The sequence below is a fragment of the Natator depressus genome, chromosome 1 (assembly GCF_965152275.1).
Source record: "Natator depressus isolate rNatDep1 chromosome 1, rNatDep2.hap1, whole genome shotgun sequence".
NCBI lineage: Eukaryota > Metazoa > Chordata > Testudines > Cheloniidae > Natator > Natator depressus.
The window spans coordinates 63,418,052-63,490,140 of record NC_134234.1 but is presented as its reverse complement, the minus strand read 5'-3'; the positions used below and the strand labels follow the sequence as shown (position 1 = coordinate 63,490,140).

The 72,089-nt window shown below is 43.4% G+C and overlaps 1 protein-coding gene across 1 annotated transcript; it reads right to left on the bottom strand.

Moving 5' to 3' along the window:
- Nucleotides 1–24,755: 24,755 nt before the first annotated feature.
- Nucleotides 24,756–57,452, bottom strand: OLFM4 (olfactomedin 4). Its single transcript, XM_074943997.1, has 6 exons — nt 57,212–57,452; nt 55,321–55,398; nt 51,713–51,865; nt 41,141–41,353; nt 40,141–40,294; nt 24,756–26,683 (listed from the first exon to the last, which is right to left on the bottom strand). The coding sequence occupies exons 1-6, from the start codon at nt 57,437–57,439 to the stop codon at nt 25,881–25,883; spliced, it is 1,629 nt and encodes a 542-aa protein (XP_074800098.1). The 5' UTR covers nt 57,440–57,452; the 3' UTR covers nt 24,756–25,880.
- Nucleotides 57,453–72,089: the final 14,637 nt, after the last annotated feature.

The following is a 72,089-nucleotide window of genomic DNA, read 5'->3' as shown; positions in this document are numbered from 1 at the left end:
CCTGTCCTGAAGTGCAAGAATACCAGGATGAGAGCAGCCCTCACAGTTCAGAAGCGAGTGGCAATAGCCCTCTGGAAGCTTGCAACGTCAGACAGTTACCGGTCAGTCGGGAATCAATTTGGAGTGGGCAAATCTACTGTGGGGGCTGCTGTGATCCAAATAGCCAATGCAATCACTGAGCTGCTGCTATCAAGGGTAGTGAGTCTGGGACATGTGGAGGTCATAGCGGATGGCTTTGCTGCAATGGGATTCCCTAATTGTGGTGGGGCAATAGACGGAACGCATATCCCTATCTTGGGACCGGACCACCAAGGCAGCCAGTACATAAACCGCAAGGGGTACTTTTCAATGGTGCTGCAAGCACTGGTGAATCACAAAGGATGTTTCACTGACATCAACATGGGATGGCCGGGAAAGGTTCATGACGTTCGCATCTTCAGGAGCTCTGGTCTGTTTGAACAGCTGCAGGAAGGGACTTACTTTCCAGACCATAAAAAAAACCGTTGGGGATGTTGAAATGCCTATAGTTATCCTTGGGGACCCAGCCTACCCCTTAATGCCCTGGCTCATGAAGCCATACACAGGCACCCTGGACAGTAGTCAGGAGCTGTTCAACTATAGGCTGAGCAAGTGAAGAATGGTGGTAGAATGTGCATTTGGACGTTTAAAAGCACGCTGGCGCAGTTTACTGACTCAGTTAGACTTCACAAAACCAATATTCCTATTGTTATTGCTGCTTGCTGTGTGCTCCACAATATCTGTGAGAGTAAGGGGGAGACGTTTATGGTGGGGTCGGAGGTTGAGGCAAATTGCCTGGACACTGATTTCACACAGCCAGATACCAGGGCGATTAGAACAGCACAGCAGGGCGCGCTACACATCAGAGAAGCTTTGAAAACCAGTTTCATGACTGGCCAGGCTACGGTGTGACAGTTTTGTTTGTTTCTCCTTGATGAAAACCCACCCCCTTGGTTCATTCAACTTCCCTGTAAGCCAACCGCCCTCCCGCATTCGATCACCGCTTGCAGAGGCAATAAAGCCAGTGTTGTTTCAAAATCATGCATTCTTTATTAATTCATCACACAAATAGGGGAATAACTGCCAAGGTAGCCCAGGAGAGGTGGGGGAGGAGGGAAGCACCAGGTGGGGTGTTGGATGAAGGGAGGAGGGAAGGACAAGTCCACACGGCACTTCAAAACTTATTGAATGCCAGCCTTCTGTTGCTTGGGCAGTCCTCTGGGGTGGAGTGGTTGGGTGCCCGGAGGGGGGCCCCCCGCATTCTTGGGCCTCTGGGTGACGAGGCTATGGAACTTGGGGAGGAGGGCAGGCAGTTACACAGGGGCTGCAGCGGCGGTCTCTGCTCCTGCTGCCTTTCCTGCAGCTCCACCAGACGCCAGAGCATATCAGTTTGATCCCCCAGTAGCCTCAGCATTGCATCCTGCCTCCTCTCATCACGCTGCCGCCACCTCTTGTTGTACCAATAAATTAAAAACCAGCAGGATCTTATTAAAGGGAAAAAGGCAAAATACCACATTTATTGTGAATACAGAAAGAATCATAGTAAGCAGTTAGTTATAGCTGTAACATTCCATTCAATCTCATCTTTATTCACTCATTCATTCATACTCACACACACAGGTTCTGCAAGGTTGTTATCATAGTAAGCAGTTAGTTATAGCTATAACATTCCATTCAATCTCATATTTATTCACACATTCACACACACACACACACACACACACACACAGAGGTTCTGCAAGGTTGTCATCATAGTTACCAGCCTTAGAGTTGCTCATGCCAAGCCACTGGCCAGGTGGCCTGGACATGAGGAGGGAGCAGGGCCTTGTCAGATGCTCATCTGATGCTCCTGGAAGTTGGTTTGCAGAATCAGACCCCAAAGTTCTCACTTTTTAAGAGTCTATTTTTATAGGAATTTCTTCCTATGCCAGTCTATGGGAATTGCTTCATCATGCTGTTGCTGAATCAATCAGCAGATAGCACATTCCTGACGGATCCAAGAAGTTATCTTGTTCTTTGGTTCTCCCATTCTTGAGGCTGTTGGGTGGATTCCAGTCTGCCCTCCGGGGGTCCTCTGGTTATTTCCACTTGACGCCTTCTTCAGCCGATGGACACTGGATTCTTAGGCTGGCACCTCCCTGATCATTCAGTTGTTATCCACACCAAGCATCCATCCACATACATCCTCTATCTCTATTTTAATCACAATTGTTAATACAACAAAAGGGCGGGGAGTCTCTGGGTGCTGTTTCTGTTGTTAGAGTATTGCTTTGAGTCTCTGTGAATTGCTTTGAGAACAGACTCTGTCTTAGAATGTACTAACGCAATTAGCAGCTTGCAAGTTTCACACATAGAGGGAGAGAAACAGTACCAAAACCCAAGAGACCTCTTAATTAGTAATACCCTGGAATTTAAACTATGGGGAATCAAACTCATTTGTGATTTTAATACAGAACTTCTTTAATATGATCCAACATAATCCCCCTTTTGACACTAAGATTTATAATCGTCAGTGTCACTTTCTATGTAGCCTATTCAAGAGAAGGTACTGTGAGGCAATTTGAGTTTGTGATTCCAATTCATGCCACATACACGATCCTAGTGATGTATCTTTACTACAAGGTTCTGGGGCAACAGGCAAGGTGAGGCACACCCACTTTTGAGGAGTCCATTCGGTACAACCTCTAGTGTCCAATAGCTTCCCTCCCTCCCCAGCCCACTGGCTCAAGGTCCAGGGTAGCCAGAAGGATCCCATGTGTAATATGGGGAGTGGGCTAACCTTCAATACCTTTGCCTCCAGGGACTGTTGGTGTGCAATTTTGACAACAATTTCTCCCATTAACAAGTCTGGTTTTACAATACTGGAAACATATTGAATCCATTCATATTGATAAGTGTCAAACAATGATCTCTTTCTTTTTTAACAAATGCATCAAACCTTAATATTTCCCAATATGACCCAGAACATTTTGTGTTCCAAAGTAGCTAGTGCAAGTTTCTGCATTTCAGTGCATCCCATAGCTATGGCTGTGTAGTTTCCTATTTCTAATTTTAATTTTTTTTTTCTTATGCATAAGCCATGTGGTAGTATTAAGCCATTGCCAAAGATTCCATCGGGCTTTTAGGTTACCCAGACCAATTTGGACCAAGTCTACGTTGGCATGTACTTGTTTTTGTATCAGGCTGTCCTGTAGCTGGGACAGAAAGCTTAATTTATTTTTAAGTTCCTGCAGGTCTTCAGTATTTTTTTTTTTTTTTAAACACACAACAGTGCTAGCAACAAGACAAAACACAAGACAAAACATAGAACACAAAACACAATTTCTATTGTGACAGTAGATTCATGGTTTTGGGTTGCTTTTCAGCTGGCATTAGCTTTTCCTGATTTTCTGAAAGACAAAAAGAACATGTTTCTACCCCTTTTGGGGTGGCAGATTATTGCTTAAAATATTTCTTTTACAAATACCCTTGCTGATTGCAGGCAAAACAGAGGAATTGCCCCCACATTTTCCTGTTTTTGTTCTATAGGCAGGCCAGGTTTCAATGGCTTTTATCTTTTAAGGGTTATGGGGAAATTATCCCACTGTTTAGTCATTAAATCCCTGAGTTTTCCTTCTTATACTGCAGACCAAGTTAATAATGTTTTTCCTGCTGTGTTAAGCTTTAAGTTTTATTTACAGGTAATAACTGAGAAGCATCATTACCATACGACGTTAAAGGGTTTTTCCAAAAATCATACACACTATACATTGTTACAGGGATACTTATTATCATTAAATTTATTAAAATTATCTTGTTATCCCATGCCTTTTATTTAGACAATTTGTTTGCTGACCAGGTATGTCCTTTATCTGCAGCTCCTTTGTGCTGCTAATTCTTTCCTTCCTTTATCATTTAGGTAATTTGCATTTTCACAGAAGCTTCCTGCTTTTGGATTTAAAGCCATCAGCAGCTCACTAAAAGGGACACCATCAACTTTCACCAGAGTTTTGATTACTTTTAACTTCTGCTTCCAAAACACACAGCAATCTGAAAAAGAAAACCCAACCTATTGTGGCTCCCTTTGGAGCCCTAATAGCATTTTAATTAAGTAGCATGGTATGTTTGCATTTCTTTTGCCCCTTCTACAATATACCCTGCACATGTTCTGGGGCAAATGCACATTCCTTCCATAGTTTAACTTCTATAACATTATCCAGATCCATTTTTACATAAGGTGTCACTATTTCTTTTTTTGCTTACAGAGGTTTCATGTACCTTTATCAAAGTGACAGTCTGATTACTCAGAGCCATTTTAAGACTCAGTGTTTCTAACATTGCTTCTTCTTGTTTTGTGCACCTCACCCCTGCGGTTGCTTCAGATAGGCACTGTCTTTTTTTTTTAATTTTTTTTTTTTACTACAACTCTCATCTGCTATTTTGTTACAAAAACAAACAAACAAAAAGAATCCAGATATTTTTTTTTTATATTCTCCTGATTTTGACTGCCCTGCTGCAGCCACAACTTAAAAACATTTTAAATTTTGTAAAGCATTGAGTTACCTTTTAAGGGTTAAATGCCAAATCCAAAAGCCAAACAACACTAATTACCTGTGTCTAGCAAAAAGGTCTGTCAGTTTTGCAACTTTGAATTAAAGAGTCAAATGGATTTTTAGTGGCATTATTTAAAACAAAAACAAAACCAACTGGTCCTTAGAACTTTACATATTTACACACACAGAGATAGATACATACACATTTTCTTTAACATCCCTTCCACACTGCTCTGGTTTTTTTTACATCTTACATTCCCTTTATACATTTGAGGCAGCTAAGTTCCAATAGAACCCTCTTATGTTCTTTTAGCAAATTTGACTAAATTGTCCAGTCAAATGATTTTAATCAGATAGTTTATTTTTGCCTGGCTAATTTACAGACATTCCTTTGGAAAAGGGCCCATTTTTCTTTCAGAATGGCTGCAAAGAAACCAAGAATGCTCTTTCTCTAACACTTTTCCTTTTTAACATTTTCACAAAGTTTAGCTGCTTAATTCCCTCCAGCCTCTGCAGAGTTAACTTTTTTTTTTTTTTTTAACTCTTTATCTTTGTAATTATGCCTGGGGGTGCCATACATAGGACCTTCTCCCCCTTTATCTGCCTCCCTCCAGCCTCTGCAGAGTTAACTTTTTTCACTCTTTTTGTATTCCTGGAGTGCCTCTTTCACTATTTTCAGCTGGCTTTGGGTATTTGTAGCCAGCACCTTCGAATTGTCTGCTCCCTTTTCCGTTTGTGCCTTTTCCTCTTTACGTGAAGACAAGCGGAGGGAACAATCCTTACATGCCTCACACAACAACCAAATTGCTGCTGCATCTCTTTTGGCAGCACTAGAAGGCTTGTATATGAGGATATACTGAGCCAATCTATCCTCTAGGTCCGAAATAGTGCAGACATCAGCTAGGGCTTGTTTAGTCCAAGGACTGTGCCCAAATTATTGAAGGTTTTGTTTAAAAGGTGTAATTTCTTTAACAAAAGGTGAGGTTGGAGTTCCTTCTGACTCCATTCCTCCCTCTGGTACTGGCTTACCCTGTTTTCTTTTAAACATCTTAACATGGATATATCAATCTCTTTGTCACTGCTGGTATTACTTAGCAAGTGACACAGCCTAGATTCTGAAATCATAGCTTAATCTATGCGTTTTTCCCCTGCTACCTTCCCGGAGGCCAGCAGGTCCCCTGCTACCTTCCCGGAGGCCAGCAGGTCTGGTTAACCTATTTCTCCCCGCTACCTTCTCGGAGGCCAGCAGGTCCGGTTAACCTGATCTTCCCTGCTACCTTCTCGGAGGCCAGCAGGTCCCCTGCTACCTTCTCGGAGGCCAGCAGGTCTGGTTTAATCTGTTTTCCCTGCTACCTTCTCGGAGGCCAGCAGGTCTAGTTTAATCTGTTCTTCCCTGCTACCTTCTCGGAGGCCAGCAGGTCTGGTTAACCTAATAGAAATGCCTAGCTCACTAGAGCTGGTGGTGTGCACACCAATATTTACAATAACTGAGGTTTTTTACCAATATTCCCCCTTTCGCAATTCTCCACCAAAATGTTGTACCAATAAATTAAAAACCAGCAGGATCTTATTAAAGGGAAAAAGGCAAAATACCACATTTATTGTGAATACAGAAAGAATCATAGTAAGCAGTTAGTTATAGCTGTAACATTCCATTCAATCTCATCTTTATTCACTCATTCATTCATACTCACACACACAGGTTCTGCAAGGTTGTTATCATAGTAAGCAGTTAGTTATAGCTATAACATTCCATTCAATCTCATATTTATTCACACATTCACACACACACACACACACACACACACAGAGGTTCTGCAAGGTTGTCATCATAGTTACCAGCCTTAGAGTTGCTCATGCCAAGCCACTGGCCAGGTGGCCTGGACATGAGGAGGGAGCAGGGCCTTGTCAGATGCTCATCTGATGCTCCTGGAAGTTGGTTTGCAGAATCAGACCCCAAAGTTCTCACTTTTTAAGAGTCTATTTTTATAGGAATTTCTTCCTATGCCAGTCTATGGGAATTGCTTCATCATGCTGTTGCTGAATCAATCAGCAGATAGCACATTCCTGACGGATCCAAGAAGTTATCTTGTTCTTTGGTTCTCCCATTCTTGAGGCTGTTGGGTGGATTCCAGTCTGCCCTCCGGGGGTCCTCTGGTTATTTCCACTTGACGCCTTCTTCAGCCGATGGACACTGGATTCTTAGGCTGGCACCTCCCTGATCATTCAGTTGTTATCCACACCAAGCATCCATCCACATACATCCTCTATCTCTATTTTAATCACAATTGTTAATACAACAAAAGGGCGGGGAGTCTCTGGGTGCTGTTTCTGTTGTTAGAGTATTGCTTTGAGTCTCTGTGAATTGCTTTGAGAACAGACTCTGTCTTAGAATGTACTAACGCAATTAGCAGCTTGCAAGTTTCACACATAGAGGGAGAGAAACAGTACCAAAACCCAAGAGACCTCTTAATTAGTAATACCCTGGAATTTAAACTATGGGGAATCAAACTCATTTGTGATTTTAATACAGAACTTCTTTAATATGATCCAACACTCTTCTCTTGCTCCTGCAACCTCTCATCTTGCTCGTCCCTCCCATCCTCGCATTCATTCTGTTTTCCTAGACTCTGACATTGTTTGCCTCCATGCATTCTGCTGAGCTCTATCAGTGCAGGAGGACTGCATGAGCTCAGAGAACATTTAGTCGTGAGTGCAGTTTTTTTTCGCCTTCTTATCTGCGCTAGCTTCTGGGATGGAGATGATAGGGGGAGCATTGAAACATTTGCAGCTGCAGGAGGAAAAAAAGGGAGAGTAGTATTTAAAAAGACACATTTTAGAGAACAATGGGTAGACTCTTCCACGGTGAACTAAGCTGTTAACATTACATAGCACATGTGCTTTAAGTACAAGGTCGCATTTTGCCTCTTATATTGAGGGCCTGCCGGTTGGTGTGAGAGATCACATATGCAGGGCCGGGCAACAGAATTCGGCTTGCAGGCCGAAGCCACAGTCTTTCAGCTTCTTCAACCTTCATAACATGTGGGAATGGTTTCAAACAGCAACACCTTCCTTTCCCATACCAAGCACCCGTTGGGTTGGCTATTTAAAAGGAGGGGCTGTACTGGCCGCGAATGCATCCCAAGTCTTCAGGGCAAATTAATCATTAAACATGCTTGCTTTTAAACCATGTATTATATTAACAAAGGTACACTCACCAGAGGTGCCTTCTCTGGCTTCATGATCCGGGAGCCCGCCTTGGGAGGGTTGAGAGTGTATTGGCTCCAAGGTGATAAACAGTTCCTGGCTGTCGGGGAGAATGGTTTCTCCGTTTGCCTGTTGTGTGCTATCCTCATCCTCCTCATCTTCCTTGTCCCCAAAATCCTCATGTCTGTTGTGTGAGACTCCCCCTTGTAGGTATCCACGGACGGGGTGGGGTAGTAGTAGGGGCGCTCCCTAGAATGGCAAGCAGCTCATCATAGAAGCAGCATGTCTGGGACTCTGATCCGGAGCGGCCATTTGCCTCTTTGGTAGGCTTGCCTGAGCTCCTTCATTTTCACACAGCACTGCTGTGGGTCCCTGTTGTAGCCTCTGTCCATCATGCCCTTGGAGATTTTGGCAAATATATTGGCATTTCATCTTTTGGAATGGAGTTCTGATTGCACGGATTCGTCTCCCCATACAGCGATGAGATCCAGTACCTCCCGTTCGGTCCATGATGGAGCTCTTTTGTGATTCTGGGACCGCATGGTCACCTGTGCTGATGAGCTCGCCACGCTGGCCAAACAGGAAATGATATTCAAAAGCTCCTGGGGCTTTTCCTGTGTACCTGGCTAGTGCATCTGAGTTGAAAGTGCTGTCCAGAGAGGTCACAATGGAGCACTCTGGGATAGCTCCTGGAGGCCAATACCATCGAATTGCATCCACATTACCCCAAATTCGAGCCGGCGGTGTCGATTTCAGTGCTAATCCCCTCATCGGAGAGGTGTACAGAAATCAATTTTAAGAGCCCTTTAAGTCGATAAAAATGGCTTCATCGTGTGGACGAGTGCAGGGTTAAATCGATCTAACGCTGCTAAATTCGACCTAAACTTGTAGTGTAGACCAGGGCTAAGTTACTTCTTGTTTTCAATACATTTTTTATTAAAAACTAGAACAAAGAGTAGGAAAAATGTTCCACCACTATGTATTTTCAATTGAAAATTCTGTTCACCAATATTCACAACCATTCTTGTGTTTGCTTTCAGGGGGTACTTGGGTGATCAGTCTTTTGTAGCATGCATACTTGTGGAAAGCGGATTTTAAACTTGAAGGCAGAAATAGACACTGAAAGTGAATTTACGATAATACACCAGACCCTCGCTAGAACACAAGATTTGGGATCCATGCACGGTACCGCGTTAACGCGGGGATCATGTTAAAATGAATTCCAATTAAAGTAATAAAATTTGGGATCCATAGCCGCAACGGCGTTACATGCAAATTCGCGCTATATAGTCACATGTTCTAGTGAGGGTCGGGTATATCTAATTATAATATTTGTAACTCATAATGAACCAATACAGTGCAAAGTGCGAAGCTTAAATATTCACAGCAAACTAGTCATAGGCGAAAAACATATGAAGGACTACCAATGAATAAATGCAATAATTTCACAAATAGGGGGGGAAAGGGTGAAAATCTATAAATTATTCACTACAAATTATTCACAGCTCAGCTAAAATAAAAATACTATTTTAATGGACTTCATGTCCTATTTTATGTTCCCCACCCCGCACCCCCAGGAAAGTCAACGGAAATGGTTCAGACCCTAAGTGAACTTAGTGTTAGAAAAAGATGCTGATGGCCTGATCCTGACTGGGCTCTGTTGGCCAATGCTGTGTTGGGGCAACTCAGACAAGCATAACCGCACCGGGGCAGAGGGAGAGCACCTCAGCTGTACTGGTGAAACGCATGCTTTTTACATGGGAAGGACCAACTCCACTTTGCCCTGTCCTTTCTTGACTCCTCTAGGGAGTCTAGTGGCACTAGGCTTGAGTAAAATTTACCTTCAGGCTGATGAAGGACTATGATTATGCCTAGCCCACGCCCAGGGATACAAAGAGGAAGACTCTTGTGCCCCACAAACCTGTGCAGGGACTGGAAACAATTATGCCCTCTGCTTTTAGGTTCACTTTAGTTTAATGCTTGGAAAAGATGCCAGTTTGACAGCAGGGAAACCGGACCTCTTCTGTTCATACACAGGACATGAAGGTTATAATCAATAGCAGTGCAAGCTTCCTCCATAATCCCCCAGCAATGCATTTTTAACCTTGACCTGCAAGGAACACCTTTAGGGCTGAGATTGCAGTTTGTAGGGGAGCAGGAGGATCTACCAGTTCACCTTGATCTGGGCCTGGCAGCGAATCCCTGGGAACCCAACATTAGATCTGACTGAGATTAGTTTTTGCTGGCAATGAAAGAGGGTAATTGTTAATTTTTCATTTTGAAAATGGAAAAATATATTCATGTTGTTGGATCTGGAGACTTCCGCCCACCATTGCATCTCCCTCGTCTGGGCTGAACAATCCCCCTGCTATGACTGTGGAGGCCCTTGAGGGGTGCACCATATTTGGGAAGGAATAACCCAATTATAATGTATATTACCCTGAAAAGCTGCCTCTGTTGTGCAGGCTATGCTTTGTGAGATCCCTCTGCTCTGGAAGAATGTATTGTAATGCAGATTTCCTCAATTTCCTTCTGAATCCCTTAGATAATGCAGGACAAGACTTTTCAATGGTTCCCACTCTATGCACTGCGCGTCTAAGTAAATGGGAACATGGTACACTTCAGAAATCATTGTGAAGAACTACTCTTTATCTGGGTAAGGAGAATAGTCTTGAGAGCTGATCGTGCCTACTGATCTCAATGCAGTTAAAACTCTGTCCCCCTTTTCACATTCCTAGAGCAGCAAAACTTGAGATCTGTGCAAAAACTGTCTTCCTGAACAAGAAATATGGCCGTGTATGCAACTAAAAGGATAGTTTGCATCCCTCTTTCAGAGGCATTTACGACTATTGTATTTGTTGTTTTTTATGCGCACTTTACGGGGCGTGTCAAAGATCGAAGCTGACGTGTGTTCAAGAAATGACTTCGAATGTAGATCCGTATGTACGAATGGCTAATTTTTGTCAGAATCATTGCAATTGTGCATAGAAACTAGGAAGCAAAGTAGACGACTGGGTAGTTAAACCCAACCCTGTGAGGTGCCGAGCAGCCCCTGTGAGGTGCCGAGCACCCACAACTCCCATTCAGGGAAGTTAATGAGAGATGATGACTCAGCATCTTGCAGGACCTGGCTTTGAGGTACCTCAGCAGCTGTTGGTATGTGCAATCTTCTGATCTGCGCACACATTTACTATAATTGTTCACGAGAAGATGGGGGCATGGATGCACTTGCCCTCCTTGCACATGGTCCTCTGCAGTGCTTAATTTGTAATGGAAAAAGGTGCTGGGGCTTGAGCAATTTTTTTTACATGCATAAATGATGCAGCAAGCCCAGAGGTGCCGGGGCTATGAACTGCCAAGCCTAGGGGTGCCGGGGCTCAGCCCTGGCAAACTCTAGCCCAAATTAAGCACTGGTCCTCTGGCCTAGGGTTAAATATTTGGCTCTGAGTCTCGTTTGGTTGCTGTTGGGGTGGGGTGGGAGGTTCATTTAACACCAGAACTGCCCCAGCAGTTGGTCTTGACCGTATCCTGGCAACTGGCTTTTGTAAAAGAGGCAGTAGCAGTGAATTTTCCGAAATGGTCTGTCTTTCCTGCATAACCTACACGTACACACACGCACATAATTGTTATCTCACTGAGAGATTTTTGTGTGCTTCGTGTCGATAGATTCTAAAGTCACTCATTTGAGTAAATGAAATCTATTGTCCACTGCAATGTAAAGCAGCCTATGAACCACATGGTAAATGTTAGGCACAAAGCACACTGACATTATGAAGCATTCAGCTCTATTTCCCGCAGCTTCCCCACTGCACAAAGCAGAGTAATATATTTTTAAGAATGAAAGGGTACGTTTTCAAAGTGCTTAGCTCAGCACTTTATTCTCCTGACTCCTATTAAAGTTAATGGGAGTTGTGCTGCTGAAACCCCATGGAATGCACATGGATTGATAGCACAATATAGCTGCAAATGAATGATGGATTGTGAAGAGTCAGGTACAAAATGGCAATATTTGCTCAATTTAGCCATAGTCTGCTTTCCAGTTCTCAGCACTTTAACCTCTTTGTTGCTGGTTTCATCTGCAATTTCTGTGCAGAGACTGTGCTCTTTGAAGTGTCAGAATTTCACTGACAACACTGTGACGTACCTGATAGACCAAATCTGTGTTTGTCCCACGTACCAGGTACGTTTCCCAGCACTATCTGTGTTGATGCATTTGCTCTGATCCTATCACAGGCTGTTAGCATTCTCTCACCAAGACACATACAAGATTAAATCCTTGGAATGCTTTAGAGATTTAGCCCTCGAAGTCTATTCAATGCACTGTTCAGTTTTAAAATATTACTATCTTTTGCTGTGTAGAATAAGAGTATGTGACTTTAGAAATGCACAATTTCAGAACAAAAATACTCAAGATTTTTATAGCTGTAAACATGTATCATTTAATGAAGAAAAATGTGCTAAAGTGTGGCATCTATAGATAGGCATGGAAGAATTTAGTTTATCTGTAACAGTTGATAAAAATCAATTTCACCATACACACACAAACCGATGAAAAAGTATTTCCATCCACAATCATCAAAATTTACCGATAAGTAAGAAAAATGCTGCTTGAGAACTTATTGGAGTTTGATTTAAGGATATTTATTTTGCCTATGTTGACATGTGGTGATGACAATTTGTTTTAATAGTATAAAGCTAACTTTTTGATTCTCAACATCTATGGTCATTAAATAATCTGACCTCACCCCCCTCCCGTTGTCTGACACCCCTATAATTTCCCATGATTGTGAAAATTTAACTTAATAAAAAAATCTTTAAAAATGCTTTAAAATAAACATTGATATCCATCAAAATTATATTTAAAAAATTGAAGTCTCACAAGCCTATTTTCTCTTAACTTAGAATTGCCCAACTTGCAGATTAAGATTCCACAAACATCCTAAACTCTGCCCTATCCTCCTTATCTACCCACCAACGATCCCTTGAAATCTAACCACCATAACTGTGTCCTTGTACCTCTTGTACAGTAATGGAGGCCACAAACCTTCTCCTCCATACTGTAAATATGGTTGCCCCTTTTCAACCTGAGCAGCTAGTCAGTTTGGGACCCTGTGGGGAACAGAAATTAGTGGTACTCAAGTATTTCTTTGATACAATTTTATTTACAAAGAATGTACAAAGTCCAGCATCCAGCAAATGCAAAAGGAATCAGATAATAGGAAACGACCTCTTTGGATCACAACGTCAAGAGCACTCTTTTCAGCCTGCACTCCAACCCAAAAGCTCTTCCCTGGTTTCTTCCAGGGTCAGCCACATACATTTAGCTGCTCCTTCAGACTGCCTTTCTCTCTCCAAATGTTCTTATCTGACCTCAGTTTCTGTGAGATCTCTTTTCCCACACACACCTACCAAAAAACAGTACTCAGCCAAAAGCTCCTAGGTAGGTTCACACACCTCTTTTGTCTTAGGTGGTGTTTTTGCTTACATATATGTTAATTGATGGGTGTGAACTCACCTTCAATCTCTTGGCTCACACCATAACAACGTTTCACCCAGCTCATAACAATATCAATCTTCAGCTGCCTCCCTTCAATCACATATGATCCATGGATCCAAACTCCCTTCCATTTCACCTGCCTGCATGCTAACTGTGAGAAACATGGAAAACTCATCTCTTATCCTCCGGATGAATGTCTCAGAGATGCAAAGAAAATATTCATGAACTGCTTGTGAATCATAACATAGTTCCAATGCTGATTGGGGACTGTATCTACTTAAAAACCAAACATTATGCTACTGATCTCTACAGATGGAAATGTAATGATTTAACACTGAATAAAATTAAAAATCAACACAAAGTGGCACTCTGTCTTTCTAGGTTTGTACACTGTGGCGATTATTATTGAATCTGAATGAACATTCATTCAAAGAGATCAGAACTAAAAGAAATGTTTGAAGTAATTCCTGGGATTGATTCCTGGATCTTCCAGTGACTGGCTGTCTCCTCTCTGCCCTTGGGCATGTCTCCAAATCCCTCTGTTTCAGAGTAACAGTCGTGTTAGTCTGTATTCGCAAAAAGAAAAGGAGTACTTGTGGCACCTTAGAGACTAACCAATTTATTTGAGCATAAGCTTTCGTGAGCTACAGCATCCGATGAAGTGAGCTGTAGCTCACGAAAGCTTATGCTCAAATAAATTGGTTAGTCTCTAAGGTGCCACAAGTACTCCTTTTCTTTTTGCAAATCCCTCTGTGTTGCTTTGTTCCCTCCTATTAAAGAGGGAGAAAGAAGAGAAAGACAGTAGTAGATTCAGTGTTTCCCATCTCCCTCTGGATATATCTACCCGGGAATTAAAAAGCCCAGGCTGGCCTGGGTCAACTGATTTGACCTTGTGGGTCTGAAAAATTGTCGTATAGAGATTTTGGGCTGGAGCTTGAGCTCTGGGACCCTGCGATGGTGGAATAGTCTACCTGCTCTGTAGACTATTACCACAGGGGAGAATCAGAAACTCTTAAATCAGAGTGCAGTTGTATCACTCAAGACTTTTTATTGAGTTCCAAGAAGTCTGAGCCTTTAATTCTGCTATATCTTTCAGGGAGGTTGTCACAGTAAGAAGAATAAGCAAACAATGCTTCCATTCAAAATGTATAAAATTGCTTTACTATTGAATGTATTAAATGTCCCACATCATGCATAAAAAGGATTTGCACCTCTACTTTTCTGCTGTAAACAGTATTTCCATATGTATACAACAAATAGAACAGTTTAAGGCTCTGGGTTCTGTTCAGAATGTGGATGGTAACAATCTGTGCTGCTTAAATATGCATTTTCAGCATTCATAGGGAGACTTGAGTCTTAAATCTCAGTCTTTAACACTGCTGTCGACTGATATGCTCTTGCACAATGATTGATCAAAATAAGAATCATGACAAAAAAAAAGAGCCAATCAGCCCTGATTCCAACTCAGAAGCAAGGCACTACTCTGATTAACAGGAAATTGGAATTCTCCTGAAGACATAAAATGAGCTGAGAACCAAAGCACCAAAACTATGACTTAAGATTCCAAAATACCTCTCATTTCAAGGGACTGCATGCATTTTATTCCCAGAGTCACTTACATTCCACACAAATCTAGTGTCCTCTTACTTCTGTTAGATTATAAAAAGTTATTTACACTAAGGGAAAGATGAATCCCTCATCTTTTAAATGTTTTTCTGTATGAATAAATATTTGGTGCCCCCTCAGTTTGGTTCTTTTAAAAAAGTTAATAGATTAGATAGATAATGATATGGGTTACCAGTAAGCTTCCACTCCCCTTTTCCCACCTATTTTCAAATTCAGTACAGTAAAAAAAAAAACTCAGTTCTGACACTTGTGCTTGCAAATAGCACACAAATAGTTCACTTTCTCCTTTAAATCTGGACCTCTATCACATTTCCCCTCTCAAACTCCTTCACTGTTTGCTTCATGAAAACCATGAATACGATTTGAGGCCTAAGGTCAATGGAAGTTTTGCCAATCAGTTCTGTGGGAGCAGGATTGATCCCTAAGAACCAAATGGTGGGCCCAGTTTTCCAGTGACTTCTGGCTGCTTTGCACCACTCTAGCTGCACCAAGAAGCTGTATCCCAGCTCAAATACTAGCACAGGAGATGGGGCAGGAGGAAAGGTGTGAGGTCAGGATATTGCCACATCCAGCTGATTCCCAGCTTCTGGAATGACTCCTGGGGGCCATTAGCAGCCAGCATAAGATAAAAGAGACTTAAAACTGCACTTACTTTCACCAAGGCCAGCACCCTCCAGCCTCATTACTGGGATGATGGCTGCAAGTCACCTTTGACTCCTCCACATGCTGGACCTGAGCCAAGCACAACTCAGCTAGTCCAGAGAAACCAGGCCAATGGCTGTAGCTGTTCCCCATAGAGTTCCTGAGAATGGTTGCCCATTCATTCTTACTCATTCAATTTGCAGCCCTGTGCATGACAAACAGCTTGCTTACTGTCTGTACTCCAAAGGGGAGGAGAGGGACTTCTTGCTACACACTCACTCTCTTTTCGACCAATCATAATGTGATTTTTTTTTTAAAGTCCGATATCTCAAAACCTGAATAGGCAAGGAACCAGTGTTAGAACCCCTTGGAAAGAGGAGATTCCCAGCTCCTCAGAGAGATTAAATGTTAATTCCCAGCCCTGATGGTTTACAAGCTACTGGATATTACTCCTCTCACTGGTGCAAGACTGCATATTTCCCATCCTGAACCTTGCCTCAATGTCATTCGGAGGGGAAATTCCACATTTTAGAAAATGTAGAGGAAGAGAGAACTTTATTTTTTCATTGATTTTTATTTTATTTTTTTTAAATAGATGGCTCTTTGAAGTTGTTCAGCAGTTTTGAACATCATTAGACTTAGGCCTGATTTACACTTTATTCTTTTTTTTAAACCAGGATTACTATTTCAAACAGGTGTGACTTTTTTTTTTTTTAACTACAATAATTATACCAGTAGAAGAAGCCCTACTGTGGATGCAGTTGCAGTGGTATAAAGATGACTTATACCAGGATATTACAAAGACAAGGTGGGTGAGGTAATCCCTTTTACTGAACCAACTTCTGTGGGTGAGAGAGAGATGCTTTTGAGCTACAGGGAGCTCTTCTTCAGGTCTGGGAAAGGTACTCTCTCACCATCAGAAGTTGGTCCAATAAAATATATTGTCCCACACACCTTGTCTCTTTAATATCCTGGGACCTACATGGCTACACCTATGCTGCATGCTGATACCAGTATAGTTGTTGTTCTTCCTGTCCAAGAATAGCTGTAACAGTATAAAGCACCCTTATACGAGAGCAGATGGAAGGGATCAGGAAGATTAACAACAGCCTCGGGAGAAACTTTGCTGTTTTCTGGATGGGATGATGGACAATACCATGAGGGTGTTGCCCTCCTTTTGAAGAAGGGAGTGGAGCACTCCCTGCTTGAATGGAAATCCATCAGCAATAGATTTATGAGAGCCAGACTGAAAGGGAAACATAACAGTATCACTCTGATTCAGTGCTATGCTCCAACAAATGACAGTGATGAAGAAGTAAAGGACAAATTCTACCTGACACTACAAGCGGAGTTAGAGAGAGTACCATGCCACGACCTAACTCTCGTCATGGGAGACCTGAATGCCAAGGTCGGTAAGGACAACACAAACAACGACAGAGCAATGGGAAGAAATGGGTGTGGCACCATGAATGAAAACAGAGAAAGACTTGTTGATTTCTGGAATATGAATGACGTAGTCATCGGCGGAATCCTATTTGAACATCGTGAAATTCACAAGCTGACATCGTGTTCCCCAAATAGCAGAGATAAGAACCAGGTTGACCATATCATGATCAATGGCAACTGGTGACGCTCACTGACAGATGTGAAAGTGAGAAGGGGTGCAGATGTTGGCAGCGACCACCACCTTGTGACAATCTCCATCAAGCTAAAACTGAGATGTGTGGGTCCATCAAACAAGGGACATAGACGTTATGATATTGACAAGCTAAAGTCCCTTGAAATAGAGGAGCCTTCGTTCTGCAGTTAAAGAACAGGTTTCAAGCACTTGCAGACCTTGACGAAGAGGAGGGGAATGCAGATGGGGAGATCAACAAAAAGTGGGACAAAGTAACAAGTGTTATAGCCCCTTGGTGAGAGGAGATTCCCAGCTCCTCAGTGAGATTAAATATTAATTCCCAGCTTTATAAACAGAGCAGTGAAGCCTGTCTAGGCTACAGACAAAAGAGAAGGAAGGAGTGGATTACACCCAGCACATGGAATGCCACAGAAACCAGATGAGCCCTGAAGAAAAAAGTTTTTAACACAAAATCCCAGAAGCTAAAGGACAGATACCACAAGCAGCATAGGCGCAGACTCCGTGGGTGCTCCGGGGCTGGAGCACCCCCGGGGAAAAATTGGTGGGTGCTCTGCACCCACCAGCAGCTCCCCGACCCGCACCCCCCGCCCCAGCTCACCTCCGCCTCCGCTCCGCCTCCTCCCCTGAGCACGCCACCACATCCTGCTTCTCCCCCTTCCCTCCCAGCGCTTGTGCTGCAAAACAGCTGTTTCGTGTGGCAAGCGCTGGGAGGGGGGAGGAGGAGGAACGCGGCGCGCTCAGGGAAGAGACAGGGCCGGGGCGGGGATTTGGGGATGGGTCCAATAGGGGCAGGGAGGGGGCAGAGTTGGGATGGGGACGGGGGGCTCATGAGCACACGCCAACGAAAGTTGGCGCCTGTGTCGAGCAATATAGCAAGGCACACCGGGAGATCAAACACCTTGTGAGAGCAGACAAACGGCATTATATTGATAATCTGGCAACACAAGCAGAGGCTGCAGCTGCTCGTGGTGAACAAGGAACCGTCTACAAAATGACGCGGCTAATCAGTGGTAAACGGCAGACACCAACAAACACTCTCAGGAACAAACAAGGACACCTACTAACAACCGAAAAAGAACAAGAAATGCACCAGACAGAGCAGTTCAAAGAATTGCTGGACAGGGAGCCACCTAAAGAGGAAGCAAACATCCAGGAAGCAGAAAAAGATCTTTTATCAACACAGACACCCCAGCTAAGGAAGAGATCAGTCAAGCCATCAAATCCTTTAAAAAAATGGGAAAGCTCCTGGCAAGGATAACTTGAATGCAGAATTGTTCAAGGTAAATCCTAAATTAGTAGCATCTATCCTGGCCCCCGCTATTTACATCAGTCTGGGAAAGGGAAAAAGTGCCCGATGAGTGGACCAATGGGGTTATAGTGAAGATACGAGATAAAGAAACTCTGTGATTGTAATAACTGGCATAATATCACACTTTTATCTGTGCCAAGCAAAGTATTGTGTAAGATCGTAGTCCAGCATATATCAGAGGCAGATGGTAGCATTCTCAGAAAAGAGCAAGCCGGTTTTCGGAAAGGGCATGGATGCATAGACCAGATCTTCACTCTACAAAACATAATAGAACAGTGCTTAGAATGGCAATGGCAACTCTACATAAATTTTCAGACTTTGAGAAGGCTTTTGATAGCATTCACAGGACCAGCCTATGGCAGGCTGTGGGCATATGGAATTCCTTTCCGTATAATCAACGTCATCAAAAGCTTCTATTTCAACTTTACATGCAGTGTTGATCACAGTGAGCTCAGTTCTGAAGTCAAAACAGGAGTACATCAGGGTGTGTCATGCCTGCAATCCTCTTCAACATTGCCATCGACGGGGTAATGCGGCGTACAAGAGAAGACCTGCCAAGAGGCATTAAATGGATACTCTTCTCATCCCTTGAAGACCTGGACTTTGCAGATGATGTCACTCTCCTTTCACATACCTAACACCATATACAAGAAAAAACAACTTGACTCAACACATTCAGCCAGCAAATTGGACTGAAAATCAACCGCAATAAGACAGATATCATGACCCTTAATATTGCCTCACCATCACAAGTACAGATAGAGGATCATGTTCTCACCAATGTAGAAACATTCACATAGTTGGGCAGCACTATCAGCCAAGACGGTGGAACAAGCCAGAACATCTGGAACTAAATCAGTAAAGCCAGGAACACCTTCAGGAGCTTAAATACAGTCTGGAAATCATCAAAATACAACACCAAAACCAAATTCAAGATTTATCAGAGCTGCGTACTTTCAGCACTACTTTATAGTGGAGAATGCTGGGGAATGAGGAAGTATGACATGTCCAAACTGTCTTCATTCCATACAACCTGCCTCAGAAAAAGCCTCTGTCTCTTTTGGCCCAGAACACTCTCAAACCAAGACCTATTGACACAGTGCAGCCAAGAGGCTCTGAGCACCTTCATTGCCAGGAGGCGTCGGAGATGGATCCGCCATGCGCTTCTGATGGAAACTGATTCCATCACCAGAGTAGCAATAAGATGGACACCTGAAGGCAAGTGAAAATGAAGCTGCCCGAAAACAACATGGCGAAGAGCTGTGGAAGCTGAGCTGAAAAACCTGGGGCACAGCTGGGGAACCATTGAAAGACTTGCCAGAAACAGACAGGAGTGGAGGAGCTTCATCACTGCCCTAAACGCCAGAGGCGCAATAGGAACACGATGATGATACTAGATGATGATCCCTTACTACCAGTTGTACCACTTGAACTGTACCAGTGCAGTTAAAGTGATATAGCTTCCTTGTGTGAACAAATCCTTACTTCTTGGAAAGATGGATTAGTGGCTAGAGCAGATCAGCTACAGCAGGGGACCTGTAACACACATTCACCATGAGTTACACGTACATACACAAATGTGGCTTGTATGGTTCTTTAGGATCTTTCTGGAGATAAAGCTCAATATCATGGGCCGTGTAAGGATGTAAGTCATTACCAGTACAATGACAAGACTAGCTCAATCGGAACCAAAAACTGAAGGTGGAGATACAGGCAAAAGAGTGTATAATGGAGGAAACGATTTTAACTTGCTAGTGTAACTTTAATGCCCTTGTGGCCAAGAAGGAGTTTGCTTTGCAGGGAGCTCCGGCCAAGAAAAGGCAAGTGCAGTAATTCAGCAGAGAAACTCCCTTCCAACCCAGGAGTACCTGTTCCACATCCCCTGGAGTAAACACACATGCACCAGAATAGTACAAGGAATAGAGGAAAGGGAAATACTTCATCACAGGTTTCAGAGTAACCGCCATGTTAGTCTGTATTCGCAAAAAGAAAAGGAGTACTTGTGGCACCTTAGAGACTAACCAATTTATTTGAGCATAAGCTTTCGTGAGCTACAGATCACTTCATTGGATGCATACTGTGGAAAATACAGAAGATGTTTTTATACACACAGACCATGAAAAAATGAGTGTTTATCACTACAAAATCTTATGCTCAAATAAATTGGTTAGTCTCTAAGGTGCCACAAGTACTCCTTTTCTTTTTACTTCATCACAGAGGGATGAATGGAGAAAAACAACAGGGGGGAAGATAAGGGAGCAGTAAAACAGGATTATATCCAACACAAGGCCCCAGTGGTACCACAGACTGAAAGGGGCAGACACTGAGCAATGCATCTACACTCAGACTTCAGGAGTCCTGAGAAAAGTTCCAGTCTGGCAGTGAGTCTTTGGTGCCCCTGGTCATCTTCGGCACCAGTAAACTTTCCCCAGCAAACCCCTCCAGTGCCCTCTTCTGCCACTCTCTGCAAAGTCACACAGAGCAACAACCTCCCCACTTAACTTGCTACAGCCTCCCTCTTTATTCCCAATGCAAGATCACAAGCCCCAATACTCACAGCCCCACAAAGCTCTGGATCAGGCTCTGGTTTGTCCTTCTCGGGTGATTCCTCCCTGGCACAGTGCTCCTCCTAGCTCCAGTCCTGGGGTGGCCCAGTCAGTTTCTTTGTCCCTCCCAGGCTGTGGGCTCATTCTCTGCTGCTTCATTACATGAGGGCCTGCTCAGTGTAGCCCTCTTGTCTGGAGCTACACCTGCCCTGTCACTCTCCCACTCCCCAGGCCTGAAACAACATGCATTTCTGCCTCAGAACAAGGTTTTAAAGGGGCCATGCTCCCTGAACTCCAAGGGCATTACACTGGCAAATACTTAACTGAAGAGTGTTAAGTAATTAACACTAGAACTGTTCGTTAGAGTTTGAAAACAGACTAAGAACAAATAGGAACAGAATTCCTCAAGAATCTTCAGCAGAGACTGCAAGTCATGATTTTTCAATCTATTCTCAAGAGACATGCTAAATGTTGTTTTTATGGCAGAGTCCCACCAATAGTGCAGTGTGCAAAAGACTACCCATTGGCTTTGTGCTCTGTGATTGCCTCAGACTAGTGTTGTTAGTCTCTAACTTTCAGGTGCACTAATATTCAATCACAAAAAACAATGCAATATCTACAGGAGAAAGAGATCCCCATCTCTTACACCTTATAAATTTAGAGATGAATTCATGAAATTTAAATGTCATTACGTGCACATAACTGTTGAAACACTGTTTCCAACAGAATGTTTACACAGTTGTCTGGAAGCATATTGTTTGCCTACTTTTCAAAGCCAATTTAAATTCAATCCACATAGCCGCACGCATGAAATTTCGGACAAAAACACAGATGCACAAAAAATCCGAGGCATGCTATTATTTATTGTTTGTATCCCAGAAGTACCTAGAGGCCACAATTGGTGTTTGATGCTGTTCTAACGCAGAGCAAGAAGGCAGTTCCTCCCTAGAAGAGCATACAACAAAATGTAAGCTAAGACGCAACAAGTAATTGTAACAACAATTGAAAAGAATGAGGGATAAACAATAAGGGTAAAAGTAACAGGATCATGAGTTTGCAGAGACCAGCTATGCGCACGAATAGATAGTCCTGAGTTGGTTCATGTCTTTAATTATTTTAAATACGATAAATATCAGAAGTTCCTACTGGAAACATCTGCTTAGCTGTAATCAGCTGCCAACTAACCATAGGCATCTGGAAGAAGTCGGTCTTAAGGAGCTATTTGGAGGAGCACAGTGTAATGGATTTATGGATTAGTTTAGGGGGAGTGCACATGCATAAGAGTCAGAGTGGAAGTAAATGGGAAAGTGCTTGGATGACAGGTGAACTAATAGATAGGGGCTAACAGCGTTGGCAAAGCAGAAGAGGCAGGGTTGATAAAAGAGTAGACAAGTGGGGAAGGGTTAGGTTGTGAAAGACCATAAAGGAGGAACAAAAAACTTCCATATGACATGTTCTATTGGACTCGAGAAGGGGACTGACATTGTCACTGTGACAGGTCAAAAAGGTAACTTTGCAACATCATTTTGCCTAGATAGGAGAGTGAGGTGAATGACAGGAAGGTCAGAGAGGATGCAGATAAGCACCAGGGAGAGTTTTAGTCATGTAGACTGAGGGAATAGGCCCAAGAGTGGTAGTGCTAGGGAGGAAGAAGTGGCAAGGCTTGGATACAGCTTGGATGCATGGCTCTAAAGAGGGTGAAGAGTCAAAGATGATTGTCATGATGAGTCTGAGTGACAGGAAGGATGGTAGTACTGTCAGTGGTGACTGAGAATGCAATGGAGATCTTGAGAGGAATGAAAGGAGCTCAATTTTAACCAAGTTACAATGAAATAGATAGCAAAATATCCACAAGGAGATGACAGAGAGACAGGCCAAGATGCAAGACTGTGGAGAGGAATCAGGTCAGGAATGGATCTCCAAACAACCGAATTTGTGAATTTATGTTCCGATTTCGGTTCATTGTAGTCTCGCTCCCATTGAAGAAAAAGGAAGTTTTGTCATTTGCTTCAATGGAAGGCGCTTGTTTTCCCGTTGCTTTGCTGTTCAATTTGGCAAGCCCGTGCAGGGACTGGCGACACTGTACTCCTCTTTGTAAATTGGAGAGTACCATATCAGAAACTCATTAACAGTATGAGGCCATTTGGGACCTACCCCACACTAGGCACCTACATGACTGAAGAGGCACTCTCTCTTTGGACAGTACAGAAAGGCATGGAGCTGTCCTGATGTGACACTCAAAAATTGCAAGTGGGAAATGCACAGAATCAGCTAGACTTGCCCTTTGCTTTAGTCTTTCTGATATTAGATACAGAATGAGCTGACATTGCACAGCCTATTTGGTAAATAGGAACCTCCTACAAAAGAAAGTTGACGGGTTTGGCCCTGCTGGCTACTAGCAAGTTTGTTGCTAATCACAAGATTTCTCACAGTGACAATAACAAGACACTGTAACAGCTTAGAACTGAGTAATGCTCCAGGTTTAAACAGTCATTGGTGCAGGACTAGAACTTGGGTCTGTAAACTAGATACTGTAATCCTTCTGCTATAGAGTCATTCTGACTACTCTTTGGCCCACTATTTAAGTATTTCATACGAAGCGAAGCAGCTTCAACAGGTGAGATTGAGAAAGCCCCTCCCCTGACCCACTTCAGAGTTCCCTGTAGCCCAGTACTTAGCATACTCACTTGGGCAGTGAAAGACCTGGGGGTTCAAGTGCTTGCTCTGACACAAGAAGAGTGGGGATTTGAACCCTGATCTCCCATATCCAAGCTGAATGCTTTAAATACTGTGTATAAAAAGGGCATCACGACCTCCAATTTCCCCTCTTCACACAGGGCTGACCTGGGTTAAACACCTAATTCCAGGAGAGGGTTCACAGCTGTGAATCCCAAGTAGCATTAAGTGGACTTGAGGCCAACCCTCTACTCAGCATTTGCTACTGGCTATCTTAAGCAGCATCCCACTCAGCTTCTGTGAATCTCATTCTTAGGTGCCTAAATCTCCGCATACATTTATGGGGAGCCTGTGTACCTGAGTCAGGGCTGAAGATTACAGTAAGTGGCAGGGGACCTAAAGTTAGGTGTTGCAACACTGAACCTAAGTCCTCTTTGCGGATCTAGCCCCAAATTGCTCCTTAAAATGTGATGCCATATAGAGATACCTTTTATGCCTTTGAATAGGGCAACCCTTGGGAATTATTGGTTCGCCACCCCAAAAAATGTGAAGCAAGAAATATTCTGTTCTCTATTAGCTTTTTTATTTTTAAACAAACCCTCGGTTGGGCTATTGTGAATTCCTAATAGGCCCATGCTCATGGATCAGATTACTGTGCCGGTGATGGCTGGCTTTCAAATTTATTTCACACATTTTCGGGAAACAGATGCAGATACCTGGTAAATAGCAGCACCTGATTTAAAGATGGGTCATCAGCCTCAGACCTCTCAAGTAACATCTCAGTTTGGTGGAGAATGTTAATCTAACCGATGAACATATTTCAATGGGTGGAAAGAAAGTCCCTCATCTAGTTACTGACATATTGATTCACACCTTTGTGTTGTTCCAGGGGTATTTAAACACTCTAAGCCCAAAGGAGTATGATGATCTCTGTTTCCAATATTGTTTGGTCAAGCTGGCTTTTTGCTGCATCCCAAAAGTTTCCCAGCTGTCGCACAATGACTTAAATAACCATAGGGTTTAGATTTTTTAGAACACTTTATTAAACAAAAATTAATCACTCCCATCTACTGATCCAGATTATAAGAAAACAAAAATAGGATTAATAAAATAAAACCAGCAAACATTCACTGCATTTTCACAATTGTACATGTCAGTATTTCTGACATGATTACAGTACAGATATTGATAAAAAAATATTTTGTGGCATTTTAAAAATAAAGATCATATGACTGATTTTGTCCTAACTTCAGTATTCTGTAACTGACAGATCATGTGCCAGATTCACCCCCCAATGTAAAATAATTGAAGCCAATGGAGTTATACTGGAAATGAATTTTGGCTCCTTGTTTTCAGAGTGTTTTTGAAAAATGCTAATGGAGGTCACAGTAAATTGCAGACTGCCAAATGGCTAAATGGAAGTATGCAGGGTGGCATAGTTTCTGTTCTACTGCAGCATATGGCCTACACCAAGGAACTGCCAGAGACTATTCAAGTCAATGGAACTCTTTCTGTTGCTTTCAGTGGGCTACGGCTCAGACCCCCAGGACTCAGTGCTAAGAAAATGCAACCATCCAAAAATGGGTACGGTTTTTATTCCCTGGAGTGCAACTTTAGGAAAGTAGTGCATTGGAGCCCTGCCATCTAAAATATATTGATGGGTTGCAAGGAAGGCGCCATGGCAACCGTTTCCATAGCTTCATCTTAATCAACGGTCTGCTCTTTAAAGATCAAGTCTTAATTCTCCTCTAATTTTAATCTTTTAGTAATTATTTGAGGCCAGTGTTTAATATATTTATGGCCTTCCATACTTTGAGCAATGATGATAAAACAGCAGTTCAGTTTCCATGTTTTATTCAAATACAGACATTCCTCCAAATGCACAACAGTGTGTGAGCCTATTGCTATGCATGTTCTGTCCATCAGTAAGTCATCTATTTATCTAGTACACCTGTCACCATTGTAGCTAAACACCAGTTAAAAAGCTAAGAACCCAGTTTTGCAATTAGTTATGACCAGGCATAGAGGCTATAGCGTAAGTAATCCCTTCAATGGGAAAGCTCATGGTAATAAACCCTATGCCCAGTAGCTATTCTTGGTAGGATTAGATCCTAATCTAACATTAGCATTTTCCACAGGGATATAAAATGTGACTTTCTATGATCTCTAGCTGTTATGTTTATTCATATCAGTGTAACACAGGTTGAAAAATCAGATTGTATTTAACAAGGTAGCCATTATTGTAAACATACAAGATATGGTCTGAGGGGTTATAGTTGATACTCTGAATTGTTTCTAACATTTTGTCCATAATTATGTTAATTTTACCTTCCTGTTTGGTGTTGGTGTCATACATGTAAAATATTTCCTCTTCCCTAGTGTTGACAGGTCGTGTGGCATATAGAACACCACATATGATGAAAGTGTTGGAAACAGATGGCTTGTACTGCCTTGTTTTCCAAGTATGGAGCACATCAAGTGTGGTCTCATTGAGTTTGCTAATCACAATGTTACCTGTGCTTTCTTCAGTTGAATAAATTACCCATAATCCACTTTCATCCACAGCAAAGTCCATATCTTGCCACCCAACACCAGCATAAGAGAAACGGTTACCATAAGCAGCATTGGGCAGAGTTTTCCTCACAGTTAATGTGTTTGTGTTTAAATCAAGCTTGCCCATATCTCTTGAACTATATATATTATAGTACATGAAATTATTGTAAACTGCAGTGCCACTGCCTTCCCCGTATGTAATTCTTTTATCTCTAGCATTTTTGAATAGCAGCAAATCATCATAGGAATCATGAAGTCTGTAATATTCCAAGAGTCTCCCATCTGTGTTCAAAGGTGCAACCCAGTATAGATCCTTCTCTGGGGTCTGAAGAGAGTAATCCCGACCCCAGGCACCATATTTGAAGGAAAATCCTCTCCAGTTCAGCTGTACAATATAGGGCTGGCTGATATTCACAATTCCACCATGACCACAGCTACCTGTAAGCAAAAAGAAAATGCAGGCTTTTCAAATGGCATGATTAAGGGAGAAGATTACAGTGTGTGCTTTATAAGAATCAGCTTTGTTGCAAGAACAGAAATACATACATATCTTTGTCAAAGATTTGCTTTGCACCATGTAAGCAGCGCATGGATGTCATTACTGTAGCTGTTCCAGTCTGACTGAGATACAGAGGTCAAAGCCCCATACCACTAGAATGGGGGTCATACTGAAAAAATAGCCAACAATCCAGCAACAAATTATAGGGACCTCTGTTTTCAGTCAGTACTCACTTGCAGTAAATAAGTGATCAGCTTAGATAAGTGATCAGTTTTCTGTTTCCACCTATTCTATGCTTTCCAACCCGATGGGCTGGGAAATCACATAGAAAATACAATTTCAGAAGCATTTTAGGTCCTTTGCTCCTGTAGTGGAGCATAGTTCTGGGAATATAGGAAACAAGAAAATGGGACATCTTGTCTCACTATACAACAATGAATTTTAGAAGTTGGAGGGAGAAATAGCAGCACTAGTTCTAGAGGCTCATTTCAGATTAGCATGCTGCTGTCAAAATCACCACTTAAAAACAATACATCACAGTGCCTTCCACCTGAGGCTCTCAAAGCAATTCAGACATTAATGAGCACAGCCTTACAACAGCTCTGTGAGCTGGTGTTAAATATCCCCAGTTTACATGTGAGGTAACAGTCCTGGTGTTTTTTACGATGACCCAGGAGCTTCAGGATGATTGAAATAGCCTGTGTTTTTCATTTCATCAGCCAAAATGTTTGGTTTTTTTATAGCTGCACAATGCTTGTTCAAGATGTATTGCTATGCTGAGTAGAATTTGCACTATTTACCTAGAACAAACAGCCCAGTGGAATAAGCATCAGTGGAATGAACAATGTCTGGAATGAAGAGAACTTGAATGAACGCTACCAAAGCTATTCCTTTGCTCAAAGCGACTCCTTTGCTCAAAGCGACTGTTGATGACACTTTGTTCAATGTTTCACAATGAACGCAGACCACGACATTATTGGAACATAAGAACAGCCATATGGGGTCAGACCAAAAGTCCATCTAGCCCAGTATCCTGTCTTCCGACAGTGACCAATGCCAGGTGCCCCAGAGGGAATGAACAGAACAGGTAATCATCAAGTGATCCCTCCACTATCGCCCATTCCCAGCTTCTGGCAAACAGAGGCTAGGGACACCATCCCTGCCCATCCTGGCTAATAGCCATGAATTTATCTAGTTCTTTTTTGAACCTGTTATAGTCTTGGCCTTCACAACACCCTCTGGCAAGGAGTTCCACAGATTGACTGTTCGTTGTGTGACAAATACTTCCTTTTGTTTGTTTGAAACCTGCTGCCTTAAAATTAATTTCATTTGGTGACCCCTAGTTCTTGTGTTATGAGAAGGTGTAAATAACATTTCCTTATTTACTTTCTCCACAACAGTCATGATTTTATAGCTCTCTATTATATTCCCCCCTTAGTCATCTTGTTTCCAAGCTGAAAAGTCCCCGTCTTATTAATCTCTCCTCATTTGGCAGACGCTCCATACCCTAATCATTTTTGTTGCTCTTTTCTGAATCTTTTCCAATTCCAATATATCTTTTTTGAGATGGGGCGACCACATCTGCATGCAGTATTCAAGATGTGGGCGTACCATGGATGTATATAGAGGCAATATGATATTTTCTGTCTTATTATCTATCCCTTTCTTAATGATTGCTAGCATTCTGTTCGCTTTTTTGACTGCCGCTTCACATTGAGTGGTTGTTTTCAGAGAACTCTCCACAATAACTCCAAGATCTCTTTCTTGAGTGGTAACGCTAATTTAGACCCCAACATTTTATATGTATAGTTGGTTTTATGTTTTCCAATGTGTATTACTTTGCATTTATCAACATTGAATTTCATCTGCCATTTTGTTGCCCAGTCATCCAGTTTTGAGAGATCCTTCTCTAGCTCTTCGCAGTCTGCCTGGGACTTAACTATCTTGAGTAGTTTTATATCATCTGCAAATTTTGCCACCTCACTGTTTACCCTTTTTACCAGCTCATTTATCAATATGTTGAATAGGACTGGGCCCAGTACAGACCCCTGGGGGACACCACAATTTACCTCTCCCCATTCTGAAAACTGACTATTTATTCCTACCCCTTGTTTCCTATCTTTTAACGAGTTACCAATCCATGAGAGAACCTTCCCTCTTATCCCATGACTGCTTACTTTGCTCAAGAGGCTTTAAGGAGGGACCTTGTCAAAGGCTTTCTGAAAATCTATATATACTATATCCACTGGATCCCCCTTGTCCACATGCTTGTTGACCCCTGTCATAAATATAAAGGGAAGGGTAAACCCCTTTAAAATCCCTCCTGGCCAGAGGAAAAATCCTCTCACCTGTAAAGGGTTAAGAAACTAAAGGTAACCTCGCTAGCACCTGACCAAAATGACCAATGAGGAGACAAGATACTTTCAAAAGCTGGGAGGAGGGAGAAAAACAAAGGGTCTGTGTCTGTCTGTGTGATGCTTTTGCCGGGGACAGAACAGGAATGGAGTCTTAGAACTTAGTAAGTAATCTAGCTAGGTATGTGTTAAATTATGATTTCTTTAAATGGCTGAGAAAATAGCTGTGCTGAATAGAATGAATATTTCTGTCTGTGTGTCTTTTTTGTAACTTAAGGTTTTGCCTAGAGGGATTCTCTATGTTTTGAATCTAATTACCCTGTAAGGTATTCACCATCCTGATTTTACAGAGGTGATTCTTTTTTACTTCTATTAAAAGTCTTCTTGTAAGTAAACTGAATGCTTTTTCATTGTCCTAAGATCCAAGGGTGTGGGTCTGTGGTCACCTATGCAAATTGGTGAGGATTTTTACCAAACCTTCCCCAGGAAGTGGGGTGCAAGGGTTGGGAGGATTTTGGGGGGAAAGACGTGTCCAAACTACGTTTTCTCAGGAACCCAGATAAAGTTTGGTGGTGGCAGTGGAAGTCCAGGGGCAAAGGATAAAATAGTTTGTACCTTGGGGAAGTTTTAACCTAAGCTGGTAAGAATAAGCTTAGGAGGTTTTCATGCAGGTCCCCACATCTGTACCCTAGACTTCAGAGTGGGGAAGGAACCTTGACAACCCCCTCAAAGAATTCTTGTAGATTGGTGAGGCATGATTTCCCTTTACAAAAACCATGTTGACTATTCCCAAGCAAATTATGTTAATCTATGTGCCTGACAATTTTGTTCTTTACTATAGTTTCAACCAGTTTGCCTGGTACTGAAGTCAGGCTTACTCGTCTGTAATTGCCAGGGTCACCTCTGGAGCCCTTTCTTAAAATTGCGTCACATTAGCTATCCTCCAGTCATTTGGTACAGAAGCTGATTTAAAAATTGAAAAAATCCTGCACTCCAAAATATGCATGTCTCTCTGAGTCAGAAGCTGGCAGTGGTGACACCAGCACACTTTAAAATAAAAGTATCCTTTTGTCTGACTCTTTGCAGCCCTAAAAGATGTCAGCATGTACATGTGCCAGGTTTCTTTTTCCTTTAAAAATATGGTCATCTGAGACACAGATGCCAAGTGACCTATACAAGGTCACACAGCAAGTGAGTGGCAATGCCAGGAATAGAACAAACATTTCCTAACTCGGGTGCTTTCACCGTTAGATAATGCTCCCTTCCTCTTAGAGGTGAAGGAAATTTTATCTGCCAAGTTTCATGTTTCTATTAATTGATCAATTCATGGCAACAGCTAATGACATCATAAACACCTAGATCAGGGCAGAGGCTGCACATGCTCTGGTGGAGGGGGTGTTTTTGACACAAGTCACTTATATTTTATCTTTTCAGTGAATATCATTTGATGGCTGTTTGCAAGCCTGTATGAAAAGAGTTGCTGGTCTTAGTCTATTCCAAATAGAGAAGAGGCCACAGCACAAATAACACCATCACCCCCTTATTAGCACTGAGAACAGAGATAACACAAAGACGGAACTATGCTCTCATACCTAAAGCTGGTCCCCCTTAAGGAGGGTTGAAGAGCACCTGTGGAGCAGAATACGGAACACTGACAGGCCCAGACGAGCAGGTTCCTTTGGCCAGAAACATCTTCTGAACAGTCCACAATATACAAAGCAATGTGCAGAGGAGGGAGAACCCCTTGTGGTCAGTCTGAAGATGCTCTCCCTGGGAAATGATTGGAACACATCTGCCACTTGGAGAAAACTGGTGCTTGTGTAACCCACACACCTCCTGGGTTCCGTCTCCTCTAGTGGCAACCGAGACCACTTAGAGAGAGTTAAATGAGTCTGCTCTACAACCTTAGCTAACAAGCAGTTGGCTTTTAGATCATACGGTAGAGGCTCATGCACTAAGCTCCAGAGATCCCCGGTTCGATCCTGCCTCTCAATGATTGGGGTCTGTCCACGATACAAGTTGGGGCTTGTCCAGGATTTCAACTGGAAAGACTCTGAAGCTTGGGACGTGCTTCCTCAGCTAGGGGAAGTACGTAACCCACACACCTTCTGGATGTGGTGTTCTGTCCCATCTAGTGGCACTGAGACCACTTAGAGCGAGAAATAAAATTAGTCTGCTCTACAGCCTGAGCTAACAGCCTGTTGGCTTTTAGCGCATGCTGTAGAGGTTCATGCACTAAGCTCCAGAGGTCCCAGGTTCAGTCCTGTCCACCAATGACAGGGGTCTGTCGGTGTTACACTTGCAAATGCAAAACATTTCTTGTTCAGAAATAGAGGGATCAAAGTCATCCCTGGCAGGGATGATTCATCGGCATCTAGCTAGAAGGATGCACCGCCATAGAGGCAGGACTGTATCTTTGTGGCCTTTCAGTTTAACTATTGGTAACATCTGCAGAATCCAATGTTAATGTGCATTTAACTGTAATTGTAACATTTGTGGCAGTCTATGAAATATGGTTTTTCAGTGAAACTCACCATGTCTCACTTGCTTTTGTCTTTCCACCTTTCCTAAGCTCCACGGTCTCCTTTCTTCTGTTGTACATCTTTTCTCACACCTCCCTACCCCAGCCTGATCCCTGGTGCCAAAGCATGTGGGGATCAGGAATTCACTCACTGCCCTCACTGCTGGGGGTGGGAAGCAGATTTCATTTCTTCCCGGGGCTTCTGTGGAGCCCTGCTGATGGAAGCTGCAGAGAGGCCGTGCTGAATTGCTGCCTCCCCTGGCCACCTGGGTCATGCCCCTTATTGGTCAGCACCAGCCATTTGTGGGGCATGGTTGGCTAGAGATTACAGCCATTCTGTGCCACTGTAACTTCCCCCTGATCAATCTTCTGCTCTGAGGACACACTGCTAGAAGATGGTGTAGCCCAGGGTTTTGCTCCCTTGTTAAAAAACACTACCAAATAACGCTCCAATTACAGCAAATCAGCATTCTAGGCTCAGATTCGGCAAAGACGTTAAACACGTGCTTAAGTGCTTTACTGACTGGGAATGGACCGCTGAGACCGGAGACCTCATTTCCAGATATAGCACACAATGCAGGCACGTATAGCCAGGCAGGCTGTAGCTCTGCAAACGGCAATTAGCATGGCTAATAACATGGCCTCAGTACTTGGCACACATACTGATGTTTGGAGGTGCTCATACCTCAGCTAATGCAGTGCAAGAAAGATAACGCGGATGATGATGCACAGTGGCTTGCAGCCTGCCAACGCCATAAATCAATTTGAGCCATTTGCCTTATATCTCTATTGTGTATCGCTACCTCCGGCATTATGGTTTGTTCTTAACTGTTGACATATTGAATCTATTACTGAACCTAACTCACAGCAATCTTATTTTTAAATGGTTATTAAGTGCCTCTATAAATCTGTGATTTGTTCCAAATAATATTGCTGGTACTGAGGTACTACTTAACTCATATATATGCAACCTCAAATAAGTTTTCATGTCATTAAACTGAACCCAATCCAGCTTTATTTTAATAATTCATATGCAGTTTCATAAATAAAAAAGAAACGTGTTCAACAGAGAGACCTTTTCTTACAAAAGAAATAATAAATTATTATTTCTTCCCTTAAAGAGATCTCTCTGCTGAACACTTGTTTGTTTCTTATTTATGAAACCATGCATGAATTATTAAAATAAGGTTAGAAGCATGTGCAGTTTAATGACATGAGAAATTGTGTGAGGTTCCATACAGTGGATATTTGATTTTTGAAAATTCTCCCAGAAACAGTTTAAAAAACCAACTCTGTGGTAGTCAGGGTGGGTTATCTGTCTTCTGCACAGGTTCAGAGGAACTCGTTGTTTATTTAATCTTAACCTGCCTTCCTGTCTGGATCTTATGGAAAAAGATACACAAAAGAAACAAAGTGTCATGTCATTTTGTAAATATTGGGCGGCACTTGAAATAAATCCATATGAATTATTCAGACTTTAGCATTTTTAACTCCTTTTTTACTATGTTAGGCCTCTGATCATTGAAGTCCCAGGGCTAAAGCTGTGTCTTGTCTCTTTTTCAGAGGTGGGCTGCATGTTCATGTAGGGAAATAAGGTAGAGGGAGCTAAGAAAACACATACGCTTTATTCCCCCACACAGGCTACCCAGACTTTGGGTCAGGATGCCCGGGGGAAGTGGCGCTGCATGTCTACTTGCTAACCCACTTCTGAGGGGCAGAGGAGTGAGCATGGAGAGGCGGGAAGCCATGGCTCCATAGCCTCAGTGTGCCAGTCACCACAGCTAAGCTGGCAGGTTGGGGGTTGTGACAGCAGTGAATTGATATCCTTGTGCCCATAGTTCCCTCTAAGCTGTGCAGCCAGGCAGCCGCCCAGCAATCTGTCAAGTTCCGCGCACTTCAGGTGCCCCCTCCTGCCACTGCAGCGCTGCTCCTACCCTCTGCCTTGGAGCCCCTGGCCAGCTGCTCCCGGGAGCCTCCTGCCTGCTGTGCATAGCAGTGGGAGAGATAGGAGGATGATGTCAAAGTGTCCCTGTCCCCACCACCCCTGTATCCAGAGGTGAAAGTAAGCCGGTACGCCCCGGTACGGCATACCAGCAAGAGCCAGTGCACCGTACTGGGGCAGCCTGGCTTCCCCGGGGGCAATTTAAAGGGCCTGGGGCTCCCAGCAGTGGCTGGAGCCCCAGGCCCTTTAAATTGCCTCCAGAGCCCCGCTGCTGGAGTCCTGGGGTAGCGGCAGCGGTGCTCCGGCAGCTATTTAAAGGGCCCGGGGCTCCCCTGCTTCTACTGCCCTGGCCTTTTAAATAGCTGCTGGAGCCCTGCCCCCACTACTCCAGGACTCTGGGGGCTATTTAAAGGATCGGGGCAGCAGAGGCAGCTGGAGCTCCGACCCTTTAAATAGCCCCTGGAGCCCCACCACTTCCCCAGGGCTCCGGCGGCTAATTAAAGGACCGGAGCAGTAGAAGAGGGGAGCTCCGGGCCCTTTAAATAGCCCCCAGAGCCCCGGGCTGCTGCTGCTACCCTGGTTGGGGGGGAGGAGGAGGAGAAGGAGGGGTGAGAAGGAGGGGTGGGGCACTTACCTATCAGGGTGGGCTGGGGCTGGCTCTGACCCTCTCAGCCCTGCCCCTTTCACCCTAGGCCCCGCCCCTTCTGGGGGCCAGAGCCGGCCCCAGCGTACCGGTAAGTCACTCGACTTACTTTCACCCCTGCCTGTATCCCATCTCTGCAGAGCGGGGTGGGGCTGACACGACAGAGCTCAGAAGTGGGACAGAGCTTGCTGGCAGCTGCTGCTGTGTCTGAACAAGCACAGACTGTTCAGACTGGTGAGTGCCGATCTACTTAAAGGGGCAGTACCTGTATGTGTCTCTCTCTCTCTCACAAACACACACACACACACCTCCCAACACATACTTGTGGTGTTCTTGTTGTTACTTCTGAATACTTCCTACAATGCACATATAGGCTCTGTAATTTTATTCTTTCAAAGTGCTGTTATTTGAGTTTTTTTTACTGATCTGTGCATTTCATAATTTTTATTCCTCTCTTACGCTTACATTTAATTCTTTGAGTAGTGAGTTCTAAAATGGCTGGAGTAATTATCCCTATGGTAACTTTTTAAAAATATTCTTATATGTAGGTTTTTTGTTTCTACTGGGAGCACACACCCACACATTACCTCGATAATTTGGTGCACATAACAAAATTCATTCCACACATGGATGGAAAAAATTAGAGGGAACATTGCCTGTGCCCCCTGAAGAACAAGGCAGAACGGGAAAATGTGGCTCCTTGAACCACAATTTTTCCTGTGTTGCTCCTGGGGCAGCCCAGCAATACGCCACCTCTTCCAAAGGGCTGGGACACCATCCAACCCAGAAATAGTAAGCTCCCTGGGGAAGGGAACATATTACATTTTAGTCCTACTTCTCTGATCTGGCCCATGCAGGCAGATCCTTACACCCACATTGATTCCCATTGATATCTGGGGCACAGAGATCCACCCACCTGGATCAGATTGCTGGAGTGGACCTGTGTTTGTACAAACACCATGGAAATGTCCAGCTCTAAATTAACATATCCATAACTAAAGCATTAACATTTCAAGTGATAACTGGTGCCACTACATTACCCCAAAAGACAACCAAACTATAGGCATTTATTTTCCTACATCCCAGCCTTATTTAGATGGGGGGTGCATGAAATCAGTGTAACTCTCAGACCGAGATGCCTGAGCTTCCACGGAGGCTGATTCCATGTCCCCACCCTGGTGAGAGCTGTTTGCCAATAACCTGCAGTCTGGTATATTAGTCCATGAAGGCACAATGTGGGGGAAAACCAGCTTTGCCTTTTCATTTGCCTGTTAGTGTCTCATTTGGCTCATGACTGTCTGCTGACTACCAGATCATTTTAGTCCAGTGTGACAATGAGCCTGTTGCTGAGCCCTCACTGAACCTTTATCTCTGTACTCCTGTCCTGATGCAATCAGTTGAAATCAACACAAAAGAGAGACAGTCATTCATGGCACATCTTCACAGGCAACGTTAAAGGGCTGCTGCGGCCAGCTCTGGGAGAGCTCTAAAAATCCACCTCCACACGGGGAATAGCTACCAGGGCTGGAAGCGCGGCTCCCAGCCCTGGCACACTCTCTCCACTGGCACGTTACAGCGCTGAAACTTGCAGCACTCAAGGGGATGTTTTTTCACACCCCTGAGCGAGAAAATTCCAGCACTGTAAAGTGCCAGTGGAGACAAGTCCTTAGTTTGTCAAAGGGATGGGAAAAGGTTGGATAAGATTCTGCTGATTTGGGGCAGTAAATAGTGACAGAGGTGCTGGAAACTGCTGCAGGCATGGTAAAAGTAATGAGTTTTTATTATCAGCACATTTACTGAATCCCATCGTGGACTGGGCCATGCACTAGAAAACTGCAGTCAGAGAGCAGGCTAGATGGAGAACAGTACTTTCTTTCTGACAGGTTGCTTGAGAATAGGCCTGCTCTCTCTACACCGCGTGTCAGTGAGCAGCACCTTGGGATGCAGTGTTTGAGGGGCTGTATTCCAAAGTACTGCAAGAACGAGTAACTTTAATTAAACCAGCCTTAGACAAGTTAGGGATTTTTCAGGGTCTCCCAAGTCCACTTTACCCAACCAAAATATGAAGGGTGGGGGGGAACAGATCTGAAAACAGGACAAAGGGTCAGTGTAATACAAATATTATAAATATAGTATGAGCCAAAAGCAGAGGAAGTTGTTTGACAGGAACCAAGGTTTTAGAGGAAATGTCTGGAAATCTGTGTGTAACTGCTTAAAGGCGTGTTAGGGAGTTTTGACAGTCTAGTGTGAGCAACCGTTTGCATCCGCCAAAGGGACCCATCCAGGAAATCCAACAAAGTCACTTATTTGCCCCCTGTTCCCAAACAACAACCTCTCCCTCTCACATTCTCTCTGTTAAGGAAATGGACTATACCAGGGGTGGGCAAACTTTTTGGGCTGAGGGCCACATCTGGGTGGGGAAATTGTATGCAGGGCCTGGGCAGGGGGTTGGGGTGCAGGAGGGAGTGCCAGGTGTGGGAGGGGGTGCAGTGTGCATGAACGGGCTCAGGGCAAGGGATTGTGGCAGAGGAGGGGTGCAGAGTGTATGAGGAGGCTCAGGGAAGGGGGTTTGGGTGCAGGAGGGGTACAGGGTGCAGCAGGGGGCTCAGAGAAGGGAGTTGGGGTGTAGGAGGGGTGCGAGGTGCAGGCAGGGGGCTTAGGGCAGGGAGTTGGGGGGCAGGTTGCAGGAGGGGTTCAGGCTCCGGCCCGGTGCCGCTTACCTAAAGCGGCTCCGGGGTGGCAGCAGCGCACACCGGGGCCAGGGCAGGCTGCCTGCATGCCTGCCCTGGCCCCACGCCACACCGCTCTGGGAAGCGGCTGTCACCACGTCCCTGTGCAGCCCCTGGGGTGGGGGGGCACAGGGCTCCATGCGCTGCCCTTGCTGCGCCTCCAGGTATGTCCCCCGAAGCTCACATTGGCCGCGGTTCCCCGTTTCCGGCCAATGGGAGCTGCGGGGGGCGGTGCCTGGAGGCAAGGGCAATGCACAGAGCTCTCTCCCCGACCCCCCCCTGCCCCTGGGGCCCCAGGGACGTGATGCCAGCCACTTCTGCGGCACCACGGGAGCAATCCCACAGGCCGGACCCAAAGCTCTGAGGGGCCAGATCCAGCCCGCAGGCCGTAGGTTGCCCACCCCTGGACTATACTGTGTACAATCGCTGTAGAAAGTTTTGAACAATAGGGCATGAAATGAAAGATTGCACCCACTGTAAAGAGAGTGCAGTTCATCTGCTCACCTTCCTCCCCACCATGCAAACAATGTCAGGCTAAGCAGGCTTTGTGTGGTCAATTATACAGCAGGTTAGGGATCTGAATCTTTGTATCTATCTAGATATTTACACAGTAGTAGCTGAGCAGCTCCACTTCCTAACAGACAGGCAAATTCCCAGGCTCTCCACAGTTGCTATTCCAGTCTTGGGCTGAAGTAGGAACCATGGCACTGATATACTCCCCTTCAGCATGGTTTACTATCATTTGATCTACCTAATGGCACACCCAGAAATCACAAGCACTCTCTGCTCCCAAACTCCCAGCAAACCTTGTTTTGAGCTATTTGAAGTTGATGGCAACTTACCTCTACCATGCACAAGACATGTAGAGTCCCTCCCTATGGTCTCTCCACAGCTTCACACACCCCTCAAACAAGAGAACCACTGAGGTTCCACTGCAGTAGGGGCCTTCTGAAGCCTCTGTGCCAATGGGGGAATTGCACCCAGAAACCATCAAAAAAGTCATCAGCTAGGTCCCTAACTGGTATAAACTGTCATACTCCAACCAAAGTCAATGGAGCTATGGCAACTTATGCCAGCTGAGGATCTGGCCTTCCATGCCATCCCCGGTGCTAAGAAAGCTGCGGTGCCCTGCAGGCATGTCACATTCAAATCAACCAGAAAGAGATCCACCAACCCTGAAATAAGCCCCTCCTCCATCCCCCGCATCATCTGACCTAACCGATAAGGTGCTGTTCATTTTTCCTATCAGAGACAAACTGCGCTGGCTGCCTGCAATGCTGGCAAACCCTGAAGAGGCCACAGAGGGAAAACATTTACTTCCACCCGTTCCTCTCTCCTGCTAATGGGAAGCTTGAAATAACTGATCTGAAGACGGTAGGAGGCAAGTGCTGGCAGGTAATATATGTGCACTATCTGTACAGTGGAAAGTGCTCTGCTTTGTTCAAAGGTTTCTCCAAACTTTTTGTTATTCATCTGGTTCACCTCTGATTTGCTAGCCAAATTGTTAGGTACAGGTGAAAAAACAGTCTTCTTCCCCAATTGTATTATGAACATTTCAATATCTTCTGCTTTAGAATAGTTTGGCAAAAAGAAGTCATAAAAACGCATACAAGGGAGTAACACTGCTTGAAAAATCCTCTTGCCTACTCACTAGTGACTGGGAAGCTTTCCCTTAAGGAAAGCTATCAATTGCTACAGAATTTAAACTTTCTTTAAAAAAAAAAGAAACTGAGTGAAATCCTGGCTCCATTGAACACAATGGCAAAACTCCCACTGAGTTCAATGGGACTAGGATTTCACCCTAAGATTCTAGACTTTATGGCTCAAAATACATTTCTTCATATTAATGAAAAATGTAAACTACGCAATGTTGTCTTCTTGAGTCTGCATACAAACTCCTCCAGTGCATCAGCTGCTTCTCAAATTTCCCAAGCAGCAGTAGAGTAACATTGACAAGACACAGATCACTTTCACAGAAGTTATCCATGATCAGAGCTAGTCAGAAAAAACATCTCTCTCAAATCTGGTTAACTGGACAACAAAATGGCAGATGAAATTCAATGTTGATAAATGTAAAGTAATGCACATTTAAAACATAAACCCAACTATACATATAAAATGATGGGGTCTAAATTAGCTGTTACCACTCAAGAAAGAGATCTTGGAGTGATTGTGAATAGTTCTCTGAAAACATCCACTCAGTGTGCAGCGGCAGTCAAAAAGCAAATAGAATGTTGGCAATCATTAAGAAAGGGATAGATAATAAGACAGAAAATATCATATTTCCTCTATATAAATCTATGGTACGCCCACATCTTGAATACTGTGTGCAGATGTGGTCACCCCATCTCAAAAAAAGATATATTGGAAAAGGTTCAGAGAGGAGCAACAAAAATGATTGGGGTAAAGAGCGTCTGCCATATGAGGAGAGTTTAAAAGTCTGGGACTTTTCAGCTTGGAAAAAAGACAACTAAGGAGGGATATGATAGAGAACTATAAAATCATGACTGGTGTGGAGAAAGTAAATAAGGAAGTGCTATTTATTTCTTCTCATAACACAAGAACTAGGGGTCACCAATTGAAATTAATAGGCAGCAGATTTCAAACAAACAAAAAGAAGTATTTTTCATACAACGAACAGTCAATCTGTGGAACTCCTTGCCAGAGGGTGTTGTGAAGGCCAAGACTATAACAGGGTTCAAAAAAGAACTAGATAAATTCATGGAGGATAGGTCCATCAATGGCTATTAGCCAGGATGGGCAGGGATGGTATCCCTAGCCTCTGTTTGCCAGAAGCTGGGAATGGGCGATAGTGGAGGGACCACTTGATGATTACCTGTTCTGTTCATTCCCTCTGGGACACTTTGCACTGGCCACTGTTGGAAGACAGGATACTGGATGGACCTTTGGTCTGACCCAATATGGCCGTTCTTATGTTCTTATATTTTACCACAAAAAGAGAGTTTGGAAGAAGGGGAAAACATTACATTTGTACTGTTTTCCAACTTTTTCCACTTGAAAAACAGTATAAGAGTATGTGAAAGTGTTTGTTTCCTGCTCTCATCTTTCATACCACTCTGTTGCTGAAAGGTTAGTACATGTCTGGCAAATTTTCCAGGACCTGTGCTTTATTGTCGTTTCATTTAACTCAGTCTTCTTCCTACTTCTCCCATCCCTTCTCATGTGATCTATACATGAAATGCTTACCTGGTGGGAAATAGGGGGGTGGAGTGGTTTGATTTCTATCTTTTTCACATTCCTTCAAACGATTCTGCAGAGTCACAATTTCTCGACGGATTGCAAGGATATTGTTTTTGTCCAGTGATTCCAGATCATTTACCATGAGAGTCAAATTCCTAATCTGGAGAAATAAAAATTCAGCATGACTTTAAATTACAGTCAACTTTATTTCACAAACATTTTAGGCTGGATTTATCATTTCACAACAGGTGCTGCAGAACAAGTTTTAGGAAATGTTCCCAAGAATATGTTTTAGCATAAACATCAGGTTTAGCATAACCATCATGTGGATGTGTGTAACCACAAGAAAATGTTTGTGATTTTAGCACTCAATCATATTCCATAATGCTAAAGATCACCCAAACATGTCCACTTACTCGATTATTAATTGTTACCTATAAATGATTTCAACCTTGCAAATGTGTCTTGAAATTTTACCTGCCCAGATAAATAATCTACTCACACGCTCATTTAATATTGAAGAGGACAGTGAAGAAACTAATGATATTTTACTTACCATCAAAAGCAATTATTCACTCCAGGTGAGTGAGTGATAACTTTGAAAATTTGATTTATTGAATATTGGGAAGGTGTGAGTCTTTTCCAGTTCTTGATTTTATATTGATTGGGTTACTACCCTAATAAGTTAAATTTTTTAATTATATTTGTAGAGCACAGGAGCTTTCAGGCATCGGTGCCCATAAATTAATATTTATTATAATAATTTAGACAGCATATTTATTTAATATAGCAGCATCCAAGAACTTTAGCTTTCAGTCACACAAATGATAAAAATTGCCATTTTCTGTCATATATGAAGAAACATACTTCCGGCCAAGATTTGCTTTAATTTACACTGATTTAAATCCAGAGTAACTCCACTGACAATAGTAGAGACATTCCAAATGTCACTGGTGTAACACAGAACGGAATGTTTCTGAATGGCAGAATAACCCTCATACTCTACCTCCACGTATAGTTGTTCAACAATCACATTGCTTCCAACAACTGTGGATTTCAGCTGAGTGACCAGTCTCTCCATTTCAATGATTTCCAGTTTCAGTAACTGAAAGTCCAGCTTAGTGTAAGAAACACTGGTCGACTCCATATGTTCCACCTTGATGGTGAGGTTTCGGATTCTCTGTTCATATATTTCAACTGCTTTGGTATATTGGCTAACCTAAAAAAAACCAAGCACATTTTCAAGTTCAGTTTAGCAAATATAACAGGCATGTTTGACATCTTTATTACATGCATTTATATATAAATTTGTCAAATTGTGCCTTCATTTACACCTATGCATTACTGAGGGCAGAATTTCATTCATAATCTTCACTTTTTTATTCCTCACTGTAACAAGAGCAACCACACTGTGAGCAACCCCTTTTGACCAGAGGTCACCCTGCAGCACCTGCGTGTTTCCCCGTCCAGGGCCCCTTATGCAGACTCCATACTCTTTTTCTGGGGTCAAAATACCCCTTGTTGGGACCTAGGTTGATTCACAAAACAAACTCAAAATAAATCTCAAGAGTCCCAAATTAAAGTCCAACAAGCAAACGTTTCTCTTCCTGCTCTCAAGCCTCCCTGCTTGGAGAGCTTTGGCTGTCTTTCCCCTGCTCTCTCAGAGTCTCCCCTGCCTTAGCAGGCTACTGCCAGCACTTCCTAGCTGGAATCTTAGGCTACATCTATACTGCCCTATGGTTCAGACTGCAGGGCGCACCAAAGTGCTGCTCTGTAACTTCCCTGTGTGGATGCCTGGGGTGCGAACTAAAAGGTTCCTTCTTCCCATTAATGTAGTCCTATTTGAAGAGGATTCCATGAAGGCAAACTACGAAACTTATGGGTTGCACCCACAGCATCCACACAAGTGAGTTACAGTGCAGCATCTTGGTGCACATTGCTATTCACACCCCCGTGGTCCAAACTCCTGGACAGTGTAGATCAGGAGTGCCCAACCTATGGCCTGTGGGCCGTACACAGCCCACCAGAGTATTTCATAAAGCCTGAGGCCTGCTTCAACACAATATACTAATGGCCGATTCATTAGCGTTTGGTCATCACGTTTACATCATTTTAGTTTACACAAGTGTGTAAATAGACAATACTGTACACAGAAACAACCTATCTAAAGACATACAACACAAGCTAAACTTCAAATATAAATCAATACATGTGACTTTAAATCTTATTAAAATATGTAGAATCTGTTTGGCCCACATAAGGTTTATGTGGCATTCCTGTGTAATAAGGTTGGGTAACACTGGTATAGACAAACCATAGTCACAAATCCCAGGACTCTGCTGGAGCCTCCTCACTCCCAGCAGTTTTTGGTCTCCCTGACTTTTCCCCATTTCAGCTTCCAGCTACTTTTTATAGGGGAATCTCCTGATCCCTGTTAGGTGTGCCTCTTTCAGTAATCGGGGTTGGCTGCCCCAGCAACACCAGGTTTACAATGGTGCCAAGGTGCTGGGCCCACACTCAGAAGGAGCCCCAGCCCGGCCTTCTCCATTTGCACTGTGCCCTGAGGCCCCACCAGCCCACTGGCTCCTCTCTGCCCCCTGGCCAGACCCCAGTGCAGCTCCAGCTCTGGCCACTCTCGGCCAGTGTAGGGGGGAAGAGACAGTGTGGGGGGCTTGGCTGGGCCCCTCCAGGCAAGAGGGTCCTGAGAGTCTGTCCGTGGCAGGGGCAGGCCCTTGCCTGGGTGATCATGCTGCTCCCAAGGGGCCGGAGCAATTCCCTGCCCCAGGAATGGGACTAGCCCCAGCCATGCTGCTGGCTCAGCCCAGCAGACACAGTCACCTCCCAGCAGCAGTGAGTTCAGCCGGGGGGGCAGGGCATGAGGGGAGTGGATCTCCGGGGGGGCCAGTGGGTGGTGCTGGGCTGTGAGGGGGCAGGGGTGCTGGGCAGTGGGAGAAGTTTATGCGTTTGGGGTGCTAAGCAGTGGGGGGTCTGTGGGGGGCTCTGGGTGGTGGAGGAGGTCTGTGTGTGTTGGGGTGCTGAGCAGTGGAGGGTCTTTGGGGTGCTGTGTAGTTGTGGTGATAGGGCTGTGGGGAAAGGCACTGGGCAGTGGCAGGTGGGGGAGATCTGTGTGTGTTAGGGTGCTAGGGAGTGGGGGTTTTGTGTGGGTGCTGAACAGTTGTGGTCAGGCTGGGGGGGTGCTGGGCAGTTGTGGGGGGGCTGGGGGGGGGCACTGGGCAGGGTGGTGGTGTGCAGGGCACTGTGCATTGGTGGTGGGGGATATGTGGAGGGGCACCACAAATGGCATAGCAGGTCCAGGGGACATTGGGCATAGGGAGTAGAGGGGTGTTGGGCAGGGAGCTGTGGGGCACAGCCCAGGTCCACCCCCAAAGGGAAGTGGCATGCTGGCAGCACAGGGCCAGACAAGCCATTGTGCATCTGGCAACTGCTGGTTTGTAAACTGTGCCCTTGCACTGGGCTGGGCGGAGTGGGGCCACCCCCACCGTGCCATGCCCCATTGCCCCTGGCCAGCCCCTCGCTCTGGGGACCAACCTCCCCACATCATGCTCCACTGTCCCCAAGGGGTCTCATAAATATGTTTGGCACCAGGCCCACAAAAAGTTAATCCGGCCCTGAGCCCCAGGCCCTCCGGCCTGTACAGGGCAAGCCACCCGCTTACACTCACTAATGTTCCCTCTAGGAGCTAACTTTATCCAGGATTATATAGAATTTCAGCGGCCAGAGTCCACCAGGGAATCTGCAGTGACTACTTCTAATAAGTGATGTACGTGAAGAATGTTGGGGTATGTCTCCGAGCCTGTCGACAGACGGGGGCTCTCACTGCCAGGCTAAAAGCAGCAGTGCTAAAAAATAAACCCCTCCCTAGGCCTCAGAGCCTGCGCTCCAGCCTGAGCCACACCACTTATACAGCTATTTTTAGCATGCAGTGCAAACCTGAGTCTGTTGCCTGGGGCTCAGAGATTCACTGCTGCGGCCTGCCACTTGCTGTGTAGATGTACTCTCTGGGGCTGGAAAAGGTAACGAGAGATCCAGCACTTTCCCCAAGATGACTTTCTGTTGCCTTCAGCGGGCACTGGTCAGGCCACCACTCTGCAAATAGTACCCAACCTTTTCTGCATTAGAACTAATTGAGTCCCCTGAAGAAGGGGATATTTTAGCAGAGTGCACTATTACAAATCCGATCCATCCATCCTGAAACTGATTTACATGAAGGCCAGTTGAGATGAAATAGTTATTTTAGCCTTTAGGTCGAATAACTGTTGCCCAGCAGCCTCTTCAGACGTGGAACCACTAAACAGATGGCTGGAGAAATATACTTTTGCACATGTATCTACTAATATAAAGGTCACGATGCAAATATCGTGAAGAAGAATGTCAAGAACATTATGTGGATTTGGCGCATACAAATGGAACATCTTGGAAAAGATATAATCTTCTCCCCACATGATTTAAAACTGTACCCATTTTTCCTTAATGGCATTCCAAAAGGTAAGAAGTATCTCTCAACAGGAATAAATAGAATTATATTATTGTGTCAAATTAGCAACTCTGAAATTACGGACTCAGAAGGCATTTCCATTATAAGCCCTAATTTTCAGGTGCTTATCACTTCCCTAAATATTACCTTCTGGATTGAAATTGCTCATGCATATTCTCAGACTTAAAATTAATTTGTTGGATTAAAAATCAATTTGGCAACTTTTGCATTATCTTAACATGAATTAAGAGTGTTTTGCACCAGTCACAATTTTTTTCAGATCTATTTTAATCGAGAGGACAGCTCCGAAATGGACTTTTAAAAATTTGACATGGGAACAGCTTTTCATTAAGACTAGAGCTTTGCTATTCTACTGTCCTGGTGATATTGCCTACAGCAGTGGTTCCCAAACTTGTTCCGCCGCTTGTGCAGGGAAAGCCCCAGGCGGGCCGGGCCGGTTTGTTTACCTGCCATGTCCACAGGTTCGGCTGATCGCGGCTCCCAGTGGCCGCGGTTCGCTGCTCCAGGCCAATGGGAGCTGCTGGAAGCAGCGGCCAGTACGTCCCTCGGTGAAAAATTGTTCTCCTTAACCACTAACAACCTTTTAGGTACCTGAAAACTGTTTTCACCCCCCCCCCCCCCCGCTCAGTCTACTCCTCTCCTGACTAAACAAACCCAATCTTTTCAATCTTTCTTCATAGGTCATGTTTTCTAGACCTTTAATCATTTTTGTTACTCTCCTCTGGACTTCCTCCAATTTGTCCACAACTTTTCAGTGTCGTGCCCAGAACTGGACACCATAGTCCAGCTGAGGCCTTATCAGTGCTGAGCAGAATGGAAGAATTACTTCTCGTATCTTGCTTACAACACTTCTGCTAATACATCCCAGCAAGATGTTCAGTTTTTTTGCAACAATATTACATTGTTCACTCATATTTCATTTTTGATGCCACATAACCCCTAGATCCTTTTCTGCAATACGTGTTCCTATGCAGTCATATCCATTTTGTATTTGTGCAATTGATTATTCCTTCCTAAAGGTAGTACTTTGCATATGTCTTTATTGAATTTCATCCTATTTATTTCAGACCATTTCTCCAGTTTGTCAAGATCATTTTGAATTCTAATCCTGTCCTTCAAAGCACTTGCAATCCCTCCCAGCTTGGTATTGTCAACAAATTTTAAAAGTGTACTCTCTATGCCATTATCTAAATCGTTTATGAAGATATTGAATAAAACCAGACCCAGGACAGATTCCTACAGGACCCCATTCAATATGCCCTTCCAGCTCAAATGTGAACTATTGATAAATACTCTCTGTATATACTTTTCCATCCAGTTGTGCACCAACCTTATAGTAGGTTCATCTAGGCTATATTTCTCTAGTTTTCTTATGAGCAGGTCATGTGAGAGAGTATCAAAAGCCTTACTAAAATCAAGATATATCACATCTGCTGTGTCCACACTATCCACAAGGGTTGTTACCTTGTCAAAGAAGGATATTCGGTTGAAATAATTTTTTCTTCACAAATTCAGATTGACTGCTACTTTTCACTTTTTCTAGGTGCTTGCAAATTGTTTAATTATTTGCTCCATTATCTTTCCGGATACCAAAGTTAAGATGACTGGTCTATAATTCCCTGGGTTGTCCTTATGCCCTTTTTATAGACAAGTGCTATATTTGCCCTTTTCCAGGCCTCTGGGATCTCTGCCATCCTCCATGAGTTCTCAAAGATCATTGCTAATAGCTCAGCAATATTTTCAATATTTTCCTGAAGAATTCTATGATGTATTTCATCAGGCCCTGCCAGCTTGAAGACATTTAATTTGTCTAAGTAATTCTTAACTTGTCCTTTCCTTATTTTAGCCTCAGATCCTACCCCATTTGCACTGATGTTCACTATATTAGTCATCCAATCAGTGCTAATTTTTCTGGTGAAAATATTAACAAAAAAGGCAATTAACACTTCAGATAGTGCTGTGTTTTCTGTTATTGTCTTTCCCTGCTCATTGAGTAATGGGCCTCTCCTGTCCTTGGTCATCTTCTTGCTTCTCATATATTGGTAAAATGTTTTTTTGTTACTTTTTATGTCTCAAGCTAGGTTAATCTTGGGGTTTTTTGCCTTGGCCTTTCTAATTTTGTCCCTTCATGCTTCTGTTGGGTTTTTTTAATATTCATCCTCTGTAATTTCACCTAGTTTCCACTTTTGTATGACTCTTTTTTGAGTTTCAGGTCTTTGAATATCTCCTGGTTACACCAACTGAGTCCCTTATTTACACTAACTGAGGATCTGGCTCTCATAGTTTTAGTCCTGTGTAAATTCAAGCTTAGGAATGATTAAAGGTGTTGTACTTGGCAATCAAAACAAATAGTGTCTGTTTAAATTTATCTCCATATATGGAGCTAACTGACTGGACGTTCACCATAGGTATGTCTAAATTTCCCTACCTCCACCCTAACATGGGCCAGTCCATAGAGCAAGATCCATGTTCATAGAATCATAGAATATCAGGGTTGGAAGGGACCTCAGAACGTCATCTAGTCCAACCCCCTGCTCAAAGCAGGACTGATCCCCGACTAAATCATCCCAGCCAGGGCTTTGTCAAGCCTGACCTTAAAAACTTCTAGGGAAGGAGATTCCACCACCTTCCTAGGTAACGCATTCCAGGGTTTCACCACCCTCATGTTGTTTGAATAGAGGATTTAGATGGATTTTGATTACCTTGCTACTCACAAAAATCCAGTGAGAGCTGGGAGATTTCCCCAGTAATCTCTGTGGGGAAGATGTTTAAAAGTTGGTGTCTAAACTGTGCCTGTAAAATTTGCACATGACCCCACCGCATGCACAAAAATGCATTTGCGTTCACAAACCGGTGAGCACAAAGTGGCAACCATGTGGAGAAAACGCATACTGATGTGTGCAATTACCTATACCACAGGCACAAACGTTCAGAAATGTGGGTATCTATCCCGATGCTAATAATATTAAAATATTCAAAGAAAACAAATGCTTTAAAAGAAAAGCTAGTCGCCAAAAATATGCCAAATCTGCAATCCACTGAAGTCAGTGGACTACCAGCCTAAGTAAGGGCTACTCTCATAAGTAAGAGCTTCAGGCCTGAGCCCAGGAGTTTTGGTTTTCTCAGATATATTGATCTGTTTTTTTCAATTTGGGCAAAATGCAGAGGGCCAGCACAAGGCAGAGGCACTACGTAAGCCCTATTTGGAGTGTGTTACACAGCCCAGTCTTCCTTCTGACTCAGACTGTTTTTTCCCAGTTGCCCAGCTGGGCCATCTAGGAGAATGCCTCCCATGATGGCTGCTTTATTGCTTGGCAGTTAGACCCATTTTGCCTTAATAGCTTGTGACTGTATCTACCTGTGGGGGATTGTGTTGAAACCATCTGCTCCCCTCTAACAGGCCAACACACCATCTCAGAAATCTAGTGCATAAACCACATTTTGGGGTACAGATCAATATTCACCTCGCATGCATCTCGCATTCATCACAGAGCTTTGCAGTGGGGTTTGAGCAGTGCATAGGCCTTGTGGTGGACCTCTGCAGGGGGTGAATTTCACCGTTAAAGAAATATAAAATTCATCTATTTTGGGCATGCGTAAGAATAATTCCTATCTAGTTTTTCCTGCTTTGCAAGCATTGTCACACTAAGGGCCTGAAAAGGGCAGGGAGAAAATCTGTAATGTTCATTTATTGTGTCAGTTACCCAAAACTGGTATTTATCAACACAGGTTACTCAGCATGCAAGCAGACACTCCTCCAGCATGCAGGTGGAGGGTGGGAGTGGAGGAATGAGGAAGCAGAAGGAAGACATAAAATGAAAAAGGATGGAGAGGGAGGGAAAGGGGGATAGAAATGACATGAGCAAGCAATTCACGTGCAAGTGCATTGGCCACAGGCAAGTCTGATCTCCATGATCACATGGTGAGCATGCCACCCGCACGTCATATAACCCAGCTGAGATCAAGAGGAATATTTCCAACAGAATAATCTGTTTTGAATGTATTTTTCATCTCTGTTGGGCAGGTGTGTCTGCTCTTCCTGTTTTTATTGCGCGAGCATGTTCTGGGCATTGTGGTCAAAGCACTGAAAGGCAAATTCTCCCATAGGGTTAACGTTGCTATTCTTCCCTTTTAATGAGGTGCACAAAGAGAACCATACTCCTATTCACTGTTACGAACAAAAGTTGATTCCCGCATTAGTCTAACAGGTTAATTTTTTTATCATGATAATTTTGCTAGCAAGGTTTCAAATTACAGATGAGAAAATTAGTCCAACATTTTCAGGCAACAGTTTTTTATACTTTGGAATATCGGAGTATCTCTTTGTCTGTGAAATTCACTGCCTGCTGATTTTATAAAAGGGCCCCCTTTGCTTGTTGAATTAGCAGCCTACAATCAGACAAAAGCTTAGGGATTCAATCAGGTTGTATATCTAGGACTTCTAATGCACGTATAGCACCTCTTAAAGGGCTGGATCCTGCAAATCTTACTCAGGAAAAACTCCCATTAGCTTCAAATGGAGTTTTGATTAAGCAAGTAAGGCAAGATTGAACCCAACCACAATGGGATGGTGAAATGTAGTTATGGCATTTGGGACACATCCTCAGCTGGTGTAAATTAGCAAGTTGTAAACTAACCTCCATGGTGCTTCATCCATTTAAATTAGTTGAGGATCTGTTTGTTATTCCAACCCTCTTTGTAAAGTGGTTCTCAGATTCAAAACCCAAATCCAAGTGTTTATGATTTGCCTAGTTGTTTCAACTTTCACAGTAGTTCAGTGGTCGCTTCCACTCCATAATGTGTAAAGATGCATCTGGGTTGTAAAATTGGATGTGGATCTGAACATCCCCATAGTTTGGGGGTGCTTGGAACCCAGAGTTTAGGCTCAGACCCCTCTAACGCTAGAATGAGTTGGGAGATCTTTTGGTTTTATTGTTTCATTTTGTCCATAAGTATTTTCAGGAAACAAGCAGTACATTGGGTTACACACTGAGGAATAACTGTACATCTAGAAAGGTGAGAAACTCATTTCAAAGAGAGTCTGAGAAATATGTTTACATGAGACAAGTACAAATATGCACATAGATTCAAGCATCTTCTGCCCCTCTCCAGACATTTCAATTTTACTTGAACTCAGAGATGAACAGGTCAATGCCTGGTATCTTTTTCGTTCTATAGTCAAGCAACATAATAATTATCTATGAAATTGTAACACCCCCATAGTTAAACAAAAATACAGTTTGTTTGTTTTCATTTCTGACCTGATATCTCTTTGCCTGGATCACATTGGAGGATCTGTCACACTATATCTAACTTGATGCATTGCAACACTGTTTGGCTGATCAGACGCAACATGATAAAGTGCAGTGAAACTCAGACTAGTCAAGATTTTTTTTGGTATCTACCACTGGAGTTGAAAAGTGAGGGCCAGCTCCTGAACTGGTATACACAGCTAGAGCTCCATTGACTTAGAGAAAACAACATCAGCTGAGGTCACTAGAGTCCAGCCATTTTTTTAATAGAGAACGGCTACAGGGTTTCAAAAAATCAGCCAATTCCTGCCATCCATACTTGGTCCGTACTCAGGCAAAACTCCCAATGCAGAGTTTCACTTCAACAGGAGATTGGCTTCAGCTGAGTCTTATTTCAATCCTCTCGGATTCGGGAGGGCCTTGCAAAATTAGTCCAAGTTTCAGGATGAGAATTATAGACCTGATCCTGTCCTGTTGCAAGCTATTGAAATTTTGCCACTGACCACAGTGGGAGCACTTTGGGAACACCTTAAATACCTAGTGTTTTCATGGATCATTAATGTCAAGTTCCATTTTCCTCCTAAAGCTATCAGGTAACTCTTGTGCTGAGAGGCACTGAGATTTGTCAAATTGCCCTTCATATCTCCACTGACAACTGAATGTATGTCATCGTTTGCACTAGTTATTTCAAAGCAAATTATTTTAACTGAAAAGACTTTCTATAGGATTATGCCCCCCATTGTTGTGTTTTTATGCATAACTTCTTATCTATTCTTGATTATACTAGAAGAGAGTTATGAATATTTATGGTTAGAATTTATAATTTACTGCTGTGCCTTTTCTACTGATTAATTCAAGGACACTTCATTTTTTAAGATGTCTGGCTCCTGGAAAAGTCAAACACTTTCTTATGGACACCTAATTTAAACCCTGAATATTCATCTACCAGCAAAAATCAAATGCAGGTTCTCCTTCTCTCAGGAAACCATGGTAGTCCCCTAGTTTTGCCTGATTTTTGCAAGAAAAATGAGATCTGAATCCTTGTAACAAACAAGCAAAGTAGTGTAAGGATAAGGAGTTTGTCTTTAACTAGAATGCATAATTCAGTAGTCATTGCTAGAGCATCAGATGTTGACAGAGAAAATAACTGATTTTTTTTCAACTGTTAAGGGAATGGAGGAGGTGAGGGGGTGGATTTTTGCCCATGCTTCACCCTGGGCTGAGCTGACATTTGCTCTCTTTTCTCTCATTCCCTCCCATAAGCTGGTTACATACAAGTAATAACACAGGAGGGAGCAGGAATCATGGCTTCCTCTGTGACTGTATATAGCAATTACAAGCCAACAAGATTGTTCCATGGTTAATAAAGAGTAGCATAGCCCTTCCTCCATCCTTCCAAGAACACCATGTCCCTTGGGTAGGGCGAATTGGGGCGACCGCTCCAGGCCCCATGCTTTGGGGGGCCCCACAGGCCAGTGCGATTGGCCAGCGCAGTCGGTCCTGGAAGAGAGGAATCCATCACTTCCGCCCCGGACTCCGCACCTCCCTAGGGACTGCCTATATAGGCCCAGGAATGAGGCCTGAGGATATTTGAAACTCATGGCCTCAGTGTTATTATAAGGCCCTGCTTGCATGCTACAATATTGAACATTTTATGTTTAGTCACCCTTTTCCTTGCAATTTTTACAAGCCCCTTGCTGCCGTTGCTTGGAAGGCAGGCCCTGCAAAGTTCTGACTGCTGGACTGTTTCACATTCACTAACAATAGGACTGGTAGATTTTTTTTTAAAAGAAAAACCAAAAATCCTTACTTTAGTAAGTTCTATTTCAAATTTCTCAGAAAGCACTTGGGCTGTGATTTCCAGCATCTCGACCTTCTGCACAGGAAACGTGGTGTCTGGCAGGTACACTGAGCATTGGCACACTCCATTTTCATTCAAAGAGCCGGTTACATTGGCAAATGGCTGTAAGAACAAGTTTGTTTCAGAAAGCAAATAAAAAATTGTCAGTATGCTACTAGGAAACAACAGCAAAGGACTGACAACAGTCCCCAGGCAGGGAAAAGTTGAGCTGTAATCATTAATAAAAATAATACTGACCCTGAAAGCATTTATTCATTACAACTTTCTTCCAATAAACTCAAAGTATTTTCCTATATTAATTCATTAAGCTTCACCCCACCTCTATAGAGGTAGTTAAATTCTATTATAACCATTTTAACACTGGCAAAACTGAGGTACAGGAAAGTCAAGTGATTTTTCTAAGATCAGACAGTCAATGGCAGAGCAGGAAATAATAATATTAAATCTTATTGGCAGTCTTTCCATTGTTTTTAATGGTCTTTGCATCAGGTCCAGTTAGTGCTTTTAGTCCATTAATTTCAAAGCACTTTACAAAGTTTGTTTGGATTTTACTAATGGAAGAATCCAAAGAAATTGATCTATTTTCATGGAAAATTTTGATTTTGACTAAACCCTATTTTCCCCATTGGGAATATGATTCATTTGATATTTTTCAGCTAGCCCTGCTAAACAGGTTGTATACTCAACCACATTCACATGAGAGCTGCTATGCCAGCTACTGCAGGGTACTGAGTGGAGTAAGGGACATTTATCACTGCTCCATCAGTGCACAGAGGTATAAACAAGTTTTTTAATTGGGGCAGTTAGAGTTAAAAAATAATAAAATATTGGCTGTTGAATATCGCTTTTATGAGTAGTTTTGTACCATGACTAAATTTGTCCACTTCCAATAAAGTGACATAAACAGGCTTCTGTTCCACATTCAGTGCTTCCTTTATTGATTAACACAATCCCTAAATTTGGGCTCCTAAATCCCTTTTAAAAATGAAATTGAGACACATAAATTGGTTAGACATTGCAACACTGAGTGCAGGAACGCTTAAATAGCTTTTAAAAATCTGGGCCTCGGTCATTATTAAAAATGGGCCTTGGGCTCCTAACTCCCTTAGGTGCTTTTGGAATTGTCACCCTCAGACTCCTCACTTTACTGGATTTGAATTCTGCTCAGCAGGAATGGTGAAAAAAGGAGCAGAGAGGAAAACATCCAATTAACAGTCAAATACGGTTATTGTACTTACCTTTGATAAGGCCCCCATCTGTGCTAGCCTGCAGGGAGGGGGCATTATTTTATCCCTCAGACAGATTACAAACTGCCCTTTATCTATGTTTATTTAATAAATTAAATAACTCTTTTAAAAGTGGATTTAAACTATCAAAAACCCACCAAACGTCAATGGATGGATTCAACTACTTTTTAAAAAATTATTATTTGTATTGTAGGAGTGCCTAGTTACCCCCGCTGAGGTTTGGCCTCATTATGCTAGAAGATGTACATATACATACTAAAAGACAGCCCCTGCCTTAAAGAGGTTAAAGTCTAAATAGACAAGATAGCTAAAGGGTGGGAAGAAGAAATATTGTTATCCCTGTTTTACCAATGAGGAACCCCGTTGAAGGCAATGGGAATTTTGCTGTTGACTTCAATGGGAGCCAGCATTTGACCCAGAAAGTTTAAGTAACTTGGCCAAGATCACACATGACATTTGTGGCAGGGGCAAGAATTCTGTCTTTTATGGCACCCATTGCCCTATTATCTGAGCACCTCAGAATCTTTAATGTATTTGTCTTACAACACCTCTGTGAGGTAGGGAAGTGCTATTATCCCCATTGTACAGACGGCAAACTGAGGCACAGAGAAGTTAATGACTTGCCCGAGATCACACAAGAAGTCTGTGGCAGAGCAGCAATCTGAATCCAGCTCTCCAAAGCCCCAATCGCTGGACCATCTCAAATTCCCTTAGTGCCTTAACCATAAGACTATCGTTCCTCCAAAAAAATAAATGGCATCAATAGGTTGAATCACTGAACTCCTGTAAGAACAAAGAATTAAAGGTTGATGACGTTTAGCAGGAATTTAGAGGGACAGGTTTCAGTAGAACTATTCAGCATGAGCAATGGTTGCAGATTTCAGGGCCTTTGCACATTAACATCACATCAAGTTCATAGCTTCCTCAGACTTGATATGATGTTGACAGAATTGTTTCATTTCTTCCATTGACATTATAGTATGCTGGGTTCATGATATTGATGAAACCGTAAGCAGTATTATTATTATTATTTATTAAGATCTTCCTGGGTCCCTGAGTCCTTTGATCACAGTGCAATGTCAATAGAATTATTAATTTTGGTTATAACATCTTTCCAAGTCCTACATAATAATATGCTGAAGTTTGGCTCTTGTTGGTTGGTTGGTTGGTGTGTGTATTTTTAAAAGCTAAATAGGCTTCATTTAGTATTTAACAGAGAGCAAACTGTCCTAGCCTGCAGCAAGGACTTGACTGCAAAAGTTCTGTTTGTAAAATTAAATCATGTATTACATAAAGGTATCTGAGTCTAAAAGAAATATTATTCAGCCTGGTCCAAATATTTGTAGCTTAATAAAGTAAATGAGAGCTGCTGGGTGCTGAGCATTTCTGAAAACCAGGCCATTTATTTGGGCGATGTAGCGGGGTGCACACCCCGCTCGGGCCCAGAGGGGTTTAAGATAGCCCTGGGAGAGGGCTGGGGCAGGGGAAGAGCTGGGCTGATTGGCAGAGTAGCCGCAGCTGGGGGCCATGCCCCAAACAGACCCAGCGGGCCAGGAGCAGAAGAGCACTCTCTCTCTAGCTCTGAGAAGGAGGGATCTGGCTGCAGAGACCTGAATAGAGGACCCAGTTTGGAGCAGGGCTGGGGAAAGGCCAAGGGAGCCTGGGAGCTCTGGCCTAGGAAAGCCCCAGGCTGCAGGCCTGGGAAGACCTATTAGGCACGGGGGTTGCAGGGGCAGCCACGGGTAGGCAGAAGCAGCAGTCCAAACCCAACCTTGCCGGTGATGAGTGGCTCATACTGCAGTCTGCCCCAGGGCACGGGGGCTAGTTGGTGACTGGCAGGAGCCTACGACTGAGGCGAGATAGGGATAGTGGGTGGGGGGTTCCCCTGGAAGGGGGAGACCTAGAACTGTGGGGCACTGCCAGGGGGCAGCACCCAGTGAAAGGGGCACCGGGGCCCTGGGAGGGACACGGGAGCCAGCAGTAAGGCGAGACACCGGCCTGAAGAGGGCGCTCCGCAGGCTGGAACGCTAATTCCCTGAGACGACCAGCAGGAGCTGCTGCCAGTGAGTCTGCGCCTGGTTACAGTGACTATATATGGATTTAGGAACCTAAATTTAGGAAATTAATTTTGAAAATCCTGAGCTCAAGTTTCAGCTTAAGCAATTTGGCTCAGAGGACACAGAGTCCTGTGACAGCCAGGATTAGACCTCTAAACAACCTGATTTGCGCTTAATTTACTAGACCACACATCTCTCTTATCTTAATGATGATGTTTACTATAGCTTTCCAAGAACAGTAAAAATGGTATACCTCTGTCATAAACTGAGGTTTGTTGAGTGTGGCCTGAGGTTCGGTCAGATATTCCACCAAGGTAGGAAGAGGTGTAGTCTGGAAAGGAAACAAAAACACCTGTTACAATGCAACACACTACGTGTCCCATCCCTGTTTAAATCATGACCCCCCTCTCCCGACAGATAATCAGCATTCCGTATTCGTCAGTATTCTGAAACACTTTGATTTTGTTAAGGGAGCCGTCTCCAGCAGCTCTAACGTTGATTGGGATTTCTGACTGACTGCTGAGACAGTTAATGTTTCTTCTGGTACAACGCTGTTTCGTGGAGTCCTTCCTTTGAAAAAAGCTTCATGTGATCAATGAAAGGCCTCGAATGCTCAGTCTGTGCAAAACAATGTGCATTATTTATGCTAAAGTAATATATACCCTCTCACTGCCATCTTATAGAATAAGGTGTCAGGTCCTACCCCCCTGTAGCACTGGCAAGATTGGACGTCACTCTTGAACCTTAACATGCATCCCTGGGAGTCTACAGTAATCAAGGGCCTGTGTACTGCACAAAATACTATACCGCAGGGACGCAGCCAACCACCGTACGCAGCTGAGTTCCACCGAATGGGAACCGTGGCAATCTCCAATGGTTACAAAACCATTTGATAAACTGTGCATTAAATGATGTGATTAAACTAGAGGAGTGTGGGGCAGGAAGGGGCTTGCATAAGGAGGCAGCTGCTAGCCAGCCGTACAAGAGCAATGTGCCATTCCTGCAGGAGCTCCGCGTGGCAGGTGTCCTCCCCAGCTGCACAACTTCAAAGCCACGCTGAAGCAGAACTCCATTCTGACAGAGCTCTGGAGCCCCAGTTTTAGCCAGCTTCCCCTGAAGGCCTCCCACTACTTCATCCAAGAACCTGTTCAGCTCCTCGTGCTGCTGCATCCCCATCACCTGCTCCCTCATTCCCCAAACCAGTCAGACAGTCCCACTCCTAAGGAGCCCCTAAAACAGCCAGCTGGACAGCTGAGGAACTGGAAGATGACAGGAAAAGGGCTACTCGTTTAAACTGATTCAGAGAAAACAGGATTTTTTTGTGCCAGCTTGTCAAAAAGATAATGTACCCAACCATTTGTCTGGCCCCCTGATAGTGTTGTACAGGGGGGGCTGATGGTGATTAACAGCAGAGTTACAAGGAGCATCATAAATTTTACAAATGTCTGCATGAATTATGGTTTACCCAAGAGTGAGCATAATGAGGAGAAATCTCTGACATACTAAATTCCCCCGTCCTCAGCTTATCATTATGTATTTACACTTCAGCCTTGATTCTTACTGCCAGGAATTGCCACTGCTTATTCATGCTGCAGTGAAAAACATTCCCTCCCCTTAGATGCTGAGTTCCCTATGTGAGTCCACAGCACTTTCAAGGCCTACTAGACTGCCTTAATAGTATCACCTAGAACTCATATAGTACATTATGTTTTCAAAGTGCTGGACAAATGAACCTGAGACACAGAGATCTAGATCCAGATCTTTAACACTCCAAAAGGCTGAGGGGTGTTTGCATGTGTGGTTTTGGATTGAGTTTGTCTCAAGTACAAACCATATTTAATTAAATACGACCTGCATTTTGCATTTAAACTCTATTCAGATTCTCGATGGGAGTTGCATTTGCCTAACTGAAGGCAGAATTTTGGCTTTTTAAAACAGTGTAATCTGTTTTCGGATTTATAATTAAATCCCAGCACATTTGTTAAAGGCAGTATTTTACACTTGCTACCTGCAGAGAGCCCACAGAATGAGTGGAGATCTGAAAACTTGCCTCAAATAATTTTAAAAGATGTTCCTAGCAACCTGAATAGTGAGAGGAAACAAGAATACGTTAGAGCCGGTGAAAATCATAATACGCATCTTACCACATTATGGAGTGTGGTGGTGACGGCGGTGGTGGTGGCTGCATTCAGTGCAATGGCATTTTGTAGAAAGACCAGCAGCACAGCCAAGTTTGCACACTTCATCTTCTCAGCAAACAGGTATGATGGAGAAAGGACAGACAGAGCCCTTTTATAGTGTGCTCTGGGAATTCCCCCAGCAGGAGTTTTGTGCTTAGAGGAACTTGTGTAATATTTATTGACACTTCTCATAAAGGTGAGTGAATCTCAGCACAGAAAGTGACTGAACTACTATTATACAAAGATAACTTTTTCATTGCCTGCTGTCAAAAATTAACCACCTTGCCCTTTTGTACGCAAAGCCCTTCCTCATTCCCAGTATCTAATCTTGTTCTCTGAGAGCCACAAAGGAATAAGTACACAATGGACAGAACAATTAATTTGATAGGACTGCAATGATTAAAATGCATTCTTGGTGGTTTTGGGGGAGGAGGGAGAATAGCTGCTTCCTTTTACTGGACTTTTATCCGTATTTTTATTGTAAATCCTTTCAGGAGCACATAGACAACCTGGACCACATCATCTTCCTAACCCTGCTTCTAAACTCAAATGGGGTGAAAGCACCTCAAGTTAGGTCATTTCACATACAATGTCAAAGGAGCATCCTTCCCTTTCTCTAAGCCCCTGGATGCCTTTTAACATGAGCACATGGGGCTCCACAAATTTGGGCTAAAGGCCAACCATTGGAGAGGGGAGGGGGATGAACTAAAGAACAGCCCCAGCAAACCTGCAAGCTAATGGTAAGACAGTCTGCCCATCCTATAGCTTTGGTACCATGGCTTCTGAAGCAGCGGAGATCAGGGAACAGCACACTGTGGAACAGCCCTTTGCGTGGGAGCACGAAGATCTACATGGTTTGCCAGCAGATTTCAAGACATTCAGGCAATCGATGAGCTGGTCTCATGGCATTTAGGCACTTCCACTTCCAGTGCTCACTGGAGCCAGACGTAGAGGCAAGCAAGGATGAAAATGGCTATCCAGACATTTCTAAACTGGCAGGAAGGCTAGGTGTGAGTTTGGGTGGAAGTTCAGGTCAGTTCCCCTACCTTTAATTAGTGTCTGCAGTTGTATTTTTAAACAATACATACTTATTGTGGAGAATGCAGCTTGGGTTCCGTTTTCTGAGTACTGCTTCTTTAAATGTAAGAAAATGAGGGAGGGGGAGGATTCTGAGACCTTACACAGAGGGTACGCAACGCCTGAGTGCCGCAGAGCTGCGTTCCACACGAGCTCCCCCAGCATGCAGGTGAGGCAGAGGTGGCACAGGCTGAAGGAAGCCACTGTGGCAGCTGTAGGCTCTTTGGGGATTTCCCTTACACAGGAGAAATCCCATCTGGCCAGTTCTATCAGGTTTCTCGCCTGTTTGTGCTGGTGGAGCAGTGCAAAGGGGCCCCATATCGGAACATAATATTCTACCCCACCTATTTCCGGACTTACAAAACAAGTTAGAAATGTTATGTCCCTCCAGATATGAGGTTATTCCAATTCCTCTGAGTAATAACAGCACTTCACGTGTACCGCATCTTCCTTGAAGAATGTAAAAGCTTTTCAGCAGTGGATTAATATTATTATCATCTCCAATTTACAGAGGGGACAACTAAGACTTAGACCAGGTCTACACTAGAAACTTTTGCAGGTATTATAATGTTGATTAGGGGTGTGATTTTTTTTTTTTTTTTTTACAATACATCTATACCGGTAAAAGTCCTAGTGTAGGTGCATAAAAGTCCTTTTGTACCAGCATAAGTCCTTATTTTGGGGGGGAACTGGTATAAGCTACACCAGCAAAAGCACATTTTTGCTGGTAGATGCTGAATGTACACTAGAAGGGTTTAGTATAACTAGACCTGTATAGCTATATCAACAAACCTTTTTCTGCTGTAGCATAGACTGAGAGAGGAAGCCAGTGTGACAAAGTCAGGAATAGAATCCAAGTCTCTAAAGTTCCAGCCTCTGCTTCATAGGTATGATCCTAGGCCCACTGAAGTTAATGGAAAGACTCCCACTGATATAAATGAGCTTTGGATCTGGCCCTATCACCACTTGACTGCGCTTTTCACTAGGGCAGAGGTGTTGTGTAGATAGCCCCAAGACATGCTATATTCTGTGGACAGCACAAATTGTTTCTCATCAATTCTTGGGACATATAGAAATCTGACATACTGAGAACTATGTCAGATTTCTATGTTTACCTTCTATTGTTGACTTTGAATAAGCACACAGATTTATTTTGTATAAATTTGCAATAGAGCAAATTTAGAGTTACACTGTTAACTTAGTGTGCAAAATATTACGCAGTCTAAACATCCGACGAGTGACAGCAGTTAAAACACAAACAAACTGGCAGTGTGGGAATTGGGAGGACAAGGTAACTAAAATATTACCTTGTCTGGTTCATTTCTAATCACAAACAGGCCACCCAAGGTGTTCCAAATGTTCTGCTTAATATGCGGGATTCTGTTTTAATTGAGAAAATTATGGGCCCTATTGTCCCATCTGTCTTTGTGGGTGGAAGGGATGAAAACTTGGTGGATCTCTTGCTGAGAAGAGCAGAACAGTGTAGTGCTTCCTCTGTGGCCTGGTAGCGTCCCTTCTCCCAGCCTCCGTGGTAGTCCCTCCACAGGTAAGTGGATCCATGCTCTTTTCAGGGGTAGGCATAAGGGAGCAGGGCTGGGGGAAGGGTGGGAAAATCATGCTGTCTATGCATCATCCCCCACACCAGCACTAAGGAGAATCCTCACCTAAGTGAATATTGACCTATGGCCTGATCCAAACCCTCATCCAAACACTCTCGTTGACTTCAGCAGACCTTGAATCAGGCTCCTAGTGAGTATGAACTTCTGCGCGCACCCTCTTTAGACTGTGGAATGTCCCCAAGGGAATCGGGCATCTAGGGGAGGTAGAAGCTCCCTGCGAATGGGAAGGGGCAAAGGGATAGGAGGGGGAATGAGGAGCAGTGCTGAGGCTCATCAGGGGGAAGGGAGAGGCAGGCGGCTCCACGCTGGAAAGGAGGGTTTCAGATGTTCCCACCTGCTCCTGGGCCCATTCCAGCCCCTCTGGGTCCCTGGTGCCTGGCCCCACGTCAGCCACTCCAGCCACTCTGTGTCCTGCTCTCGCCTCTGTCCCTCTCCCCCCACAGACATGTAAGTTTACCTGGGGGCAGAGCCCCCATAATGTTTCCATTGCAGGGACACCAGCCTGCCCCCTCCCACCGCCACTGCCGGTTCCACCACCCCTGCTGCCACCAGCGGTGGAGGAAAACCCTGACAAAAAAGCATATTTTTATTTGAAGGTGCAAGACATTGCAGCTCATATATATAACCCCACTTAAATTAAATGAATTACAATAAACAGCTTTGTTGCCAGCTTCCCTTGGACCAGAAGGCTGTGATACACACTGTAGTTACCAAAAAGAAGACCAAAGCCCCTATAAGATAGCTATAAATACAAGTACCACAAACTACCAAGCAGCCCCGAGTTTAAAATTGACAGCCCAGCAGAAGGAGTCTCAAAGTATGAGCTCAAGGAAACAAAATAATTAAAAGCAGAGTGACTTAAATGGGACTTAAGCACATGCTTAAATTTAGTACAAGCTTAAGTGATTTCCTGTAGCAGGCCTGTAGAGGTCTGACAAAGGGAAGATGATAAAGGAGGAGGAAAGGGGTGGAAAACACATTGAGAAGGATCGGTTGAAGGAAAGATGACCTGTGCCAATTGGATTCATTATTCTTCATTATTATTAATACGTAAAATCTTAATCTTTCTGTGTAAGGATAAGTAATGTCCCCAAAGCTTCATCTGGCATCTAGAATTTGAGTGAGTCAAGTCACACTGGTGAGTCACAAAGGCAGTGACAGACCCAACCCATCCACGGCATGAAACATCCTTCTGCCGGACCCTCTCGAGAGCTGTGGGAAGGTATTCATTAAAGTCGCAATTCCAGCCCCCTTCCCTATCTAGCCACTCCTGCCAATTAAGTGTTATTGGCGGATCCCTAGAATTTCCTGGCTTAAGGTAAAGGCGGTTGAAACATATTTTGTCAGTCTCAGGATTCAGGGCCCCATTTTATTTAGCAGGTCTCTTGGACCTTTCTACCCCCCTTTGCAGGATATGGCTTGCTTTCTGCATGAGGATAATGATTTTATTCAGGGGAATTCTCTCAGAGTTATCATGCTCTGTTTTAACCCTTAAAGAGACAGTTCCTCAAGGTCTAACTGCCCCAGAATAGTATGGTCACACTATTAACACTGCTTTCTATGGTCAGACATGTTCTATAGTTCAGTATTCTTACTCCGCTCAAAGTCTACCGAAAAATTAAGGCCTATAAGATCATTTATATCCATATATATATCATATATATATTGTGTATGAATAATTCCTGTTATGTCTTATTAATCTCTTCAGCTATGTTTGAGAGTGACATTTTTACCCAGGGTCAGTATTATAAGTTCCTGGACCACTGCCCTCTTTTGGGAGTGTTCATACTGCTTCAATTTGTTGGCATCAAGAGACAATTCCCTTCAACTAGAGACCAGAGAGTCAACCTCCTGGACTTCTTTTGAGTTTATGTATTGCTCAGCCTCTGGGGATTCTGACATTTCAATTAATTTCATAGGGCTTGGTTTTCGGATTCTAGTTTCTGGGTAGCATTTCCCAGATCTTTCATTATAATTTATGATCTGTGAATAAGTCAATGGCCATGCTAACTATTTTCTTTCCTAGTTTTTCTGGCAAAACAGAGACCTTTCTGTTATTACCATTATTGTGTCCCTACCTCAGAAATCTGTCTTTAGAAGATCTTTCAGATGCCAAATCAGAAAGGACAATAGAGGTATAAAACACACATTAGTTAAGTAATTTTAATTAAGCAGTTACCTTTCTCACGGTTCATGTGCCTCTGTTCCTTAGCTAAAGTACAGACTGGAGGAGGATTGTAAATGTACAGGTTTCATTAGCAACAATAATTTGAGAGAATTGCAGAAAACAAAATAAAGAAGGTTATTTTGTAGGGTCTTTTTACAAAATTAAAAAGAATGAATTTGACAAGGAAAGTTAAAATTTGTCAATAGGCAATAGACCAAATCAGTTACTCTAAGTCTGACAGTCTTGTTACATAAAGAAACTATCCTATTCTATATAAATCTGGGCTGGCAATTTTTGTCCCAAAAATTAGGGATTCCCTTAGATTCCCAGACCCTTGTTGATTTACCAATTAAGTTTATATGCCAATTATATTATGGGAACATCCATAACAGTTCAACTAGTGTAATGCTAAAGTTAAAGCTTAGGAATTTAGTCAGTTACCTAATTACTAAAAATGTCAATTCTGTTCAAAATCATCCTTCCAAAGGTAATACTCATAGCTAAGACCTTCACTCTCTCTCACACACAATATTACTGTGCATTAAATCCCCAAATATAGTATACAAGCAATGATTTAAACAGTGGTAAGAGGGGGGAATTTTCAAACATACTGATGAGTTAGATGCCAAACTCCCAGTGACTTAGGTGCTTTTGAAAATCCAGCCAAAGTCTCTAGCTTAAAGAACAGTTCAACCTCCACCTTCTCTAAGATGGAATGCTGTCACTTTTTTGTGACCACGAAGTATGTCACTCGTAGGCTGTTTGCTTTAAACTAGGGGTGTCAATTAATTGCCGTTAACTCACGCGATTAACTCAAAAAAATTAATCGCAGCTAAAAAAAAATCACAATTAATTGCACTTTTAATTGCACTGTTAAACAATAGAATACTAATTGAAATTTAATATTTTGGATGTTTTTCTACATTTTCAAATATATTGATTTCAATTACAACATAGAATACAAAGTGTACAGTGCTCACTTTATATTTTTATTACAAATATTTGCACTGTGAAAATGATATAGTATTTTTCAATTCACCTCAAACAAGTAGTGAAATCTCTTTGTCGTGAGAGTGCAACTTACAAATGTAGGGTTTTTTGTTACGTAAGTGCACTCAAAAAACAAAACAATGTAAAACTTTAGAGCCTACAAGTCCACTCAGTCCTACTTCTTGTTCAGAAAATCACTCAGACAAACAAGTTTGTTTACATTTACGGAACATAATGCTACCTGCTTCTTATTTACAATGTCACCTGAAAGTAAGTATTTGCATGGCACTTTTGTAGCTGGCATTGCAAGGTATTTATGTGCCAGATATACGAAACATTCAAATGCCCCTTCATGCTTCAGCCGCCATTTCAGAGAACATGCTTCCATGTGATGATACTCATTAAAAAAAAGTGTTAATTAAATTTGTGACTGAACTCTTTGAGGGAGAATTGTATGTTTCCCGCTCTGTTTTATCCGCATTCTGCCATATATTTCATGTTATAGTAATCTCGAATGATGGCCCAACATGTTCTTCATTTTAAGAACACTTTCACTGCAGATTTGACAAAACGCAAAGAAGGTACCAATCTGAGATTTCTAAAGATAACTACAGCACTCAAGCCAAGGTTTAAGAATCTGAAGTACCTTCCAAAATCTGAGAGGGATGAGGTGTAGAGCATGCTTTCAGAAGTCTTAAAAAAGCAACACTCTGATGCGGAAACTACAGAACCCAAACCACCAAAAAAGAAAATCAACCTTCTGGCTGGTGGCATCTGACTCAGATGATGAAAATGAATATGCGTTGGTCCACACTGGTTTGGGTCATTATCAAGAAGAACCCGTCATTGGCATGGACGCATGTCCTCTGGAATGGTAGTTTAAGCATGAAGGGACATATGAATCTTTAGCGCATCTGGCACGTAAATATCTTGCGATGCTGGCTACAATGGTGCCATGCAAACACCTGTTGTCACTTTCAAGTGACACTGTAAACAAGAAGAGGGCAGTATTATCTCCTGAAAATGTAAACAAACTTGTTTGAGTGATTTTATGAACAAGAAGGGGATTTGTAGACTCTAAAGTTTTACATTTTTATTTTTGAGTGCATTTATTTTTTCATACATAATCCTACATTTGTAAGCTGCACTTTTACGATAAAGAGATTGCACTACAGTATTTGTATTAGGTGAATTGAAAAATACTATTTCTTTTGTTTTTTACCATGCAAATATTTGTAATAAAAAATAATATAAAACTAGCACTGTACACACTTTGTATTCTGTGTGGTAATTGAAATCAGTATATTGAAAAATGTAGAAAATATCCAAAAATATTTAAATAAATGGTATTCTATTCTTTAATCGCGATTATTTTTTAATCATGTAATTAATCGTGAATAATTTTAATTGCTTTACAGTCCTACTTTAAACCCTCAGAATCTCTGTGTTTGAGAGCTGTCCTTTACTGTAAGTACAGTTTCCTGCTACAAGATTGTTGGCTAAGTTAGTGTGATGGGTTCTTCAAGCCTCAGCGCTCTCATTGCCAAATATTGAAAAATGGAGAGACACAATATTTATTTTATTATTAATACATTCCACAACAGCCAACATTTTTACACTGAATAGGGATGGTCCTAAGCACATACTAATGGGTTTTCCAAAACTAGGATCCCAGTGACCTCATTAGAAACCTAAAAATAAGGGCCTTCAGAGGCTCACATGGAGACCAGGAGAAGGGAAGCATGGGGTGTTGTAGCAGAAATAAGGGAGAGACAAGACAGAACTGGGAGCAGGGGAATCAAATCAGTATCTTAGATGTCTGTATACTAATGTGAGAAGTATGAGGAATAAGCAGGAAGAACTCAAAATGCTAATAAACAAACACAACTATGATATAGTTGGCACCACAGAGACTTGGTGGGATAATACGCATGACTGGAATATTGGTATAGAAGGGTACAGCTTGCTCAGGAAGGACAGGCAGGGGAAAAGGGAGGAGGTGTTGCCTTATATATTAAAAATTGTATACACTTGGATTGAGGTTGACATAGAAATAAGAGACAGACTTGAAAGTTGAAAGTTTCTGGGTAAGGTTAAAAGGGGGAAAAAAACAAGGGTGATGTCATGGTAGGGGTCTATACAGACCACCAAATGAGGAAGAAGAGGTGGACAAGGGTTTTTTTTAAACAACTAACAAAATCATCCAAAGCACAGGACGTGGTGGTGATGGGAGACTTCAACTACCCAGACACCTGTTGGGAAAATAACACAGCAGGGCACAGATTATCCAACAAGTTCTTGGAATGTATTGGAGACCATTTTTATTTCAGAAGGTGGAGAAAGCTACTGGGGGGAGGCTGTTCTAGTTTTGATTTTGACAAATAAGGAGGAACTGGTTGAGAATTTGAAAGTGGAAGGCAGCTTGAGTGAAAGTGAGAGTGAAATGGTAGAGCTCATGATTCTAAGGAATGGTAGGAGGGAGAACAGCAAAATAAAGACAATGGATTTCAAGAAGGCAGACGTTAGCAAACTCAGGGAGTTCATAGGTAAATCCCATGGAAAGCAAGTCTAAGGGGAAAAACAACTGAAGACAGCTCGCAGTTTTTCAAAGAGACATTATTAAGGGCACAAGAGCAAACTATCCCACTGCATATGAAAGATAGAAAGTATGACAAGAGAGCACCCTGGCTTAACCAGGAGATCTTCAATGATCTAAAACTCAAAAAAGAATCCTACAAAAAGTGGAAACTCGGTCAAATTACAAAGGATAAATATAAACAAATAACACAAGTATGTAGGGATAAAATTAGAAAAGCCAAGGCACAAAATGAGATCAAACTAGGTAGGGACATAAACGGTAACAAGAAAACATTCTACAAATACATTAGAAGCAAGAGGAAGACCAAGGACAGAACAGGCCCATTACTCAATGGGGGGGGGGGAGACAATAACAGAAAATGTGGAAATAGCAGAGGTGCTTAATGACTTCTTTGTTTTGGTTTTCACCAAGAAGGTTGGTGGTGATTGGATGTCTAACATAGTGAATGCCAGTGAAAATGAGGTAGGATCACAGGCTAAAATAGGGAAAGAACAAGTCAAAAATTACTTAGACAAGTTAGATATCTTCAGATCACCAGGGCCTGATTAAATGCATCCTAGAATACTCAAGGAGCGACTGAGGAGATATCTGAGCCATTAGCAATTATCTTTGAAAAGTCATGGAAGACTGGAAAAGGGCAAATATAGTGCCCATCTATAAAAAGGGAAATAAGGACAACCTGGGGAATTACAGACCAGTCAGCTTAACTTCTGTACTCAGAAAGATAATGGAGCAAATAATTAAGAAATCAATTTGCAAACACCTAGAAGATAATGAGGCGTTAAGCAACAGTCAGCATGGATTTGTCAAGAACAAATCGTGTCAAACCAACCTGATAGCTTTCTTTCACAGGGTAACAAGCCTTGTGAATAGGGGAGAAGTGGTAGATGTGGTATATCTTGACTTTAGTAAGGCTTTTGATACTGTCTCTCATGACCTTCTTATAAACAAACTAGGGAAATACAACCTAGATGGAGCTACTATACGGTGGGTGCATAACTGGTTGGAAAATTGTTCCCAGAGAGTAGCTATCAGTGGTTCACAGTCATGCTAGAAGGACATAATGAGTGGGGTCCCATGGGGATCAGTTCTGGGTCCGGTTCTGTTCAATATCTTCATCAAGATTTAGAACAGTGATTGGCAACCTTTAGCATGTGGCCCGTCAGGGAAATCAGCTGGCAGGCCAGGACGGTTTGTTTACCTGCAGGGTCCGCAGGTTCGGCTGATCACAGCTCCCACTGGCCGTGGTTCACCGTTCCAGGTCAATGGGGGCTGCGGGAAGTGGTGCGGGCCGAGAGATGTGCTGGCTGCCACTTCCCAAAGCCCCCAATGGCCTGAAACAGCGAACCGCAGCCAGTGGGAGCTGCGATCGGCCGAACCTGCGGACACTGCAGGTAAACAAACCGTCCCGGCCTGCCAGCTGATTTCCCTGACAGGCCACGTGCCAAAGGTTGCTGATCCCTGATTTAGATAATGGCATAGAGAATACACTTATAATGTTTGTGGATGATACCAAGCTGGGAGGAGTTGCAAGTCCTTTGGAGGATAGGATTAAAATTCAAAATGATCTGGACAAACTGGAGAAGAGAAGACTGAGAGGAGACATGATAACAGTTTTCAAGTACATAAAAGGTTGTTACAAGGAGGAGAGAGAAAAATTGCTCTTCTTAACCTCTGAGGATAGGACAAGAAGCAATGATCTTAAATTGCAGCAAGGGTGGTTTAGGTTGAACATTAGGAAAAACTTCCTAACTATCAGAGTGATTAAGCACTGGAACAGTTTGCCTAGGGAACATAAGAACGGCCCTACTGGGTCAGACCAAAGGTCCATTTTAGCCCAGTATCCTGTCTTCCAACAGTGACCAGTGCCAGGTGTCCCAGAGGGAATGAACAGTAATCATCAAGTGATTCATCCCCTGTTGCTTATTCCCAGCTTCTGGCAAACAGAGGCTAGGGACACCATTCCTGCTCATCCTGGCTTATAGCCATTGATGAACCTATCCTCCATGAATTTATCTAGTTTTTTTTTTTTAACCCTGTTATGGTCTTGGCCTTCACAACATCCTCTGGCATGGAGTTCCACAGGTTAAAGCGCTTTAATGTCGCTGCCCGTTTTTCCCTCCGGCCACCGACAGTGGGGGGCAGGGAAAGAAGTAGCTGCCCTGGGACAGTGATTTAAAAGGGCCTGGGGCTCCGGCTACCACTGCTGCTACTGTGGCAGCAGCGGCTGGAGCCCCGGGCTCTTTAAAAAGCTGCTGGAGCCCCAGGAGGCACAGGCCAGGGAGAGCAGATGGACTGGCTGGGGGACACTGACCCCCCCTCCCCGCCCCTTCTGGGGAGGGCCATAGTGGCCCTTGTACTGGTAAGAGCTGCATTTTATTTCCATCCCTGCCTGCGAGGCAGACACCCTGAGCCCCAGCATGCCCCGGAGGCAGAAGCCCCAAGGCTCCAGGAAATACTGTGTGAGAATTTAAGACCTGAGAATGTAGGTCCCATAATTCCTAAGTCTTGGCTCTACCTGCTAGACAATGTCAAATGACACATCTAATCTATTTGATCTGAGATTTCCAAATTGTTTGTGAAGTGTTCACAGTCCAGCTGCAGCTCAGGTTGATGACTTGACTTTTTTTTAAATACATATCCCAAACCAGGATGTAATATTTAATTGTGCTAACCTGACAGAATAGTTCAGCGAGAGAATACGTTGCATTGTACTTAATATTTTGCAAGCCTAATGTAAAAGAGGTTCTGCTGTTTTGCCTGCAGAAGAGATAAGCCCCAGAAACTTATAAATTCAACCATCCAATGCATTTTGTCCAGTACACTGTATATTGTGTATTTAACAAAGCTTGTCTAAAGCTTGTGAAATACGCCCCCAAAAAATATGTATTTTTGACCCAAAGCCAAAAAAAGAATGAGCAAACATTATTCCTAAGTCATATTGACTAAAAATTATATCAAGGTTTTGGCAAGGACATTTCCTTATCCAACATGATTGCAAAATGTTTCTTTTGAAGCTAATCAGGTCAGCTTCTTTTCTTATAGAATCTGCGTATAACAAGGATCCATGTATTGCAAAATAAGAAATTTCCAGTAGGCAGGATATCCTCATTAAGACATTAGTCAAGAATTCACACCAGAGTTATTACAGTATTTCACAACATGTATTACAGGAGGCACATTGTTCTGCTAGGTTATCTGCTTACTTGGTTATTTAGTTACTCTCTGAGTACTCTAGTACAGAGAGAGAGCCTGGAGCACTGGGCCTGGTGCAAGGCCTGAGGCCTCAACCAAAGTCAGCAAAAGCCAGGCTATGAGCAACAGTCAGGCCCTGTCATAAAGCAGAAGCTTGCTTACAAGTTCACTGTCCGGTACATGAACTTGGCAAAACCATAGCTGGCATTGCTAAAACACAGCACGTCTGTATGTATATATATCTTCTTGCTATATGTTCCATTCTATGCATCCAATGAAGTGGGCTGTAGCCCACGAAAGCTTATGCTCTAGTAAATTTGTTAGTCACTAAGGTGCCACAAGTCCTCCTGCTCTTTTTAGTGGGTACTAGGTATTCAGGTAAACAAATGCCAGAAGCACAGGTGCCAACTTTCCAGTGTGCCGGGGCTACTCAACCCCTGGCTCTACCCCCGGCCCCACCCCCACTCCACCCCCTCCCCCAAGGCCACACACACCCCATCCCTTCTTGCCCCCTCCCACAAGTGCACTACATCCTCGCTCCTCCCCACTCTCCCCCAGAGCTTCCTGCAGACCACGAAACAGCTGTGGCGGGTGGGAGGGGAGGGGCGGGGCGGGGAGGGAGAGGAAGGTGCTGATCGGTGGGGCCCACCAGTGGGCAGGAGACGCTGGGGGCAGAAGGGAGACAGGGTTAGCTGATAGGGGGCTGCCAGTGGGTGCTCCAGCCCCAGAGCACCCACAGAGTCGGTGCCTATGGCCAGAAGGTCACTACAGCTACACCCCAACGTAGAGTTCTGGCATAAACACAATCCTGGGAGATGGTACAGGACCACACCGACCCCGAGTAAGACAAGGATAGGAGGACAGGATGATGGATGGAGCTATTTGTTCAAACCATGGGGTAGAAGCTCTAGGGATGGTAACTAAACATTTCAGGAGTGTTATACGTAACTTGTTTGTATCAATGGATAAAAGAGAAATCATAGGAGGGGCAACTTTGTCCAGCTTAGGGGGCAGCAGAGAGTCCCGCTGCTGAGTGAGCCAAGTCCATTGTCGCAGGCATGCGTGTTAGTGTACCTGTAACCACAGAACCAGGGTAGTAGAACCATGGTTCATCAGGAATAAACCTAGACAAGTGCCTTCGCCACCGAGTTGGTGGGCTTTCTGGGTTGCACTATTGAGTCTGCTGAACCAGTTTTCTGCTCAGAGCTGGGACGGCAGAGAGAACACACACATGCACACCAACACACACCAAATACCTTTCCCTTTGTGTAAGCTCAAAAGGTTCTCTCTTTCACCAACAGAAATTGGTCCAATAAAACATATTAGCCCACCCAACTTGTCTCTACTTAGTTACTTCTCTTTTCCCCCCACCAAGTGATTTAAATGCTTGTGAAATGCACTGCGGTGTCAATTACCATTAAGCCAGTCTTTTGAAAAAGAAAATTTCAGAGGAAAAAAAAGTTAAGCAAATGCTTTTGCTCAATCCCTTTGTCACCATAATGTTGCCAGGCCCAGGATGAGAGAGAGCAGAAATATTAGTGCCCAACAAAATAACTGGTCCAGCAAAGAAGGATTTAGGTTCCAGAGACTGTGGGAAGCAGGGAGTTTTTACAATACGAGGGGTCTAATGCAGGCAGAATGAGCTGAAACTGAGCACAGAGGACACCACTGTATTTGTAAAGAGGGCACAACTCTCTTCTCAGCCTTAACAATGTAACCCCAACAATGTAATGGATTGAACTGCCATGACCAAAAGGAAAAATTGGTCCAGGGTGTTTACACTAATGATCACCATAGGTAGGGCCCTACCAAAATCAGAGTCCATTTTGGACAATTTCGTAGTAACAGGATTTTAAAAACTGTAAATTTCATTTTGGATATGATGTTGTAACTGTAGGGGTCTTGACCCAAAAGAGGGTTGTGGCAGAGGAGGTTGCAAGCTTATTGTAGGGGGGGTCATGGTATTTCCACCCTTACTTCTATACTGCTGCTGGCGGCGGCACTGCCTTCAGAGCTGGGCGGCTGGAGAGTGGTGGCTGCGGGCCAGGAGCCCAGGTCTGAAGGCAGCACCACTGGCAGTAGCAGCGCAGAAATAAGGATGGCATGGTATGGTAGTGCTATCCTAACTTCTGAGCTGTTGCCTTCAGAGCTGGGCCACTGGCCAGCAACCACCACTCTCCGGCCGGCCAGCTCTGAAGGCTGGAAGTAAGGGTGGCATGGTATGGTATTGCCACCATTACCTTCAGTGCTGCTGCTGGTGGGGTGCTGCCTTCAGAGTTGGATGCCCGGCCAGCAGCCACCGCTCTCTGGCCGCCCAGCTCTGAAGGCAGCGCAGAAGTAAGAGTGGCAATACCGAGACCACTCCTACAATAATCTTGGGACCCCTTTTTGGGTTGGGACCCCCAGTTTGAGAAACTTGGTTTCCCTTGTGAAATCTGTATAGTGTAGGGTAAAAGTAGACAAAAGACCAGATTTCACGGGGGAGACCAGATTTCATGGTCCATGACTCATTTTTCATGACTCTGAATTTGGTAGGGCTCTAATTATCGGGGAAGAGAGGTGTTGATACACATGCATCGGGCAGAGCAAAGAGAAGTGATTCAAGCACTTAGCAAAATAACTTGCTATCTGTTAAAATTAAGCAAACTGGAGAGCATTGGATCCATCCATTGAAACCAGCCTTGATCTGTTAACAGCGTCAAAGCCAAAGGAAAACAGATTACCCACAGAGAGATGAAGACATTAGGCAGGAGAGCTATATGAAGATCAGGAAAGACAGCATGGAAGATAACTGGTACACTTTGTTAGATGGCATTAAAATGCATGAAGAGCATTAAGAGAGGAACTGTAAGTGCATGCATGGAACAATGACAATAATGTCACCGGCTATAACGAAACATGCTAGGAGTGTGAGAATTAATTCCAACTGAGAAGACACTTAAGAAAAAGAAATAACTAGCTAGTTAAAAGAAGTGGGAGTGAAAGCAGGGAGCGAAATCCCTTTGTCCAGCAGGACAAAGAAAGGCAGAAGACAAATCTGACAACATGAAAATAAAAAGGACTCTACATTGCTAGAAAACAAATGTGTAATAGGAATGTGCTACATACAGCATGCAGGACTAGGAAAGTGGATAAGGAGGTGAGAAGCAAAAATGAAAATGCCTTCAAAGAAGGAAGAATAAACTGCTCATCAAT

Coding starts and splice junctions, on each gene's coding strand:
- OLFM4 (XM_074943997.1), bottom strand. CDS start 57,439: ATGAGAAGTGTCAATAAATATTACACAAGTTCCTCTAAGCACAAAACT. Junction 41,354..51,712: donor TTGAAATAGAACTTACTAAA/GTAAGGATTTTT, acceptor GGTTTTTTTTAG/GTTAGCCAATATACCAAAGC. Junction 40,295..41,140: donor TTGAACAACTATACGTGGAG/GTAGAGTATGAG, acceptor TTATTTCTCCAG/ATTAGGAATTTGACTCTCAT.